Consider the following 60716-nt stretch of genomic DNA (forward strand, 5'->3'; position numbering starts at 1 on the left):
GTTTTTATAGATTTTTTCATGGGGAGTGAAATGAAGTCGAGGACGGAGACGTGTACAGGACAGGCCCTCCGTCTTGGCACCAGTGGTGAAACAAGTGGGTACGAAATCGCAAATCCTCGGGAGTCGTAGGTTTCAAATCGACGAGTAAATAGGCGTGTGGCGTTTGAGTGGCATCGTCGTACGCCTGAGTCAGCCAAGGCGTTCCTAACTGTTTGGCTAAGACTTGCACTTGCGATTTATCTCGAGGGCTTTTAAACAAGACCCCGTAATGCGCATTGAGACTGATGGTGCGATGGGCTTTACTTTGTTGAAACAAATTTTGGGTGATGTAAACGACACTGGCATTACGGTGATGCCCTTTGCGCGTGAACCACAGTTTAATTTCTTCTTCGTCTTCTCCTTACATGTCATCGAAAATGACCAAATGGGTTAGACGGGAGTCAGAGACGATGCCATCGTCTTCTTTAGGAATGCCTTCCACAAACACGATGGAATCGCCTTGACTTTCTCGCAAGAGGCTGTACGCCGATTGCCACTCTTTGTAACACCACACGATCCGCTGAGGGGGTCGATCGATCAAATGATGTTTATGTTCGATCAAACGTTTGACGAATTCGGTTTTGCCTGAACCGCTAGGTCCAGCAATGAGCATGTTAAAGGGATGGCGAAGATACAAAGCCTCCCAACTGGCACGATCTAAGTGTTCGTCGATGACTTTGACAGTAGAGGAAGAGGGAGCAGAGACAGCAGAGGTAGCCATGGTGTGAGAAATGTCACTTGTGACACGAAAAACAAACAAGACAAGAGTTTATATACTTTTTCAGAACACGTTTATTGAATGTTTTTTTTCAAACATGAATACGAAAGACAAAAATACATAAAAGCCAAAGGCTTAAGTACAAGGATAAAAGGCACATGATAACGATGAACGTGGAATAAACACAAGTGTCTGTACAACAACCATGTGTTTTGGGTAATGTTCTAACCAGTTCTATAGTAGGGGGTAAGGTCACACAAGTGTCCTCCCGAAAGGGTCTTTCAGGGATGTCCACGACAGTCCTGTCCTGGGTGACGGGTTCTTCTGGCACCGTCACTAACACGGGTTGAAAAGTAACTTTTTTCCTTGAACAACTCTCGTGCATACTGGGCCACTTCTTGGGTCCAAGCCTCAAAACCCCATTCTTTCCAGGCATGGACATCTGTCCAATGGGGATGTAAGTCACAAGCTACACACACATCGTCATACACGTCTTGGGTAGCTAAAAGTTGACGAATCTTTTTTTCCTGTTGAGGTCGAGAAGTATCCAGATGAAAACGCAAGGCTTTGAGCAAAAGGAGTTTTTCGTGACCATTTAAGGCCATGGAGGTGGTAAGTACTGATCGTAAAGAGTCCACAAAGAATCGGCTGGTAAACGAAATCCCAGAAAACAAGTCACTAAGACACACACCACTTGTCGTCCCAAATTGAATGGATAAAATTCTTGTAATAATTGATGGTAATGATCCACGGTTTGAATATGGTCATTGAGTTCCTTCCACGGAATCTGTTGGATGACATACGACATAAGTCGTGGCATAGCAGCCTGTTTTTATATTCTCTTTTTTTCGGAAGCAATACACGTACTTTCTAGCCAGTGATGTTCGTTTTCCAGTTGGGAATGTAAATCTTGCATACTGTAACCTGAACTTCAGATTTCGATTAGAAGTTTCCTCTTCCGCTAAGTAGATTCCACGTAACAAATGTTGGTAATCCTTTACCTCGTCTTCCTCAATGTGTTGCTCTAGGTGAATCTCGAAGTAACCAAAATGATCAACACGTGGATCATCGGGGGCCTGGAAGTATTGAACAAGGTCTGACCACTGAAACAATTTCTGACGAATCAGTTCTCTCATACCATTCAGGTACCAGTGCTTAAAGATCTGGTGACGTAACGGATGCAATTGTTCTTTACGTTTCACTTGTATTTTGATCAGTTCTCGGTAAATGCATTCTCTCAATTCCACAGGCAAGGCACGAATGTTCTCTAGCAAAGTATCCATGAATAGGTCATACTAAATCCTCTTTGGTCTGACACAAGAAATGTACTCTTTGCACAAACATGGTTTCACTTCAGTGTCGAATTTAAATCGTTGAGGCACTAATCTACACATTACAATTCGTTCAGAAGTTTCCTCTTTCACTAAGTTGACATTGTGTTCAAGATGTTGGTAATTCGTTAACTCTTCCTCTGGAATTCGATGCAGTACGTTTACAATGATGTAACTACAATCGTCCATACCAAACCAATCCTTTTTAAAACTAGAGGATCGTTGATCAATGTCTGTCCGATGGAACACTTTCAATTGAATCAATCCTTGTATAGCCTTCAGGTACCAGTGGTTCAAACACCGGTAACGTAACGGATGCAATTGTTCTTTACGTTTCACTTGTATTTTAACCAGTTCTCGGTAAATCCTTTCTCTCAACTCCACAGGCAAAGCACGAATGTTCTCTTGTAAAGTATTCATGAATAGGTCAGGCCGTACAATTCACAAAAGTAATCCACATAGTGAGTAATTTCTGACCACTGCCATTCAGGGTAACGTCCAAGAATGTCACTGAACTCTTTTGATGTAAACGGTCTAAAGCGATACAATAGGAGGAATGCACCCTTGACCCAAAGAAATCTAACACACTGGTTGACTTTTTTCACTTTCCTCTTATGAATTTCTCGACACAAAAGTTCTACAGTGACCCATTGAGATTTCACTCTGGCAGACCCCTGCCAAACTTCCTTGTAAATCTTCTCTTGTAGTTCTTTAGGTAATGATTCAATATCGTTTTTGAAATGAAGTTTAAATACTGGTCTCGGTGATGTCCAACATTTGACTCCTAACCAATCTGGTTTCTTCTTCGTCAACGACATGGTAAGTTACTTCAATTTCTCGGTCCCACTAAGGGTAAGTAATGACAATTCGGTGACCATCGAGCATGTTCAACGTAGGCCGAATCTTGCGGTTCCCAGTGGTGAAGTGACACACCGCAACTGAAGCACTTGACTTTATCTCCTTCGCCCAAGTAGAAAAATCCGGCTCTGGCTAATTCTTCGGGGGTCGGTCCTCCCAGATACTTTGGCCATTTTCCTTTGAACGATTGAAGACGATTTTCAAAGTCGCAGTATTCCGACAAACGCACAGGAAACGAATATTCGTCTTTCACAGGTTCGTTTCGATGAGCGTTGAGTGACATGGGTAGGAGTTTGCTCAGGGCTGGATGACATCCGTAGGGGGGTAGACGTGAAGGTGAACATTCCCCTTTAAAACGAAACCCAGTAAAATGTCCAAGAGGACGAGCAGCATCGCTTTCGCATCCCACAGGTTTGACACGCACAGCATCACTTTCTGTGATAGGGGTAGGGGCACTAAAGTTCCCATGATGCTTTACGGCATCGCTCAGGTCACAAGGTACAGCATCGTATCCATCGCAAGGCTCACAATCGCACTCGTCTGCAAACTCCGTTACGCAATTACAATGGTAACCACATGGACAATCGCAGTTTCCTTCCGGACATTTTCCGTCGCAATGTCTGGGTCTTATCCATCCAATATTAGTCACACTAGAGGAAGATACAACTTTTTTACAATCCCCAAACTGGAACGATGTCTCTTTCAAAGTATTCATCTTGTTCGCTCGGTCTTGGTAGTCACAATGAACTATCGATCTTGCCTAGGGTTCCTTTTTTATATACAGACCAATACCGACGTGACCGTACGGTAAGGTGAAATGATTGGGAAGTCGAACTCGCTTCTGGTATACAATTTGATAGACTTTTTCCAAGGGTCGACTGACGATGTGGTGAGTGGGTAAACGTACAATTTTGTTCGGTTGGTAGGTGGTCACTTTAAAGTTTCCATCCTCTCCCGATTGCAAGGCTTCTTTCAATACCCCAAAGTTGACCACTCGACTGGTACGATAATTCAGAGTCAATCCTTTCACTTTGCACGTCGTGTGCACTTCTCCTTGTTTGTCACGGTATTCGTAGCCGTAATTTTTGGGACCACCACTGACAAAACTTAGAATCTTGTCGTCGGGATGCTCGTCTGTCCAGGCTCCTAAACGGTCTCCTTCGATGTTAGGGTGATGTTGAATCGGGTGATGGATGTAAATGCAACTGTCCGTGTCAAAGTACAGGACGCGTTCTTCTAACAGTTCTAAAGCTTCGTACAATTTTAAGCGAGCATGGGCTGTCACGTAAGCCGCAATGATGACATTTCCAAAAGGGTCGTCTTGTACAAAGTCCAGATCTTCTTCGTAATTGACCAAGATTAAATTCTCTCGAACGACGTCCACGTGTTTCATGTATTTGGTTTTGTCGTGAATCATCTGGAAGTAGCGGGAAGGTTCTGTCAAATATTCCGTCTTGGGTAAACACGGTCGTTGTGCCATTTTACCCCACAAGCAATTTAACATCACTTTGGCAAACGATCTCCTGCCTTCGTTTTTCTCGATGTGGTCTAAAGTGATGCCTTCTTGTTCCCGGTATTTCTCTTTGAATTTTATTTGGTCTTCGGGAGTGTGACACCAGGAAGGATAGCCGCTGGCTTCTTGCTTCAGTTTCAAAAAGGCATCCACGTAGTCGGCGAAAATGCCTTTCTGACTGGGATCACCCTTGCGGTACTGTTGTGTCTTGGGAAAGTGGCAAATTTCGTACACTTCTAACAGTTGGTATCCCATGTCCAGAGCTTTGAACAATTCTACGCTGACCCAGGTTCCCGTCAAGGCCCGTTCTTCCTGGCTGTGCTGACAAGGTTGGTCTTGGTTGCACGTTTCGGCACAAGTACGGCACAAGGGAAACATCAGTTTGCCTTGACAATGGTGAGGTAAGACGGGATGGTATAGGTTCATGGGAGGCAAAACTTTGCACTTGATCAAGCCTTCGTATTGTCGAATGTTTTTCAGGTCGATGTGTTCCGTCAGCAATTGCGGGTGCCCTACAGGAAAGCGACAATATTTGCACACGTAGGGATACAGCGAACACACGTCCAAGTATTTGATTTCTTCTCCTTTCTCTTCGTCGGCTTGGTACAGCAAACAGGTGGCATTGGTCCTTCCTCCGTACAAACTATCCCTCGGGTTCAGCGGGTCCATGAACTGGTAACTTTCCACGAGGCGTTTAAACTCGGGATCGGTTTTCATACGGTGATCGTACTCGTGTTCCCACATTTCCACCACTTGGTATCCTTGCTGTTCTAACTTTAGGCGCCGCTGACAAGTGTCCTGGTACAAGTCTTCCACGGTTCGTTGCAAAAACTGATTTTTAGTGCCACGGTCAGGGTAACAGACGGGACATCCGTGAAATAAGCAACCGTTAAACTCGTACACGATCTTGGGGTTTTCTAAGTCCCAGCCATCGACCGAATACGTTCCGATGGTCTTTTCGCCCCCTCCGTTGCGGGCATGCTGAATCCACTTGTCTTCCTTGTCGCACAAGTAATGTAACCAACGTAGGGCTTTGACCGAGTATTGACGTTTGACAAAGTGGGTCGTTTGAGGACTGATGACAGCCACGGTGTTTTCAGGCATGAATCGTTGTCGATACACTAAGGAACACGCTTTGGCAATGGTGCAAGCTTCTTTCAAAGGATCGACCCCTCCGTGTTCCATGAACAGTTCTCGAAATTTTTGCACAGCAACGCCGTAAAATGTCCACGTCGGAACGACAATACTTTAGCATTTCTTCCTGAAAGTCGAAAGGGTCCGAGTCGTGAGCCTGGTACCAAGCGTAGAAAGCTTCTCGTTGTTCGGTACGCATGTTGTCGGGGTCGTAATAGTGAGCCTCAGGTAAATGGGGTAGAACGGCATGTTGATTGGCTTCCGTATTGAAAAAGTGTGGAAAGTACCCTTTAGCCATTTCTGTCATTCCAAACGTTTTAGGCATTCGACTCAAAGGCATGGCCAAATAGCTCATCGAATCTTTAAACTGTACTTGTCCCACTTGCATGAAAATGATTTTGGCTCCGTTCAAAGTCACTTTAGGACGCTCGGTGCCTTGTTCCGTATAGTACCTCAAAAGAAACTGTCCATCGTATCCGGAGAAATTGTGAGCCATCACCGTGGCATGACGATGACAATCTCCGTAACGTTCGATGTCCTCTTGGCTCCACGTCTTGTCGACGGGGTCTAAGACCCATTGGGCAAAATCGGCTAACGTGTTGGGTCCCCGAAAGATTTTTTCACGCCCTCCGGGAATCTTGCTGCAGTGAGGGCAATGACTGAAGATAGGTTCTTGAATGCACTTCTCGCACGCTCGATGAGCCACGCAGAAATTAGGAATGTGAATGCCAGTCTCTTGCATGCATTCGAAATCGAAAAAGATGAAATTGCCTTTCTTCTTGTGACCGTCCTCTTTCTCTGGTGGGGGTTGGTATTTTTGCACGTAACATTGGTGTTCCAAGTCCACGATGTGGTGACAAATGTGACATTTTTTCTTTCCTGAACATAAGTGTGCCTTGGTATTATTGGTACGTATGACTTGTTCACACGTAGAGCACAATCTCAGGAGTTGACAAGCGCATTTTTTCTGTGAACCTTGCGTCTTCAAATGTTGTTGGTAACAGGTAGGGCTGACAAACGTGCGCAGACAAGTTGAACAAGGCACTGGTTCTTCGCTCAGACAGGGTGAAGAGGCCAAACATCCTGAGCATTTCAATCCACAATGCTTGTGTTGCTCTCGATTGTTATAACCATGGTCACATTTCTCACAATAATAAACATATCCCAGGAATCCAGTGATACTGGTAATGGTATCGAAATGTTCATCGTGATGATAAAGGTGAATGTATTTTCCGTCCTTAAAATCTTGCCCTCGAAACAACAAAGACCCACGCATTTCTTGAGGGTGCACTTTCAAGGTGTATCGTGGAGCTAGGACATCTTGCAATTTTTGCATTTCAGGAATGCCAATGGGTGTGTCTTTGGACAGGCCAGCTTGTTGCAACAGGAGTTCTGCTTCGTTTCGTTGTTTGGCTCGGTCCGATTGTCGAATAGTTTTCCAGGCTCTTTTCCATTCTGCCGTGTCGTTCTTGTTGGCATAGGTTCGTCCCACCACGATGGCTCGGGCTAAGCACATCTGGTCTTGAGGGTTGTTAATTTGGACGAGACTCTTTTTGGTGCTGCGAAGGTCGTTCACCAATAACATCTTTTTGCGTCCGGTCCCTTGAGGAGGAGAGACGTGGGTCATGTCCAATGTGGCTTTTCCATCGGTGATGTCAAACTGGTCATTAGATTGTTGTACGTGTTGAATCTTGTCCATGACTTTGGAAGCAGTCAATTCTGCAGGGGTGCTAAACTCGATCCAAACAGGGGATTTCAAACCGTCGTGTTGTATGGAAAGTCTCAAGCGATCGTCTTCTTTGGGTTGACATTGTCGCTTGAGTGCAGTGAGCAAAGAATCCCACACCCCAGTGATGAACACTTCTGCTTTCTCTAACGGCACTTCAGCCTTGAAATCTTTAAACTTCACTGTGTATTTGTAAGCCGTAGTTCTAAATTTTCTAGAGGAGCGCTTTTCCGTCTCTCGAATGGAATAGTACTTTTCAGGGTTGACTAAGGGTGGTGAACATGGTTTAGAGGGTTCTGATTCTGGTTCACTCATGTCCTCTTCAAAATCACTGGCATGAATTTGTGCCAAGATTTCAGCCCTGGTACGAGGCGATAGATCACGTTTCTGCCTCTTACTTTCTTCTTCTTCTTTCTTCTCGAATGAATGGGATCGTTTCATCTTGAAAGCAAAAAGTCAAATGACTCAAGTTCAAACACCATGAACTACTTTATAGTCATAGCAGACCAGCGTATATAAAAGGGTGTGTGTCTTGTCCTTTCACTATTCATTTCACTCTCAAGCCGAGCACAACGATGGAAGAGACTAACCAGATGGAACGTTTCGTCAGAGCTTTGCGAGGGGTCATTAGAAAATTCTCTTCAGACCAGCCTACGGACTACTCTCCTTCCTTTAGAGATAAAAGTCAAGATACTTGCTATATCTGTCAGAAGAAAGGGCATTGGTCTTCAGAGTGTCCAGACCGTCAAAAAAGAACAAAAACAGGGACTAAAAAAGACAAAAGTCAAGATACCTGTTATTATTGTCAAGAAAAAGGACATTGGTCTCCAGATTGCCCAAAAAAGAAACAAGAGGAGTCAGAAGAAAAGAGGGATTCTTCAGAAGAAGAGAGGGATTCTTCGGAAGAAGAGAGGGATTCTTCAGAGGAAGAAGAGGAAGAAAAAAGACAATTCTATTTACAAGAGGCAAAGAAACAGGAGAAGAAGAAGAAAAGAAGAAGGGAAGAAAATGAGGAAAAGACGGTGAAGAAATTCAAAAAACAGAGAGACTAAACAAGGAGAAAAGAAGAAATCAATGAACTTTTTATTAAAGTGTTATGTTGTGAATTGTGAATTGGATTGTAAAAAATGGATAAAAGAATAAATTAATGATAAAAGGTAAGTGTCTTTGAGTTGTGATTTTAAAATAAGAACGTACACTCACGCACTCATACACAGACACGTACTATAAGGGTAAAATGGGTGGGGTTTTTTTATTGAGTTATTGGCAAATTGAAATTGCATTTCTTTTCGAGAAATGTGGGTGGCCCTGAAAAGGGCCTTTTTTCTTTATGGTGAAGGGGTGAGTTTAAGCAATCAACTTTAACTGCCTTATGCCTTTGCCACGGCCAAGGCCTACTTCTGAACTGCGTAATGTTGATGATGATTGGGTTGAAATCACTAAGGGTGGTACGGTAGGCTTAGTCACAGGGTTGACGTGTTTAGCTCGGGAAGGTCGTATTCTCTTTGGTCGTAATAAAGAAGTCTGATACATTTGTTTCAGACTTCTTAACTCCGCTAAAATGTCCAACAGTACCGTGACCGTTTGATTTTCACCCTCTTGTTTCTTTGCTGCTACTTCTTCTTGCTGTTGTTGCTGTTGTTTTTTTCTTACCTCTTCTTCTTCTTGCTGTAGGAGAAAAGCTTGTTCCGCTTCCTTTTGTCGTTGTATAAATTTCTCCAATTCTTCTTTCTGTCTCTGTCTAAAATTCTCCACTTGCGGTAATGAAGAAGGTAACGAAGGTTCCGGAACAAATTCTTGCGAGGAGAGAAAATCCACAAAATCCCAATTCACCTCTTCTGAAAGTAAGTCCGGGTTCCCTTGGGCGGTCTCCCCTGTTGGTGCACCCCACTGGATCGTTTTCTGAGTTTCCGTCATGTTGAATCACTGTCGCATAGATTGACTGCACACAAGCGCTAGCGAATCTATATAGACCAACTGACGTCACAGACTACTCTCTTCGGATTGGATGCGGGCTGACTGAATTTTGTAACGCGTGTTCGGATTGGTGAATGAACTCAATCCGTTTCAATCCTACCTCTGCCTATAAATAAGCGCAGTTCACTGCATTGATTCACCTATTCTCGGAGCCTCAACATGTGGACCGACGTTGAATCTTCAACCCTTGTGTCAACAATGATGTTCAGGACGGACATGCTCATGTATGTCCGATCCAAGTGGACCGTTGTCCACAGGACCAGCAGCAGCCTGTGGATAAGAAGAGTCTATATAGAGAGACAAGGTTGCCTCAAGAGGACTCTGATGTATGGCCCTGCTGTAAGACGAAGTTTGAGGACAAGAAGATGTCGCAAATGCCCTTTATGTTAAGGGCATATTAACATAAACCAAAGGCCCTTTTCAGGGCCCCCATATTTCTCGAAAAGAGATAGCCTTTCAATTGCCCACCCCTTTTTTTAAAAAAAAATTTAAAAAAAAAAAAATCCCATGTTCAATTCCCCTTGTACGTATATTAACCCACAATTTATTCCCATGTTAAATTTCCATTGAGGCTAATCTGACCCACGATTTTTCTCCATGTTAATTTCCCTTGAGGCTAATCTGACCCACGATTTTTCTCCATGTTAATTTCCATTGAGGCTAATCTGACCCACGATTTTTCTCCATGTTAAATTTCCATTGAGGCTAATCTGACCCAAGGGTGTTTTTAATGCTAATTCCCATTGAGGCTAAAGTGACCCCCTTCACTACTCTGGTGGCCGTTTAATCGCAACGAAACTTCTGTCACTCTTAAGGTGTCGGATATAATTTTGCTATGGGTTTGACTATTATCTCCGTGTACATTTTGATTGAAACCCTACCAACACATGTTTTTTTGTACAGTAAGGCCATGCTAGATACTTATTTGCCAAGTAAATTGTCCCACAATACGAGTTGGTGGGTGTACTCCAATCTTTATGATTATTTCATTTATTTATTTATTAATAGTTTTTATTGTTGTATCTGTTTGTGCTTGTACAGCCATAGCTGTTTGTGGTTTTGATTTATTTATGCGTGCTTTGTAATACGAACAGATCCACAAGGCTGCCAAAGTTAATTACGTGCTTTGACTCCAGTGCTACAGTTAAGGCAAGATCATGCACCTAGGCCATCACGTATCATTTGCGTGTTTGTTTTACAGTACTCATAATGACATGTTCTACCACAGTTCTTATTTTCCAAGGCAGACAGCTTTGCACTTATTGCGTCCCAGTGCAGTGGAGCTTCCTATTTATCAGTGCGAGCGTTTTTTATGATTGTCGAAAACATCGCTACAGTTCAAATGGCCCCTCGCTGCTTTATTGTTTCTTCCTCCGCATCAGGTGTTACACTGATTACACACCTTAGTCGATTTATGGCTTCAGAGTGCATGATGCGGAATTATGTTAACTAGATCTGATTTTCTCAGATAAAATAGCCTGTTATTATTGGCACCATCAAAGTGATTTTCATTTGCAAATAAAGATAAATTCTAGTGCCTTATGGATTCGAATGGCCCAACACGGCAGAGTACTGCGACAAACCGAAATGCACCACACTCTGTTTGAAATACCATAACATCAAATTTCTTAGAGCGCTCTTAAATTTTCTGAATCCTGTTTACTTTTTTGATTTGGGTAATAGCTCTGCAAATTGCAGTCTGGGCTTGCGCTGCTGTTCTCCATGTGATTATTATCTTACAAGTAATTTGCATTCCAGTCTTAAACTAATGGATGAAAAAAAAATTGTTTAATTAGCCTGCTCTGCTCTTGAACATCTTCATCAATAAACTCATCAACAAGATCACTCACTTCAGACGCAGTTGGCGATTTAGGTTTCTTTAGCGGATTTACTCTTTCATGCACGTTATCCGGCAGATACTTTTTAAGTCGTATTTGCCTCAAAATTCTGCCCACGTTTATTTCGATCTATTTCTAAGGTTATTCGTAGATTCATCAACTTATCAATGTGTTCTGAATTTGTTTCGGAGAAATTGTACAATATCATCTGCGCTTCTTTGATAAGCGTATATGAATCATTCAAACGATCTCAGTTTATCCGTCATATTTTTGATATTCCAATCATTGGCAATTTTATGCCACAGTTTGAGCTTCTATGAGTGAATGGCCTGGCTACCGCTCAACATTTGTATATAAATAATTGCTAGCATTTCTTCACAACTCGGTTATTTTTGTCAGTACAAAATCATTGCTTTGAAGAAAATCATTACAAAACTTTTTGTTCATATAGTAATGCAAGCATGTCTGCAGGCAGCATTGATCAAACGCACAGAACAGTATTCCTAACACTGAGGCTAGCAGCCTCAATATGATCAGTAAAGTGTATTCAGTTACAATCACAGGTAGAGAAAACCAAATAATCTTCACGCAGAGAACAGTTTATATATCGAAAACAAATTAGCTCACAGTGTGTGTGTGTGTGTGTGTGTGTGTGTGTGTGTGTGATCGGTACCACATGCTTGCCTGAATAAGTACACTCTGCGGGATTTCCTTTCTACAATCACAGCAGAGTAGTACGAAAAGGCTTGAGTTTTTACCTTTTTTGGAAACCCTTTGGGTCCAAGGACGAGACTATTCCCGTGACTGGCTCGATCACGTGTCGTGTATGTTTGCAACCCGCGGACAAAATTACAATTGCCAAACGTGTATCGATCGCGTGGTGGCTAACTATGTCATTGGGGAAGAGGCGAGGACGGGTATCAGTGGATCCAAGAGTAACAAAAAGGCAAAAACCAGCAGAATCATACTACTCCAGAACTGCTATTACTCTGCGGTCTTCGTACCTTAGTCGCGTGCAAGGATTTTTATATCACCTAACAAATATATTTTGGGTTTGAAATGAAATTCGCATATTCTCATTATGTTGCACGTTTATAATATTGACAAGTCAAGTATGTCAGGTATAGGGGGTTTCACGGTTAGTATCTCCCCTTGAAAACACCAGAGGGCATCTCGGTGCAACTCACTTCCGGATAGTCCAATCAATTAAGATAGCAGATGTAGATCACGAAAATGTGACAGACCGCTCACATTATGCAAGCATGATCGATATCTCACTATCTTAAAAAGAAATTATATCGATATTTGATGAATTGTTTTTACATCTTTTTTTTTTCCCACTAACTTGCGCTGTTCACAGCTTTCAAATAAATATTCTCTGCCCATTTCAGAACTTATCTTTCCATTAATACCTTATGCTCTAGTTTGTATTATTTGATTGTGTGAAAGTGCATCGTTGCGTAAAAAGTTCTTGCAATTTATCTCGCTTGAAGAATAATAAAAAAGTTTATTTTTTTACAGCTTCAATCATAGCAGTTAATGGAGGTTGAACGACAACGAGAAAAAATTATAACTTCTTAAGGTTCTTTTATGATTGATTTAGAATGTTGCTTTTCTATTAATGTTCATTATATTTTTTATGAAATAACTTGAGTTTTTTTTTTTCAAAATGCACAAATGTCAACCACGCTTGAACAGACAGGCGAACGTACGAGTTTCCTTGCTGATTATTTTAATTTTTTATGTCCTTGAACGGTTGGAAATTTTAGAGAATACAGTTTGGAGAAATATCGATGTTAGACACACTATGCATGTATAGGACATTTGTGGCTCTCACTTATATGCCTTTCTGTCTGTATGTATGTATGTCTCCTTTCATCTGGTGCATGGGTATGTATATCCTCGAATGAATGTGTCATCGCATACATATATTACATAAACATACTTCTAGTTAAACACGAGAATAAAATGATGCTAAGATAGAGTGATTAATATATAAAGACAACAAATATGAATATTTGTGAGTATCCATTTACTATTGACTTGTAGAGCATGTTCGTACAAGCAGTCTCTTTTTTAAATCACGATACTGTTTGCAATTGTGAATCCGGTCACGTTGATCAATATTGATTTAAAAGGCGAACCAAAGTAATATGACGGAATCTGTGAAATAATTGGATCTTTAAAACTTACATATTTGATGCTAGGAAAGTTAAACAGAATTAAACTAATTTTAAGAAGGCTGTTCTATATGAATTTGCTGGTGACAATCAGAGATTTTGTCTAAAGATCCCAGCAAATTTGAGTTATTACGCGTCAGCATATCAAAGAAAACTCATGCTGAAAGTTATTGCATGTACCGTCCGATACTTGATGTTTCAAAAGTTAAAAAGAAAATGTTGTTGTTGTTTTAGGGTTTAACGCCATTTTTCAGCACACGATAGGCTATACATGGCGGCCAGTATTAATGGTGGAGGAAGAACCCGGGAAAACCCCAGAAAGAACCACCGACCCACGAGAAGCTACTGGCAAGCTTTCTCACATACCCACATAGGCTGAATCCTAGACTCGAACCCACGCAGACAGAGGTGAGATGGCAGTGATCCGTAACATAGAGCGCTTTAGACAACTCGGCCACTCGGGGCCCCCCAAAAAGAAAATGAAACAAAAAAAAAAAAAAACGTCATTGGGCATGTTATTTAATCTGAGTACTGGACGATATTTATATTTACACCCAAATATGAATAAATATTTCGTCTGCATTAATTACACTCATTTATCTTTATGATAGCTAAGTAATTATTGCTTTGTTAAGTTACTCTGAATACATTAAAATGATGTGTTCCATTTTGTTAAAGAAAACTTTTCTGGTTTAAAATATTCAGCATTACAAATCAGCTGACGTATCGAATTCGTGTTATAATTTTCTTATCGAACTTGTGTTATAACTTTCTTAACTCGTGTTATAAACGAACTATTAGCCTTGCGAAAGTAACTGAGAAAGAAGGATATATCAACATATGAACAATGCAAATCGTTAAAGTTATATAGCCAAAACTATGTAATAAATGTTTAAAATCGGAGAGCAAAGTGAAATATTCCTATAAATGTATCTGAAATTATGGATGATGAATCAATATTATCAGGTATGGAAAGTGTATTTAATTAAATTATTTGATATCATTTAAGTATGGAAAGTAAATATTATTTAATTATTTGATATAATGTAAGTATGGACACTGAATCTAATTATCTGATTTAATGTATATAATTATTCTCCTAGTATGAACAAAAGATGTTAGACATATATAACTGATTCATTGGTTTAACAATAATGATCTTTAGTACAGCTAAAATTCCTTTCTTTGTTGACCTTATGTTTCGCTAACCAAGTGTAGAACGGTGAACTATCCGGAACTAAAATTTGTTGTGGGCACGCGCATTGGAGCTAAGGGAGGTAATTTTAGGCGCTACGATCAGTAACTCCGTTGCAACCGTGAAACCCCCATTGCCTAAGCCAGTGTTGTCCAACCCGCGGCCCGCGGGATGATTTTAAATGGCTTGCCAGAGCTCGAGCAACTATATAGTTGTTGCTTTTCAGTTTTCTGCTGCGGCTGTCGGCTTCAAGACAAACATATTTCAGTGGCCCATGGTGTCAAAAAGGTTGGACAGCACTGGCCTAAGCAAATAATTCCAAAAAGAAACTTGTGTCTTGAGTCAAAACTGCTATCTTCTGTTGAAACTATCATTCGAGTGACTTTGACAAATGTAATGCAACTTAAGGGATGACTGCAAAAGATGAAGGGGACGGAGTATTTTTTAGAAAGATGTTCAGCATCAAAGAAGTCAAAAATGTGAAATAAACTAAAATTAATAAAAGTTTAGAACATGGGACAATAAAATCAAGTATATACAATTAACTCAAAACCAATACGCTGGAAGTATAACAATCTCCCATTTATCACCATCATCCTTAGTGAATCGTTCCCTAATAGAATCTGATCGTTCTGGCATAAAACGATATCCGATCTATCACTCCTATCCTTAGTGAATCGTTCCCTAATAAGATGTGATCGTTCTGGCATAAAATGATATCCGATCTATCACTCCTATCCTTTGTAAATCGTTACCTAATAAGATGTGATCGTTCTGGCATAAAACGATATCCGATCTATCACTCCTATCCTTAGTGACTCGTTCCCTAATAAGATGTGATCGTTCTGGCATAAAACGATATCCAATCTATCACTTCGATCCTTAGTGAATCGTTCCCTAATAAGATGTGATCGTTATAGCATAAAACGATATCCGATCTATCACTCCTATCCTTAGTGACTCGTTCCCTAATAAGATGTGATCGTTCTGGCATAAAACGATATCCGATCTATCACTTCGATCCCTAGTGAATCGTTCCCTAATAAGATGTGATCGTTATAGCATAAAAGGATATCCGATCTATCACTTCGATCCTTAGTGAATCGTTCCCTAATAAGATGTGATCGTTATGGCATAAAACGATATCCGATCTATCACTTAGATCCTTAGTGAATCGTTCCCTAATAGAAAATGATCGTTCTGGCATACAACTATATCCGATCTATCACTGCGATCCTTAGTGAATCGTTCCTTTAAATACTACGATGGTCCTGGCGAAAGCGATGTCCGATCTATCACTTGCATCCTTAATAAATCATCCCGTGATAAAATATGATCGTCCTGTCATAAAATGATAATTTTTGGCTTGGGAAACTTCTATGCACGACTTTTGTTTTGTGATAGAATACGCTTCGTAGTAACTTATACGATATGGAATACGTTCCATGATCCAGATCCACTGAATATTATCATTGCTTTTATAAGCTCTAAATGAAAATATTTTAACAGTTGAATAGCTTCCGTTAAATAATGATGTGGAGAGGTTGTTTTTAATTCTTGCCCCTTAAGTCACTATATTCATGCATTCAGGAAACACACTGTGTTATCGTGACGTGCAGTTGGGATCAAAATATATGCGTAAAAGAAATGCTTTGAAAAAAAAGAAATGGTCCTTTTGAAATATATTTTAATTTAAAAATTGAAATAACGGTCATCGTTCCTCCTCTTTATTTATTGTCCCGGGTGACACGAGCTAACCATGACAACATGTGTAGGTGTTGTATTTTTTCTTGAGTACATACTTTGCAGTGTTGTTGTTTTTTGTTTTGCATTATGATCACTGAAAAAATGCTTGTACATAATTTTCAATCGGCATTTAATATGCATTGTCCCTACTATTTGAGTACATTCCTACTTCTTGTGGATTGTCTAGCTTTGATCTGAAACTATGTACATATTGACTCAAAGTCAAATGTTCAGTTTATGGTTAAATATTTATGGTTTATGGTTAAATATTTATGGTTAAATATAATTTCACGTATCACGCCGGGTTTTTAATGAATAATATTTATATGTCGTCAGTAACGACAATTCACATAATGTTGTTAGTCTAGTCCAATCTACCGGGCCAAACAATGCCATAATATCGGCAGTCTATCATCTAAGCGAGTTGACATTAAATTATTCATTATTAGCAAGTTATCGTGTTCTAATGACCGAAGCATCAAGTTATTTTGCATCCAGTTAAGTGTAATGTAGAGTATATGAAAAGTTGAAACACCTGGTGTTTTTATTTTGTTTTGTGTTGTCATTGTTTTGGTGCATCACAGACATAGATCGGTATACATAAAATATTACAAATAAGAATGAAACTCATTAGTGAAGCACCGTGGCATTGTAAAAGTAAAATAAAAGTGACTAGACCATTCCTATATGTTCCATCACCATGTCGTATCAGACTAAGACAACTCCAAAAAGAATTTAAAATCTTATTCACAAAACCAGTCTATTTGGAGCAGAGCTACAAACTGTCGTATGTTAAATTGTTTAGGTAAATATATGATGCATACTGTACATGGTTGTATTGGTGTCGTCGTAAAGAATATGAATTCAGACCTAATATTTTGGCCTCAAACTAGTAGCTGTTGAAACTAAAATGGAATAAATTATTTTACTACAATAAAGAGCAAGTCAGATAAATCCGGAAGTACGTCATTTAAGAATTAGAATCACACACAAACCATCCATGAATTCTTATAACAACACATCATCTTAAATCGAAGTTATGAAATTATTCCATAAAATGAATGAATTTGCAGTTTTTAAAAAACGAAAACGTTATATTCAGGTATAGTCATTTACGATAAAATACAGAAAGAAATGCTTGGAATTTTTTTTTTAAAACAAATTGTTTTTCTTCTTGAAATCATCTGTATTGCGATACGTATTTAGAGTATAGAGGCACTACCGCCAAATCAGTTATATGTTTATTGTAGTATTTTTTTCGGTTTTGCTTTTGTCTTAGTTTTACATTGGAGGGGGGGGGGGGGCTGGATAGAGTAGCAGTGTGCCGAGGCACGTAGACTAAAATGTTTTGTATAAGAACAAGCCATGGTCGCCAGTCCGGATGATCTGATGGTGGAAATCGAACCGGTTCGCTTAGGGATCAAACGTTGTAACCATTACGTCTGGTTGGCACCTCTACTACGTTGGTTGTTGTTGTTGTTGTAGGGTTTAACGCCATATTTCAGCACAAGATAGGCTATACATGGCGGCCAGTATAAAGGAAGAACCCTGGAAAACCCCGGGAAGAACCACCGATCCACGAGAAGCTACTGGCAGGCTTTCTCACGTACCAACGTTAGCCGAGGCTGAGACTCGAACTCACGCAGACAGAGGTGAGATGGCAGTGATCCGTAACGGCGAGCGCTTTAGACCACTCGGCCACTTGGGGCCCCTACTACGTTGGTGAAAATCGATTATACAGTGATCAGTATTAACGTAATGTTCTGGTTCATATAACCATGAATTCTGGTGTAGTTAGAACATGTGTAGCATAGGCAGCTGGGAATTCGACGTACGAGCCATCCCACCTCACCCCCATATACCTGACATATCCCACCTCACCCCAATTTACTTGACATATCAGACATCCCACCCGACCCCCATATACCTGAGATTTGAATTCATTGATCGTCTCTGTATCTCTGTTGGCCACTGTTAAGTCTTAGATGCCAAAGAATAAACATTATTATCATCAGCACTTTTGGATTACTTTCACCTTACACTTTAGGATTACTTTCACCTTACACTTTAGGATTACTTTCACCTTTTACTTTTGGTTTACTATCACCTTACACTGTTGGATTACTTTCACCATACACTTTTGGTTTACTTTCACCTTACACGTTTGGTTAAATACACCTTACACTGTTGGATTACTTTCACCTTACACTTTTGGTTTACTTTCACCTTTCACTTTTGGTTTACTATCACCTTATACTGTTGGATTACTTTCACCATACACATTTTGTTTACTTTCAACTTACACTTTTGGATTACTTTCACCATACACTGTTGGATTACTTTCACCGTACACTGTTGGTTTACTATCACCATACACTGTTGGTTTACTTTCACCTTACACTTTTAGATTACTTTCACCTTACACTTTTAGATTACTTTCACCTTACACTTTGAAATTTTAGCTACTTTACGTACCTGACAAATCCTAGTCTACTGGAATTCTCAGGATGCAAAATATGTAATCTTTTCTTGCTTATTAGTTTGGTAGGTTTTTGTTGTACAAAACTATGTGAAACAAAGCATAATAATAAATACTGTACCAAAAATATTTACATCTGACATCATGTTGTTATTCGTTCGAGGTGAAAAGTTATAGAGGATATCGCTTTGTTGAGTAAATATAATGAAATATTTCACTAGTGAAGAGGAAACATTGTATTGTCACCAGTCGAAGGTTTCCTTATATCTACTAAAAAGATTTTCGTAACATTTAAGTATTTTTCAAGGCTAATACCTTCGATTTGCACGGATTTTTATTTTCCATTTTGTGTTAGTACGATTAACGGCTGCATTGCAACATCGATACAGTGTTTTTTTAAAAATTAGGACTGCGACCATCAACAAACTGTACACACACACACACACACACACACACACACACACACACACATATATATATATATATATATATATATATATATATATATATATATATATATATATATATATATGGCCCCTGTGGCGATAAAAGGTGCAACACCTGTCAACATATGAAATAGACCAGGACATTTTCTAACACAGTGACTACAGGAAAACTGAACATAGAATGTCCAAACAAAACATGCAAAACAGAGAATGTAATTTATCTCATCACATGTAAGATCTGTAGCCTTCAGTATGTCAGAGAAACTGAAAAGCTACACAAAAGGATCAACCTTCATTGATTTGATTGGATGACAAAGAAGCTGTACAAAAGCCCAGTCGCAGAAAACGTCTCCCATGGCCACACTTTCAGTGATATAACACTTATTACAGTTGCTTACAACTCCAACTGGAGTTCCGAAACCAGGAAAGGAAAGGAATCTTACAGGATACGCCGCCTTAGAACATTGAAAAAACGGAGGGATAAACCAAGAACATTAGAAAAAGACAACCATGCACAAATAAAATTTTCGTTTTGCAGCCGACACATTTTCTTTTAAATATTTCTCTAAATTTGCTTATTAGTCACCCATAGCATATATACTATAACAATGAAATATCCGGGATATAATTTGCGATTACACAAATTTATATAAAAATGTAGCTGTCATGGCTCATCGATTTCTATGACAATATAAAATAATTTCCAACATCCACAACAAGCTGAAATAAACTAGTTGAAACAATAAATTTGAAGGTTTCGTTCCTGTAGAAATAGTCATGTAAAGTTTTGCAAACACAACAGTTTTTCTGGGGTTTTATTTTGGTTGTCTCGTCTATGTTTCGTATTTGCCTTTGAAAAAGACTCATTAAGAGTCGACAGCTATTAGGATAGCTAGTATTTCGCTGTTCCTTGTCAGTTTATTGCATACATATACTTTTTTACATTTTTTTCTTTGTAGTACAGCAGCATAACAGAACGGTCCAGCAGACTTTATTGCAGGGGACTCAAACATGCGGCCCGCCAAGCCGTATCATGTTGCCCGCCAAATGATTGGCGTCGAAAGGTGTCATGAGAGATAACAAAGGTGGTGCGGCTATTTGGCCATCAAAACTGCCCACATGCGATCCTCAGTGTGGTTTGAATATTAGACCCCTGCTTTATAGCGTTCCATCATTAAACCACGGGTTTTAATGATTATGAGTTTGCTTGTAAGGATTGTAGCTGCTATTTTGTTTAGTTTTGTATTCAGACATGAAGTTTGGTTTTTAACAGGCTTGTAGTTTATTCATGTAATGTATGCCATTATAATTTGTTATCTGTACGAGAGAAAGAGGGGGTTGTTATACCTCTGAAGTAATAGGTTGTTATAACACTGAACGTATAGGCTGTTATACCATTGAAGATGTACACTGTTATAACACTGAAGATATAGGCTTTGGAAGGCAATATTGTGTGCTATATAATCTCAGTTATAATTCCATTGTTTCAAATGGTCTTGATATTTTTCGGAATAAAAAAGGTTAGGAATACTTTGTAGAAAGCAGTTTATTTCAGGAGATGCGGACACAAGATATAGGGATTCACTACACAAGACAGAAAAGATTTTTAAAAAAACCAAATTGATTACAAAGATCACGACAGAAATAAGTTAGTAAATTATATTGCCAGGGATAGAGTATATTTCAACACTAAAAAATAATTATTTATCCTGGGCATTAATACAGTCATATAGAAAAGAATGACCTTTGACATGCATATTGAAAAAAATCACAGACGACTATAGAAATTCATAATTGAGTCATGGTCTTCAAACTAATGTTAAATTGACACGTGATTCACACACACACACACACACACATCATGTCCTTTTCGTTTGGTTGAAAACTGATTTATGTTAATCTAAACGTGCAATGTTGCAAGAAAAATATGAAAGTGGATCCGTTTCAATGTGAACTGTATATATTCTTGCAGCGGGTGTTTAGTAATGGAATGCGATGAACTCGGTTCTTTTTTTATATAAAAAAAGTAAATTAGAGTTTGTCGAAAAAAACAATGGAAATTTTTAAAGACAACGAGTTCGATTGCGAAAGCAACAGACTATTTTTAGATCTGAGTACAGCGCTTTGCCTTTGAGGTTGAACAATAAAGCCAATACAGCGGTTCTACGAAGTCGATCTTTTGCCAAGACACACGTCAACAAGCTTAATTGATTTCAAACCCATGTATTTGTTAAACAACTAAGGCTTGTCATATTGATTGAGACAACATTACCCATTTATGTTGGATCAATAAACCTGACCCATCCGTACACCTAAACCACGACTGGGTACTTCTAATGATGAATTATATATGATGCAATTGAGTATATTTGTCTCGAGGACATGGTTTGCATTGCAAATTCCAGAAGACAATATTGTTCAATATTCGTTAATCTCGTAATTGTGAAGATCATAACTTTCTTTTTATCCGAATACCAATTTCTTTTGCTGATGGGGCCCTGGATGGCCGACTGGTCTAAGGCGCTCGCCTTCACAGAATACTCACGTCACACCTTGTCGGCTCAATGTGAGAAATTTGCCCGAAAGTTTACGGATGGTCTGTGTTTTCCCCCCGATTCTTCCTCAATCATATATATTCGCTGCCATGTGCAACATATCCAGTGCTGAAAATATCGTAATGCCCACAAACGCAAGCCAATATTTTGCTTAATAAATTGCTTTGTTCTTTCAATTGATTTTATCAGATATTTTGATATAAGATGTGACAGTGCTGGCGATGTGCATCTTTCATACTGCCGTTACGTTGTGCGTCATTATTCATTTTTGCTGCAGGAAATTGTATCTTAGGGAAAGGCTTTCCATAGTACTGCTCTTCCAAACCGTGTACCAACGAAGCAAGTCTGCTTGGTTTTAAACGCGCTTGCAACTGGGCTCATATTAGACGATAATTCGGCATTCATTGTTCAGTTCCATCACTAACATTGCTTTGAGAGTGTAATATTGAAGATGGTGGACGCCAGGGGAGACCGTCTACCTCTGGGCAGACATATCTGGTTGTAGCTGAAATCTTTATGTAATATTAGAAGAATCAGCTATATAAAAAATTGAAAACAAGAACATAATGGAATAATATATACGTTCAGAAATGCGAAAACGTGGTACAAAAGGCCGTTGTCAATTGCTAGTGTAAAAATTTATCTATAGTCGCATTTTAGCTAGAAATAAATTGTTAAGTACCAAGCTCAACAAAGTCCGTGCCTGTACACAAATTTACATTTCTGAGACTCTGCTAAAAAGTTAGACATTTGTTAGCTAAGGCCTAAGCACTGATCAATTAGACAACATAATTTTGTACTGGTTGATTTGCATATTCTTGGGCCCTGTTGTGGAATCTACGGTACTGAAACATGTACAATGATTTGAGCGTGTTGCTTTAATGAATTAGATATTTATTCTGTCCAAATATATTGTCACTTAAAAGAAATTAATGGTCCACACTTTGTGGGTCGTAATAAGAACATAAGGAAGCATGGTGCATGTGTATGTGTCTACATACCTACCTACCTACCTGCATGCATACATACATACATCCATCCATCCATCCATCCATACATCCATCCATCCATACATACATACATACAAACATACATACACACATACATGCTTCGGACATGAAAAGTGGTTTTTATTAGCCCTCAAAGGTGATTTGTTTTCAGCCTTTAATTTATATAGGATGGATGTATTTTCGTGTTTAGGACCGAACTCTTCAAGAAATCTAGGTTTAAGTAGCAAGTCAACATGTTTGAAATCTTAATTCGTAATATTTTAACTCGTCTATCAAAGCATTGTCATGGAGGTGACAAAGCGGAATTTTTGTAAATATTTTCAAAATCTAGAACACAGCCCATCATATTGCTGAACATCAGATTTCATCACGTTCTTCATTATTAAAACTGCCAAGTTTTACACATGCAAACATTTTTACTCACACAAGTATTCTTACACATATAAACATTATTACACGTACAAACATTCTTACATATATAAACGTTATTACACGTAATAATATTATCACACATGCAAACATTATTACAAGTGCAAACATTTTTACATATACAAACGTTATTACACGTTCGAATATTATCACACATACAAACATTACTACATATAAAACATTATTACACGTATACAATTTCTTACGCATACAAATGTTATTACACATACGATCATTCTTACACATACAAACATTATTGAACATAACAAAGTTATTACACCTACAAACCTTTTTACATATACGAACATTCTTACACACACAAACGTTGTTACACTTGCAAACAATATGACACATACAAACATTATTACACCTACACACATTACATATACAAACGTTATTACACGTACAAACTTTCTTACACATACGAACATTCTTGCACATGCGAACGTTATTACACTTACGAACATTTTTACACATACGAACATTATTATACGTACAAACATTATTACGCATACAAATATTATTAGAATACACATATTATTATACATATAAATGAAACGGAATTAAGTCGCTAATGCTACTTTACTTATCACTGAGACACTAAATTACTGATATATGTTATCTTGTAAAACACTCCTTAAACGTTTCTTGTAATAAATGATCATGATACATTACAGGAAACAAAAACTATTTTGGACACAGTAAAATGGCACATCAAAAATACTTAAAATGTATTTAAGAGATTTATCAAAATATGAAACAGCTGTGGAAAAAGACACGAATTCGGAACAACATTAAATATAAGAGCATGAAATTAGTTCGTAAGTTTCAAACAAAATAACAATATTCATCTTTTTTGTCTTTTTCGTGCGATAAACATGTCCGAGCAAATTAGTGCAGGTAAACTTCGAACTTACATAAATTGCTTTTTAATAAGCTTTAAAACAACTTTCCTAGAACTGAGTTATAACTGAGATATTTCACAGAACAGTTCTTATAGGGACTTGGTGTATTATCTGTTATACTTTTGCAGTAAGTACACGCCGAGAAAAACACAATACGTGTGTATGTGGCGTCTTATCGATAATATGGAGAAGAATCTTGATGACAGAATATATTCTTCTAAAAACAAATTTCATCCTGTGAATTATCTCAACTTTCACGTGTACAAAATAAGAAGATCTTACATTTAAAAAACATAAATAAATCATTTAAATAGCCTGAAAGGAATCTAGTTCAAAACTGAAACACTGACAATAAAAATTACATTGTAAATTGGAAATGATATTAATACGTTTGATGCAAACTTCAGGTAGAGAGTGTTACCAAATAATATTAATACCTTTGATGCAAAACTGCAGGTAGACAGTGTTACCAAATAATATTAATACCTGTGATGCAAACTGCAGGTAGACAGTGTTACTAAATAATATTACTACCTGTGATGTAAACTGCAGGTAGACAGTAACCAAATAATATTAAATACATGTGATGTAAACTGCAGGTAGACAGTTACCAAATAATATTAATACATGTGATGCAAACTGCAGGTAGACAGTGTTACCAAATAATATTAATACATGTGATGCAAACTGCAGTAGACAGTGTTACCAATTAAAATTAATACCTGTGATATAAACTGCAGGTAGACAGTGCTACCAAGTAATAATGATGATAATAATAATAATACCAGTGATGTCAACTTCAGGTAGACAGTGCTAACTAATAATATTAATACCTGTGATGCAAACTGCAGGTAGATATTGTTATATTGCCCACATTTCCTACAAAGAAAGGTCATATTTGTTTTTCTGCACGTTCGTTGTATTTGTCTTGTATTTTGTTTTCATGAAGGTTTTTTCTTTATTCATGAAGAATACACCAAACAAGTAGAATATCACCCCAATGGACAATGGTATTCCTAGGGCTTTAAAAATAAACTCATTATATATATATATATATATATATATATATATATATATATATATATATATATATATATATATATATATATGCGTCAGATATATACATACAAATAAAGTATTGTGTTGTATCCCCAAAACTATGGTAAAATAATACATAAAGAACAATATAACCTACATAAAGTTTGTGACAAGTCTCTCTTAAGCGACATGAAGATAAATCTAAAACATACAAACTTAGTGCGTGAAAATTCTCTCTTAAGCGACATGACGGTAAATCAACAACATTCAAACTTAGCTCATGACAGTTCTCTCTTTAGACATGTTTTAGATAATAAACTTGTCACAACTATGGCTACTTTAAAAAAAAAACAAGTCAATAGTGAATACAAAAAAGAACAGAAGGACTAAATTTGTGCAAGACTTCATCGTGTAAAAGTACAAACAGTACATCTTGTACTTAATCAAAATACACAACGAACATCTGCTAATTAAAAACAATAAACACCAACCACTGCAAAGTCCAAATAAATAACCTATATATTTTTAAATAGACAAATTAGATAGACGTTATATGTACACTTGACGCAACATATGATGAGTATTGTCTACAAATGGTGATAACTAGTATGGACGGAATTGATGATAGATAATATATACCTAAATAAAGATAACAAAATTAATATAACATTTCTTGCTACGCATTATTACTTTATAAAATATATACTTGCTCAGAAAAATAATTTGAAATGTTACTTTTATAGAGTGTATCGACGATGTTTTTACACTTCATTTATTTTAAGTGACAAAGCAATATTTATAAAATTAACAGTACCCCTAGAAATTTCCAAACTTTTACGGAAAAAATACAACTTTGATAAGGATTTAACCTTAATTTAATTATCATTTAATTTTCATTTTAATTCTCATTTAATTCTCTTTAATCCTCACTAAATTCTCATTTTAATGGACCTGTGTTTAACGGAGATTTGAAAGCAAACAGCTGTTTGAATGTCTTGAAGAAGTTCCCTTTTAAGTACATTATCACAAGAGTTATTCTATTTGGAAAACGTCTGAATCAAAACAGGGTCGTTAACTTACAACTACATTTTACTCATAAATATGTATTCCCTTTGTCTGTCTTACATGTATAATAATTATTAGTACATTGACATTGAGATGTGATAAGAATACATTCAATTCGAATTCTCAAACAGTATGATATAAAGACGTATGAAATATTAGAACAATTTAAGAAACAAATGACAAACAGGCTCAAAAACTGCGTTCAAATCTGAAGAATGTATAATCAACCCAAAACGGTTATAAATTAATCAAGAAATTTATTACATTATAGCTGTGTTTCAGACATATAAACAATCACAGATTCAATACGCCAATAATATAACTTCAGTTTTGATCCGTCGAGTCAACTGAAATAGACCCTTAGATTTGAATCCCAGCATATGATTGTTTTTAGTCATCGTCGCATGGCAAACTGTTGCAAAATCAGCTATGACGGATTTTTCTTCTCAATATATTAAAACAATTCTTCTCGTTACGTAGTAATTAAAACAGTCCTGCTCGTTACGTCATAATTGAACCAATCCCGATCGTTACGTCATAACTGAAACAATCCTGCTTGTTACTTCATAATTAAAACAATCCTGCTCGTTACGTTATAATTGAAACACTCCTGCTCGTTACATCATAATTGAAACAATCCTGCTCGTTAGTCATAATTGAAACAATCCTGCTGATTATGTCATAATTGGGACTACACATTATCTAGCAATCAGTTTTTATGCCATAAAGGAGACCTGTGAATCCTGCTGCAGTATTATAGGTTCAAAGAGTAGCCGTTTTAAAAAAAGATTTTAAGTCTAAAGTCGCTATAAAAGTGTGTTTGCCACTCTAATTTAAAACAGAAAATGCTTGAAGATACGTATGAAGAAGAATATGCACAGAAGTAGTTAACCGTTTGAAACTATCAAAGAAATAATTTATTTTATAATGAGGCATACAAAGCCAACACGTCAAATGTCAATCAGTGTTTTACAAATACATGATCACATAAAAACCACCCAACTATTTTCAAGAACAAAACGATTGAAAGAAAAAATATACAATAATGGTCAGATGTCTGCAAACCAATGCAAATTCAATAGACATAGCACGAATCATGACTACAATAAATGTATGGACAAATAATTTTTTATCAAGCATAAGTAAAATCAAAAACATTTATTAATAAATTAAGAAGAAAAGAAACCAAACACATAGTTCTTAAAATAATCCGCATGTTGTACAAGATTGTTTTAATTGGACCCAGCATTTTACGCAGTTACGTTATAGAAATATTTGCCCAGTATAAAACATGTCGATATCCGAATACAGTCTATCATCAATACTCGCATTAAGGTCATTGTATTGTGACTTAAGAATTGAATAGTTAATTGAATCGATGCTGAATACTTTTAACTTCGCTTCTTGATCACACCAGTCTTTGGTAAGAAATGCTACTTGAGATGCGTCTACCTTAAGACAAAGGTACTACATATCACTAGTCTAACACAGGACAATGTCATTTTTCTGGAAAACAACTACTTGTAGCGAATTTTCCCAGTCTATCATAATTGTTTTGCCTTGCCATTAGAAATAAAGTTTTTGGTTCGTATTCTTGTCAACTTTTTTAATCTATCATAATTTTGTTGGCATTGCCATTAGAAATACCGTTTTGGTTCTTGTCCACTTTTTCCAGATGTTTGTCGATCCTGTCCACATCATTGTCTTTGTTCTTGTTCTTGTCCTTGCCTTCGTCCTTGCTGAATGTAGTGTCATCAGTGATTCCTGTTGCATCCCAGACTTTGACGGATCCGTCATAAGAGCCGGTGAAAAGCTTGCCGTCAACAACCTGGTAAGAGAAATGTCAGTGGTAGTTTAAATATTTTCACACTTTTTGATTTCTCCTTGTATTAAAAAAGAAAATGAAAGTACACAATGGCTATCTATATTCAACTTCTTCTGACTGTAAATGTTTGTCATGAAGAACTAGATGAAAAACTTACTTCCACTGAGTTTTACATTCTTACTATAGCTCACTTTAAAGATTAGAAATTTAATTAAATTACACTTTAATTTTATTAAAGTAACCTCAGATTTAATTACATAACACAAACATATAATTATATGTTCTCTAATTAATATTCTTGTGAAAGTTTAACTTAAAACCGATTTTACATACTGTGCTTTAATAATAGTTAAAGCAATCAAAGTTACCTCTAATTAACTAAATACCTGTAAAATCCCTTTTCCTACTAAATGATGAAATTATCAAGCTGTCAAAACATGGTATGGTAATATTATTATTAATCAGCCATTCCTGATATTATTAGCAGCAACTTATGGAAAAGACAATATTAAATTTATATATTTAGATCATTACGAATGTGTATATTTGTTGAACAATATGGCATACATCATTTCATACATGACATAAAAATAATTCTGTTCTTCTTTTCATTGTTTGCATGAAATAATCTTTAGATCCAACGTCAAAAATAAAATAAAAGCACGGAGTAGAGCGAGAGGCACAAATAAGACTAGGAAAGAAACGGGTCCGGTATTGAGAGAAAGACACAAAAATACCCAAAGAAAACAAACCTTGAATGCGTCAAAATAAAACTACACACATACACACATCTAATGACTGGGAGAAAATTTGAATAATACATATAACTAAATTGATATGATGAGGGTGAAATTTGAATGACATGTGCAAATAAAACGATATGATCGGGAGGAAGTTTGAATTACATATACAAATAAATCGATATGATCGGAAGAGGACGTTTGAGTGATATATGCAAATAAATCGATACGATCGGGAGGAAGTTTGAATGATCTATACAAATTAATGCTAACGGTGGAGGAAATTTGAATGATATAATCTAGAACAATCTCGAAATTGACAGCAATGATCTAGTCTATAGGGAATAAAATAGATACTTGGGGTTGATATTTTGATTCAATGTGTTAAAAAGGTGGCCACACTGTAAGACGGATAAACTGCAGAAAAAAAGAATTATATTTCTTTTCAATATGAAAACTGTATATTTTAATTTTAAAAACTTTCCGCGATTTCTTTTTTACATATACAATTTTGGGGGAGTAGACATTGTTGAATTTAAGCATGGAAAATCATTTAAAACCCTAATGAAGAGCAAAAACTATTTGACAAAGTGTAAATATCTCAGACGACAACTACACTCTATACATGTAATGATGTCACAGTTAATTCATACCCCAGGTATTTTCTTTACCTGCAACGATGGCACAGTTAATTGATACCCCAGGTATATTCTTTACTAGCAATGATGTCACAGTTAATTCATACCCCAGATAAACTCATTACCTGCAATAATGTCACAGTTAATTAATGCCCAAGGTATATTTTTTACCTGCAATCATGTCACAGAAAATTCATACATGTATACTCTTAACCTGTAATGATGTACAATTAATTCATACCCCAGGTAAACTTTTACCTGCAATGATGTCACAGTTAATTAATGCCCAAGGTATATTTTTACCTGCAATCATGTCACAGTTAATTCATACCACATGTATACTTTTAACCTGCAATGATGTACCATTAATTCATACCCCAGGTAAACTTTTACCTGCAATGATGTCACAGTTAATTCGTGCCCCTGGTATACTCTTTTCAAGCTTGCCGAATTGGCATCGTAGCACCGACACGTGGCATCACCCGACCCAGTGTACACTTCAGCAAAAAAGAGGTAAAATGGGAGGTAAATCTACATGGCTACAACTACAAAATTACTACATAAATTATACACTAATAGCATATAACAAACATCATAACTGCTAGAACAAAATCATGCTTGAATACTATGAAAGCAAATTTGAAATGGCGAGGAAAAGGTTCATGTGTGAAAAGAAACCAAGCTTCATATCAATGGATGATTGTCTAAACAACAGGGTTAGTATAACAAAGAAAACACACATAAGGTTAGACCTGAAAACGCATTATTTATCTTAACTTTTGGAAGAATAAAAAGGATGAAATGAAACCCTTTCACGTGATAGAATGGCTCAAAGGTTACTAACAGTACTGTGAATGTTTACTGTCAGACCCCAATTAAATATTAAGACCAATAATAACGCTGTAGTGTCACTTAAATGCATATTTGATAAGTCATGGTTTGGTAAAATCCACTGATGTCGATCAAGAACATGTGCTGATAGCTTATTGATCATCGGGGAAAAGGAATGTGAAGGTTATGCCATGCACAATGTACAATACTCAAGTAAAATAAATCTAAAAGACATGTCATACCCAGTTTGTAGTGATCTAGTAAAATTAAAGTAAAAGGCATACCATGCCCAGTTTGCAGTGATCTAGTAAAATTAAAGTAAAAGGCATACCATGCCCAGTTTGCAATGCTCAAGTAAAATTAATGTAAAAGTCACGTCATGTCAATTTGCAATGCTCAAGTAAAATGAATGTAAAAGGCATACCATGCCCAGTTTGCAATGCTCTAGTAAAAAGAATGTAAAAGGCATGACATGCCCAGTTTGCAATGCTCTAGTAAAAAGAATGTAAAAGGCATGACATGCCCAGTTTTCATTACTCAAGTAAAATTAATGTAAAAGTCACGTCATGTCAATTTGCAATGCTCAAGTAAAAAGAATGTAAAAGGCATACCATGCCCAGTTTGCAATGCTCTAGTAAAAAGAATGTAAAAGGCATGACATGCCCAGTTTTCATTACTCAAGTAAAATTAATGTAAAAGTCACGTCATGTCAATTTGCAATGCTCAAGTAAAAAGAATGTAAAAGGCATACCATGCCCAGCTTGCAATGCTCTAGTAAAAAAGAATGTAAACGGCATGACATGCCCAGTTTGCATTACTCGAGTAAAATCAATGTAAAAGTCACGCCATGTCAATTTGCAATGCTCAAGTAAAAAGAATGTAAAAGGCATACCATGCCCAGTTTGCAATGCTCTAGTAAAAAGAATGTAAACGGCATGACATGCCCAGTTTGCATTACTCAAGTAAAATTAATGTAAAAGTCACGCCATGTCAATTTGCAATGCTCAAGTAAAAAGAATGTAAAAGGCATACCATGCCCAGTTTGCAATGCTCTAGTAAAAAGAATGTAAAACGCATGACATGCCCAGTTTTCATTACTCGAGTAAAATCAATGCAAAAGTCACGCCATGTCAATTTGCAATGCTCAAGTAAAAAGAATGTAAAAGGCATACCATGCCCAGTTTGCAATGCTCTGGGAAAAAAGAATGTAAAACGCATGCCATGCCCAGTTTGCAATGCTCTAGTAAAATTAATGTAAAAGTCACGCCATGTCAATTTGCAATGCTCAAGTAAAAAGAATGCAAAAGGCATGCCATACCCAGTTTGCAATGCTCAAGTCACAAATTAAACGTATACTTATTGGAGAAATCTTGTTTAACTAATATGTGAGGAAAATGTGCGGCCTTTATTTTATTTCACACAGTCTTTCCCGCATTTATACCTGTATCTTAAAGATAAGTCATGTGATTTCAACAAGTGAGCTATTCACGCGCAAACAATATAAAGCCTTCATTTCGTATCGCCAGTGGTGTCAGACACTGATAGCCCATTCTTGGTATAATATCACGTGGATCCGTGGTTCGTACCGGGGTTCTTCCTCCGCCAGTTAATCAGGCCTATCGTTTCATCGTAAGAGAATCAGAAAACAGAATGTATGTAAACACTTAACTATGTATAGAATGGCTGATTTCTCCTATACAACCGATGATTGATGCACGAAAATATCACGCATAGCTTATAAATGACACTAGAACATGATCTAGTAAAAAGTGATTGCTACAATCACCACTGTCGCAATACTACGCTGTCGTGGGCTATATTCACAATTTCAGTTTGGCACAGTCTGTCTGCATACCAGCCCAACGATGTGGCCACATATTGGACTGGATAATACATTGATCTGACGATGATAATTTGAGATCCGCTACTGTCTTCAATGAACCGGCATCAGACCACGCGCGCAACGTATGCCACCTGAACCTGTCTGTCACTGATCCACCCCCTGTTAACATTCCTAACAGAACTGAACTAATCAACGACATTAGTTCATGCATGGCAAGTGTCCAGAATCCTGCTGCTGAATAATTCCACATTTGTCAGCGTTCAGTACTTAATAAACATGCCCCTACAACCTCGAGGCAAGTCTTCTGACATACATCATGCATCGTGACTCGTCCTCATTTTATAGATATGATACAGAATTTCAACAACTTACATTCATTACATTTAGGCCAATATCTACAAATCTTCTATGAGTAGTGTAAAGAGGTTTGTCCCCAATTGCAAATGAACTTGATGCGATTATATACATCACACGAGTGTCTAGATATGGACGTCATAAAGACTTCTCTTTCTACAGGTGTTTGTCTATTACTGTTTAAACATGCTATTGTAAGGTTCTCCCTGAAATACGTACAGCTCTTCTCGCAGAGTCTAAGACGTGCCATTTATATCTTCCTATCTAATCGGTTAGTTTCCCTAAATTTTAAAGCGAATGTTAACTGTACGCAACCGTGTTCTTATTGTCCTTTTCTCATATTCGAACACTTTGCTAAAAAAACTTCCAAAGACTAACGTACTTAACTAGATGTACAAGCTCGCGATACAGCGGAAATTATGTCAATAGTCTACATATTGATACCAAGCAGCATTCGCGTAGATGATATACGTAGAATTCGTGCAAATGATTTACGTAGAATTCGTGCAAAAGGATTTACGTGGAATTCGTGTAAATGATTTACGTAGAAATCATGCAAATGATTTACGTAGAAATCGTGCAAATGATTTACGTACAATTCGTGCAAATGATTTACGTAGAAATCGTGCAAATAATTTACGTTGAAATCGTGCAAATGATTTACGTGGAATTCGTGCAAATGATTTACGTAGATTTCGTGCAAATATGTTTGTGCCCCCAAATACCAGCTTGTTGCTTTCACTTTTAGTATCTTTGATTATTAAATACGCAAGTCAAATTATGAAGTTTTTGGTCTGCAGTTCACTCATTGGAATTGAAAAAAGTACGAGATGGTCCAAATATTTGACTACAAAATAAAGCAAGTTCAAAACCTAATCTTAGAAAGAGTAGGATGTACATGCTAATTGTAAAGGGTAGGGATCTACATACTAATGTCATACACACACTCAAAGAAACATGGGTTAACAACTAAACTAAAAACCAAAACATGTACAGCGTTTCCTTTGAGACCACTAATGATTAAATTTATTGTATAGAGTTTCCTTGGAGATTATTGATAATTTACTTTATTTGAATCGGATGTTTCTTTTTAAGCTTTCAGATGGCATCTTTTTGCTAGAAAAATATTGTGCCGGGTCATTGCAGCTGATATCTACAAGTGAATGCATATCTCGTCATTCCTCTGTTTTGCGTTTTGGGTTACATCGCCATCGATGCTTTCCGATTTTGTGAAATGATACAAAATATTTTAACATGTAAGTAAAGGAGGTAGAGTTGGTGATGAAATCCGTAAAACTTCTCTCCTACCCCTTTTTCAAATGGGTATTTATGTTTCTCGTTCAAAATATGTGTAATGGTAAGCGAAAGTGATTGATCGCAAAGGACTAATTGCAAAGGTGCAGTTGCATTACACCCTGCATTTACGGAACCATAAGAAGGAAACGCTGTTTGAAAGTTCAAATAAACTTTCCTATCCGCATGTTGAAGAAGCTTTCAGAAGGGTTCACTAGTTGAAAAATAAAAAAAAAAATTCATTTCAATGACCTGCAACGCATTGATTGCTCCCTCATGACCTTTGAACTCTCGTTTAAGGGAGCCTGATTTAGCAGCATAGCACAGTGCCCCAGAATCACCACTTCCGGAAAAGACTGAAAACATGCAGTATGTTAAATGTGCAAAGTAACATATATGTAAATGAGCCATTCGATATATAAATGTCAGGATCTATTTTCTTTTTAAAATAGTTTAATCACCTATAAATAACGACAAACCTCTCGCTGTGGTAAAACAATACTTTGTTTTTGTTCTCAATTTCTTCTGATTCGCTCTTGAATATTTCAATTGATTACATGCATTACATAGATACAACAATGTTAAAATGATGTCATGATGGCAATGGAACTTACCAAAGATGACTTTATGTTTCTGAATAGTGTACTATTGTTATATTTCTGAATAGTGTACTACTCTTTGTTGCCGAATAGTGTATTGTTGTGTGTTGCTGAATAGTTTACTATTCGTGTTGTTGAATAGTGTATTATCGTATGTTGCTGAATTTGTGTACTACTAGACTCTAATACGTATTTTATGTTTAAGAACGTTTATCACATGAGAACAACTTTGAACCAGGAACTGTGATTGCCAATAATAGACAATCTTTGTGCTCAACCAGCCAGTATAAGTTTGTTTTATGCCCCACAAGCCAATACAAATTTGTCTTATGCCCCACAAGCCAATAATAATGTGTCTTGTGCCCCACAAGCCAATAAAACATGTATCTTATGCTCCACCAGCCAATATAAATTTGATTTATGCTCCACCAGCCAAAAGAATTTGTCTTACGCTCCACAAGTCAATATAAATGTGTCTTATGCTCCACAAGCCAATAGAAATGCGTATTATGCTCCACAAGTCAATATAAATGTGTCTTATGCTCCACAAGCCAATAGAAATGCGTATTATGCTCCACCAGCCAATAGAATGTGTCTTATGCTCCACCAGCCAATAGAAATGCGTATTATGCTCCACAAGTCAATATAAATGTGTCTTATGCTCCACCAGCCAATAGAATTTGTCTTATGCTCCACCAGACAATAGAAAATTTGTTTTCTGTAAGATATTCTATAAATTGACATACATATTATTTTGAACATAGCTGAATGACAACACAAAAAAAACTCTTTTTTTGTTGGTAAAATGGCAAAAACAATACTTGGAAATATTAAAAACGGTAAATAAATGAAATGCAAAATTATGCTTAGAATTTTCTTCAAAGAAGATCGCTGACTTTTACTTTTGCTTTTGAGGGGTGTCATACAGTTTGCTTATCAAGTAATCCATAAAATACGCATACAGTTAATAAACTCAATGAATTAATAAACTCAATGCGTTGGAATTTACCCAATGGGAAGCCAACTTTCCATTACTTTATTTATTTGATGGTAGCTAAACTTTACGTCACCCTCCAAGAAACACTCGAGATTCTGTCACATCAATCTCTAAATTTGTGATCCTTTGTATTTATTCAATTATACAATTATTATTTATTATTCTTATTATTATCAGTAGTAGTAGTATTAGTATTGTTGTTGTTACTGCTGCTGCTGTTGTTAATATTATTATTGTTGTTGTTGTCGTTGTTGTTAATTTTGAACCAACTACGGATAACATATTATTGCTCGTACTAAAATTGATTGAATTTTATACAGGTAATTTTCATGTGAGGTTCGTCATGTTTCAATGGTTCTGCTATCGATTGTATCTGAGAAATAACGACCATGTTCCATTCACTGTTGTAATCTGGCTCTTACTCGTCTTTTAAGCGCACAACGGTTCGATAGTTTATGTTCCAGTAACGTTATGCTGGCCAGATGCGTGATCAATATTTAAACAAAAATTATGTACACCGGCTTGATGTTGATTCTACAGAATGTGTGACAGTCTTTAATACATGACGTCAATCAGTCGTGTCCTGTGCAGTGAATGATTGGCAAGGAACATTTCAACCGAGTTAGTGTGGGACCACACGAATCAATGTACGATTACATTGCCAACATAGCAACAAACAGTCCCAAAATGGAAACTATAACTAGCTCTACATATTGAATGTCAATTACTGCTTCTTAAGAAGTCTCATCTAAATTGCTATAATTAATCCTGGTTTAGTAACACCGTCGTGATGCATAGTGTAGTCTGGTAGCATGGTATAATCTAGTGTCATTTAGCCATTGCATTTTTACATCTTCATTGAATGAGTATTTCGTCCGAAAATAAATATTCCTGCAGTGAGGGATAAATTAAGTATTACTCCAATGATGGACTTAAGATTTTCCTGTTCCTGGGCAGTTGGTAGAGTCCCTCACCGTCCATACTAAAGTCCTCAACCCATTAGTCTTTACAGACATTGAAGCCTTTGATTAATGCGGGAAAATAACTAGAGCCTTTTTATTCTTTTTGCAGAATATAAAACATTTTTAACAAAGTTAGACTTTCATACATTAAAATCTGCCATCCCAAGAATTTGCCGTCCTAAGCAGCTGCCTTGTCTGCCTCAATGATGCACGGCTAGAAAGACTCACAGTTGGAAGTATGCGCGGTTGAAATTCCTTATACAAGATTTTATATCGTGTCTATCACCAGTGTGACGCTTTTCATTATAGTACAGCTATCCGTGACTTATAATGAAACCAGTCTCTAATTGCTAATAGTACAGCTATCCATGACTTTTAATGAACCAGTCTATAATTTATTAATGTAAAGATATTCATCGTTTGTATTTAAACCAGTTCTAGTTGCTTATGGTACAGATATCCTTGTTTTTGTTTTTTAAACCAGACTATAATTCTTACGAAAGTTTTCAGCATATCGTTTAATCGTATCTTTAAATGAAACCTTTATGACGAAAATTCTTATTTTGCTCTGTTTTCAGGATCCGCTAGGAAAATATTGATTCTTCCAGGTAATGCAGCTTGTACAATGTATCAAAAGATTTACAAAAACATCCTCCATGCAAACATTTCTTCCTAAAAGTTTATCCAAAAGCTCAAAGTTATAAAGGAAGGGTGTTTAATCATGTCAGACCAGAGCGTTCGCCTCGCTTCAGTGATATTTTCTTCTAGAGTTAGAGCCATTATTCTTATTTTCCAATTTATTTTATGGGCGATATTTTCAATTATAATTTTTTTGTTAAAACAACTTAAGACATTAGAGTGATGTTAGATGCGCAATCTACTATACTGTCCTAGAACACCCACCCCAGCCCCCACCCCGATATATTGGTTCTTTTTAGCTACCTGTACATACTTAAGTAGAAACTAGTAAATCGCCTATTTATGTCAAGTGTGTGTGTATTAACACAATGCTGGTGAGCAAACATTGTTTCTGGGAGGACAAAGAACGGAGCATTTTGATGGTCGAAGAAAAGCGATGTACGTTTACATATCTGACATTGAATTCAATCTATCAATTGAAACTGTAAACGGCCTTAAATTCTAATATTAACAATAAGGAATGTTTACCGTCAAAGAAAAATATCATTGAAGTTCTTTAAAATATCTGCATTTTATATTGTTGACATTAAAATATCTACATTTTACATTTTTAACATTAAAATATCTACATTTTGTATCAATGACATTTCAGATATTTCTGTAAATATCAAAATGACATGACTGCCAAAACTCTCTATGGAAATATAAACCTTATATGGTATGAGAGAAGCTCGCTTTGTATTGCGTTCTAGGTTTGTATTGGCCATAATCTCTTTGGTGTCGACAGTGATGCTTTCATACCAGCTGTGAAAGAGCGTTCAAAATTCAGTCTTGTGAGATCATTGAAGATCGGTTAACATCTCCTTGCTATTTTAACAATTTTCTCATAACACCCGCTATGCCCATATTACACAAGATGGAGCCGGCACAACCTCTCGGCATAAATGTATACTTATTGTTTTAAAGATTACATTTCCTCCAGAACAGCAATAAATATTTGGTCAATGGTATTCTGTTAATGTATATTGCATAATGTACCAAGATATACAGGAATATGTATATTAGAGCAAATTATGAAGACATAGAATTATATGTGAATTAGATGAATATATAAAAACATACTAGTGCATATATATTAAAGGAATGTAGAAAAGGCATACAAATGTATGCATTTTAGAGTAATATACAAAAATATATTAGTACATGTATATTAAAGTAAGGTGCAAAATATAAAAGTACATGTATATTAATGTACAAAGACATAAAATCTATGTGCACATTAATGTACAGAGACATACTAGTACATGTATATTAACGTACAAAGACATACAAGTAAATGTACATTGATGTACAAAGACACAGTAGTACATGTATATTAGAGTAATGAACTAAGACACACTAGTACGTGTAGATTAATGTAAAAAGACATACTAGTACATGTAGATTAATGTACAAAGACATACTAGTACATGTAGATTAATGTACAAAGACATACTAGTACATGTAGATTAATGTACAAAGACATACTAGTACATGTAGATTAATGTACAAAGACATACAAGTACATGTAGATTAATGTACAAAGACATACTAGTACATGTAGATTAATGGACAGACATACAAGTACATGCATATTAATGAACAGACATACAAGTACATGTATACTAATGTGCGAATACATACAAATACAATTATACTAATGTACAAAGACATACTAGTACATGTATATTAATGAACAGACATACAAGTACATGTATAATGTTCGAAGACATACAAATACATTTATATTAACGTACACAGACAGATTAGCACATGCAAATTAATGTACAGACATACAAGTACATGTATATTCATTTGCAAAGACATACAAATACATGTATATTAGTGTACAAAGACATGCTAGTATATGTTTTTAATGTACAGACATACAAGCACATGCATATTAATTTGCAAAGACATACAAATACATGTATATTAATGTACAATGACACACTAGTTCATGTATATTAATGTGCAAAGACATACTTGTACATGTATATTATTGTACAAAGATATATTAGTACAAGTAGATTAATGTACAAAGACATACTAGTCCATGTAGATTAATGTACAAAGACATACTAGTACATGTAGATTAATGTACAAAGACATACTAGTCCATGTAGCTACGAAAGTTCACCAAGGGCAAAGAAAATAAACTTGATGTAACTGGCATAATTCTATGTTACTTCATTTTTCGCTAATTGAAATGATGATGGAAAGAACATTTTCTACACTTTTCTGGAACGCATATGATGGTAGTTATGATAAAATATATTGTACTTACTTTGACAATTATTTGTTTAAATTAACATCAATCATAAATTTCCATTTTAAGATAAAAGAATAAAGTTTAGTATATATTCGCCATTGCAATGTTTCTTTTTGGGAAAAATATGTTATGCAATGTTGGCATCCTAAAGTTACTTTCGCTGTCTGGAACATAAGTGTTTCAGTGTTGGCATGCCAAAATTACTTTCGCTTTTGGGAATATATGTTATGCAATATTGGCCCTAGAAAAAGAAGTTTTTTTTAATTATGAGTCATGATTGTTGATATTAATTAAATTCAAGCGTGAAACTTAACACAGTGTTAAGAGGTGTATTTTGTTTAAAGAATTAAAACCTACCTAACCCGTCTTTGACCTTAATCACGCTGATGGTGTGTTTATGACCCTTGTAAATCCGGGTACAATCTCCAAACTCCGTCACCCAGGCTCGCCCTGTGTGATCTGAACTTCCGGAATACAGAATCTTATTCACCACCTGAAATAATAATAATAATAATAATAAAAGGCCCATGAGATACATGAACTTATCAAGACCCTTGAGATAAAATTGACTCAAAGAAAGTAATCATACCCATTTTAATATGTCTTACATAAAAGTAATGGTCACATGTAGGCCATATGTAATATGTATTCCATATATGTAAGGGTCACAAAGAAACGTCTCAACAGAATGTGCCTAAAGTAACATACTTTATCATATACTCGCTGATTCATCATGTCGGCTTCCTTTTGTTAAAAAATGGATAACTCGCAGCTTCATCCTCTAGGCTTCCTTTTGTTTTAGGAAAGGGATTATCGCTTTTGTTTCAACCATTTTCAAGAAAATTGAAACATTTCTATGGTTACCACTCTAAGATGATAACGAGATAGCAATTTGTACAAATGCTTTTTGGGATTAGTTCTGTGAAACATTTATTCATCTGATGAGATGCCTCAGTTAAAGACGACTGGTCAATTTTTTTAACCTGAAAACAGAAGAATTGTTTTCAAATCCTCTGTAGCAAGTATATTGTTATAGTGTGCTGATGACAGTGATGATAGTGATGATGATTATTATCATCCGTTGTTAAGTGACACAATTAAGCCTGGAATTTCAAAATTGCACTTTTATGTTTTTGTCCTCGATTTTAGCTTTACATATTAATGCAATCAATTTGTGTAGATTCTCAACCATCTTAAAAGACATTATGATTATGAACTTTCACAGACAGTTTCAACTTCCACAGGCAGCTTCATGTAATTCGATGTCAAGATTAAATTACACAGAAATGATTGCATTTTTTATAAAGTAGTTACCTTCCATTTTCCAAATCGGTAAAGATCCTATCCAGCACACTCTCACCCCGTATTTAAACGACCACAATGGCCTCTCAGCCCCGTATTTAAACGACCAAAATGGCCTCTCAGCCCCGTATTTAGAGCACCACAAATGACCCTTCAATCCGTCTTTTTAGGGCCCAAGTAGCGTTTCAACCCCAATGACCTCTCACCCCGTATTCAACGTAACCCCATGGCCTCTCAACCCCGAACTTAAAGTACCCCAATGACATCACAACCCAAATTTAAAGTACCCCAATGGCCTCATAACCCAAATTTAAAGTACACCAATTAATCCTTTGTAGCTTCTTCCTCGTGTTTGTTTGGTGCTGTATTGGATACTGATCCCTGTCTTGGATACTGATCCCTATATTATCACTGACTTTACAGTTTTCTCTAGGAATTCGGATAAAAGAAGTCTACATTTCGAGTTTCAACGGATTTGCAGACCGGTTATTTCCTTGCTGGGTTGTGTTTATTTATATATTCGCTTCATGTGGTATGGTCTGCGTTTCTTGTTTTTTGGAAACACCAGTGATATCTCATCATACCATGTTTATGCCAGCGAGGTATCTATACTCGGCCTTGAAGTTGCTAACATACTTTAGATCTGATTCGGAAGAAAAAAAATGATGAAGCATGGTGTAAATTTGAGCAATCATATATTTCAGTGTTCAGCTTCATAGCAATTATTACACCTTCTAGTTCAAAATAAAGACTTTTTTTGTTGCGTTGTTTCCATATTAAACGGGGAATATATGTAACAACAATGCAGATTGTACGTACTGAAACATAGTGGGGTACCAGTACTAAACAAAGCGCATAATGAGACCGATCGGATCTCATACAAGACACTATATAACCATTACAAATGCCGCCAACGTGAAAATGTCGGCATCGTATACAATGTATGTAACTACAATAACTAGGTAGGCTATGGTTCGTATCACGTGACTAGCATACTGGAATTCAATTAGGGTTTTACATTTTGATCCATCATCTGGTCAAGGCCGTCTATACAACATTTATTGCGACCATGATTATAATCACAGTGAAGTTCTTATCATAGGTATGCATCATGATTACCACGTAATTTACAATGGCGTTACTTGATATGCATCATGATTACCACGTAATTTACAATGGAGTTACTTGATATGCATCATGATTACCACGTAATTTACAATGGCGTTACTTGGTATGCATCATGATTACCACGTAATTTACAATGGAGTTACTTGATATGCATCATGATTACCACGTAATTTACAATGGAGTTACTTGATATGCATCATGATTAACATTTAATTTCCAATGGAGTTACTTGATATGCATCCTGATTACCATGTAATTTACAATGGCGTTACTTGATACACGTCATGATTAACATGTAATTTACAATGGAGTTACTTGATAGGCATCATGATTACCACGTAATTTACAATGGAGTTACTTGATAGGCATCATGATTACCACGTAATTTACAATGGAGTTACTTGATATGCATCATGATTAACATTTATTTTCCAATGGAGTTACTTGATATGCATCCTGATTACCATGTAATTTACAATGGCGTTACTTGATACACGTCATGATTAACATGTAATTTACAATGGAGTTACTTGATATGCATCATGATTAACATGTAATTTACAACGCAGTTACTTGATACGCATCATGATTACCATGTAATTTTCAACGGAGTTACTTGATACGCATCATGATTACCATGTAATTTTCAACGGAGTTACTTGATACGCATCATGATTACCATGTAATTTTCAACGGAGTTACTTGATAGGCATCATGATTATCATGTAATTTACAATGGAGTTACTTGATAGGCATCATGATTAATTTGTAATTTACAATGGCGTTACTTGGTATGCATCATCATTAACATGTACTTTACAATGGAGTTACTTGATATGCATCATGATTACCAAGTAATTTACAATGGCGTTACTTGATATGCATCATGATTACGATGTAATTTACAACGGCGTTACTTGATAGGCATCATGATTAACATGTAATTTACAATGGCGTTACTTGATATGCATCATGATTACCATGTAATTTACAATGGCGTTACTTGATAGGCATCATGATTAACATGTAATTTACAATGGCGTTACTTGATACGCATCATGTAATTTACAATGGATTTGCTCGAGTATTGCATATACCTTTGTTGTAGATATTCACTCCATACTACAATATTAGTTTTGTCAAAATCAGTAGACCTGAATAAAGCCCAGTTAAATCAAAAACATATTTAACATATCAAATGGAAATATATCAAACTCGAAACCACGATAATACCAGAAATGAATGTAATATAATCACTAACATGTGTGAACATGCTTGGGTTTTGCGGAATTCTCTTGGTATGAAAGTGATATGAAATGTACGAGTTCTAGCTAACGTAATGTGCTCTGTAATAGTTATTTTGGTTTTACTTTAACACCACGGTTTAGCTGTAATAATTATTTCGGTTCTACTTTAACATCACAGTTTATCTGCTCCATTTCTTGTATGCCCTTTGCTCGCTTTACAATGCTATCCCATATTCCGTTTAATTGATAAAGCTGTCCCATATCATATTCCGTTTAATTGACAACGCTGTCCCATTGTATATTTAATTGACAGCGCTATCCAATATTCCATTTAAATGACAACGCTGGCGCTGGCCAAATTTCCATTTAATTGAAAAAGCTGTCCCATATTCCGTTTAACAGACAACGCTGTCACAGAATCCATTTAATTGACAACAATGTATAATATTCCATTTAATTGACAATACTAGCTAACATCCCATTTAATTGACAACGCTAGCCGAAATTCCATTTAATTGACAGCACTAGCCAAATTCCATTTAACTGACAACACTAGGCAAAATTCCATTTAACTGATAACACTAGCCGAAATTACATTTAATTGACAACACTAGCCGAAATTCCATTTAATTGACAACACTAGCCGAAATTCCATTTAATTGACAACACTAGCCGAAATTCCATTTAATTGACAATATATTAAACCATAATATCAAGAAATGCAGAATTCTCAAAGTACTGAACTAAATAAGTAACATATTATTATAAACAATCTATTGAAAAAATTACAATGAAACACAAATATATAAAACATATAAATATTTCATTTTCCTAACAGAAATGTATGTTGCTATGTGTATTGTTTCACACACCTTAATATTTCTTTCTACCGCTTCTTTCTAGTTGTTTTTTTTTATGGCTTTGTTATTGTTCTAAACGATTCTTCAGTCTTTTCAACAATATTTGGATGCATGATTTGCAATTGTCTTGGTGGTATAGTTTAATTAAGTTGTTTACTTACCTCTAATTCATCCTCAAAATTCTCTACGTCATAGAGTTAACTATATCTGACCTAAATTATAAGTCATAAATAATTTTTGCTAAAGTTACAGCATAGTCCTTGAAGTAACCCTGTCTTTATCTCTAAATTACCTTCAAGAATTTAACCGCTATTCTACCCATCGGATTTGTTCATCAGTTGCCAACTTAAAGTTTATTTACCAGCATGTTTTGATCCATAGCATAGACTCTAAGACTTAATGTCCATGTCTAAACCATTTTCGTGTTTACCTTTATTATCTATATATTTATGATTTGTTTTAGCGTACCTAGGTAGGGGCCACGAGTGGCCGAGTGGTCTAAAGCGCTCACCGTTCCGGATCACTGCCATCTCACCTCTGTCTGCGTGGGTTCGAGTCCAAGGCTCGGTTAGCGTGGGTACGTGGGAAAGCCTGCCAGTAGCTTCTCGTGAGTCGGTGGTTCTTCCCTGGGTTTTACAGGGTTCTTCCTCCACCAGTTATACTGGCCGCCATGTATAGACCATCTTGTGCTGAAAAATGGCGTTAAACCCCACAACAACAACAACAAGCATACCTAGGTAGTATCCCACGATTTCCACCCTGTGTTCCACGCTCAATCATAGGAAAAATGACACGGGCTGATACGAATTATAATTCCACTTTGTAATCCACGCTCAATCATAGGAAACATTACGCGGGCTGCTACGAATTATAATTCCACACTGTAAACACTCTCAACCATAGGAAAAATGACACGGGCTGCTACGAATTATAATTCCACCTTGTAATCCACGCTCAATCATAGGAAACATTACGCGGGCTGCTACGAATTATAATTCCACACTGTAAACACTCTCAATCATAGGAAAAATGACACGGGCTGCTACGAATTATAATTCCACCTTGTAATCCACGCTCAATCATTGAAAAATGACACGGGCTGCTACGAATTATAATTCCACCTTGTAATCCACGCTCAATCATAGGAACAAAGACATGGGTTGCGAAGAATGCTAATTCAACTTCCCATTAGATTGAAACCAGAATCATTGTAAGAGTGTAAATGATTCAGTGTGTATTGTATCATTCAGTCATTTCTTAAAACATCAAGTACATCACAAAACAGTAACATATCCTTTTCAATGTAAAAGTCGTGAAGATCGCCGAGTGTTTAGTTTAAATCTTCCATGATAGCCTGTTCATAATTGTCTTTAGCCACGTTTGATTTGTTAAGCAACGAGCAGAAGGTATCTTTTGGCGAAATATTTGTTTCAATAAATATTTATTAATTTTGCATACATTCACATGGATATATGGCTTTTAAAATCGTTTCATCATTACGTGAACTTTAATTCAGTCAGTCACTTATCTTGCTAATTGATTCTATGATTGTCCCACAAACTGGACACTGTAAAGAGTGACTGTAAACAAACCTGTTTGATTCCTTCTGTTTTTATCTACCTTATATAAAAGAATTGATGAAAGAAAATATACAAATCTTTTTTGTTCTTTGTGGTCAGTAATTCCCGACCATAATCTTGCATTAATTATTTATTGAGAAGATATGATTGTCAAAACGAGGCAATTCATTAATAACAAGATATGCAATATCAAGTATTAAAACAGTTTCTAAACAAAATAATTTGCTAACAAAGTCACAAAAACCATCATGTCAGGCTAAGGTTGCATTTAATGAAGTAACTGTCCATTAGGCCAAGGTTCTGTTTAAATTGTGCATTTTTTGTACTGATTTATTATGCAGGAACCAACATAGTGCCTGATGAATCGCGTATGATTCTAGCTGGTAACGTGACCAGGTACAAGATCGATCATGCATTGTGTAATGTATCATTTATATATGATATCTGAGCCATATTGTTGTTAGCGTCTGCGGATATTGCGAACTATAATACATTGTAGTATTATAATTACGAAGGTCAGGGTAATGGACTTTAGCGATCTCATCTTATATGGATTTCAATTAAAACGCCTCAAAAATATTAAACATCCCACCCCCACCCCCTCCAAAAAAATTCAATTCGATAGGGGAGTATTGCTGCTTTAGCTTAAAACTATTGCAAATCTTTAACCTGAAGCATCAAATAACGCAACCCTTTCCTTATAAGTTTAAATTTCATTTCAGGGACATTGTGAAACTGGGTTATTCGTGCCTAAGAATCTTCACGGAGGAAACTGCGTGTACGTGTGCCTGATTGAGAAACTTCACAGTGGAAACTGGGTGTATTTACTGCCTGACTGAGAAACTTCACAGTGGAAACTGGGTGTATTTACTGCCTGATTGAGAAACTTCACAGTGGAAACTGGGTGTATTTACTGCCTGATTGAGAAACTTCACAGTGGAAGCTGGGTGTATTTACTGCCTGATTGAGAAACTTCACAGTGGAAGCTGGGTGTATTTACTGCCTGAATGAGACTCTTCCATATCAGAAGAACGTATCCTTCATAAAACAACACATTTACAAGTGAAAGCGAACTTAAAATGTACGACTAAGCATTAAATTATATATATATATATATATATATATATATATATATATATATATATATATATATATATATATATATATATATATATATCTTCCTCCAAATTTCCATTCTGTTCCAATTCCATAGCAACCATACAAGTATATTCTAACCATCAATTCTTCTCTGCTTTAAGCACAGTTTTATATAATAACATATATCCATTAATATTTTAGCAATACAGTCCTATATTAGACTAGACGTAAACAACATAAACATATGTATTCTTTAGCTGGTAATAAGAATGGCAATACATATACTTATATTTTTGTATCTTAAATTTCATCAAAATGTTCTTTCTAAGTCAGTTCTGCAAATCCAAATGACATGACCCATGTGATGGAAAATCTGATACACACCGAAATTGTACTGTAATTTTGACTACATTTCCAACTGAAATCACTTTCTCATTACTGCACTGAACTGACCAATAAATCCAGTCCATTTTAAGCAGAAGAGCAGAATTGAGTTAGATCAACAGAAAAGTAAAATCCAACCACTCCAGACCGACTGGAGAAGATTTTTTCTAAAGTGCATTCATTCAAAAATGACTCTATATTTCAATTTTAAGTAGAACAAAACAATATTTTTTTAACTAATGTCAAGCGCGCGACGAAGTTCATAGGTCGCTGGGCTGTGCAACGTTCGCATAAATATTGTTTCTATGTATTGATGTATCTACGATGGTGTATTTATATTGAAATACAACATAAATTAAATTACTTTGTTTCTTACAGTGTATTTCTTTATTATTAAGGCTTATATAGGAAAACGAAATGAGTAATAACAAAAAGGTTACTGCATTTGTATGGATAATATGAACTCGTTTCTGAACTAATACTGCGCTCCCAAGGTCGTGCAGCATTACTCCAAATAAAAACTCGTTCGTATTTTTCCATACGAATGCAGTAACCTATAAACATATGCATTCATATTTTTGTGGCACAGTTCTGTATTGGACCAGATTTACATTCATAATTTAGTAGTACAGTATTAAATTGGACTAGATATCTATTCATATTTACTGGTACAGTTATATATTAAACAAGATTTACATTCATATTTTAGTAGTACAGTATTACATTGGACCTCTATTTGTATTCATATTTTAGTAGTGCAGTATTATATTGAACTAAATATGTATTCATATTTTAGTAGTACAGTATTAGATTGGACTAGATTTGTATTCATATTTTAGTAGTACAGTATTATACTGAACTAAATATGTATTCATATTTTAAAAGTACAGTGTTAAATTGGAAAAGATTTGTATTCATATTTTAGTAGTACAGTATTACATTGGACTAGATTTGTATTCATATTTTAGTAGTACAGCATTATATTGAACTAAATATGTATTCATATTTTAGTAGTACAGTATTAGATTGGGCTCGATTTTTATTCATATTTATTAGTACAGTATTAGATTGGACTAGATTTGTATTCATATTTTAGTAGTACAGTATTATACTGAACTAAATATGTATTCATATTTTAGAAGTACAGTATTAAATTGGAAAAGATTTGTATTCATATTTTAATAGTACAGTGTTATACTGAACTAAATATGTATTCATATTTTAGAAGTACAATATTAAATTGGAAAGATTTGTATTCATATTTTAGTAGTACAGTACTACATCGGACTAGATTTGTATTCATTTTTTAGTAGTACAGTATTGCATTGGACTAGATTTTGTATTCATATTTTAGTAGTACAGTATTATATTGAATTATGTCTTCATAATTACTCGTACATTTATTTTTTCGACTAGATTTGCATTTATATTTTAGTAGTACAGTATTACATAGGACTATTATTCATATTTTAGTAGCACAGTTCTGTATTCGACTTTTTGTTCTTTATGCAACCTCTAAATAGATTTTCACAAATTACAATTCTAGATTACGGACTCTGATTTTGGTGTCCTCAAAGATAAATAATAACTGAAAACAAAGTCTGAAATACACGTGTCTGCTAAAGAATGAGAAGTATTTAACTTTTGTAAAGGAACGTAATCGCATCAGAAATCTAAAAACATGCACCAATTGGTTGATACTTCTTGTAAACAGTTTCCTTCAAAACAATTAAAGAAACAAGTCTACCTTATGACAGAATTAGAAACACGTAAAGAAGAGTTTCCTTAATTACAACGAAAATTCAAACACGTAAAGAAAAGTCTCCTACATGTTAGAGAATTACATATACTTAACGATTGTTAACCTTAATAATAAAGAATTAAAAATATGCAAAGGGGAACTTAATGAAACATAATGAAAAATACGTCGAGAACAGTCTCCTTCATAGTAAAGAATAACAAAGGATATTGTAAATCTGTTTTTTGCTGAAGATGTATTTAAACAATTTTGGGAGTCTCAGGAGTCAAAAATGAACAAAACCACACACACACACACACGTGCATCTTTAAACATCATTTACATTAATACGTCTGTTGAAGCGACATCTACTGACCATTCACCATACTACGCGAGTTGATTTTAAATAATAAATAGCCATGTCACATGTCTCTAGCTTCTTGAATTTAAGATATTTATAATAATATTAGAACTCTCTAGAAATCCAGAACAAAAGCAAACATTAACATAACTTTCAACATGTATTCTAAAAAATAATTAACACAAAATATGCATCCATATTTTAACAAAACATTATATCTGCGCGAAATAATATCTGGCTGGTACGGATAACGGACATCAGATATAAGTGAATCAATCTACAGCGTGCCCACTTGCATATCTCGGGTCACACACAATCCTAAAATCATCTCGCACTCCTATGCAATTCGACACGTAATGGAGCTCGGTTAATTTCACTTAATCGAAGTGTTAAGAAAAACACGATTATCTCTCACTAATCCATTTTCAGGTAGAATGGTTAATGCGACACGTAACTTCAACGGTATGACAAAAGTATCAATAATGTAATAGTGTATTTAATTACATCTTTTGTTGTTTGTTTTTTTAGACGTACCGTTGATCTTGAATTTCTGACAATGAGTAATGCTTGAAATGTTCATATTATGTTTTCTCAAAATAAGCAGATATCTGTAATGAACAGAACAATAATGTACAGCAACATATTCCAATATAAACGCATGTAACAAATCTAGTACATAGTATTGATTTGTTCGTGACCAGGACACGTTGCATTTTATGAAGAAAGCAGTCATCATATAAAAACCTTATGGAAAGAGTTTCTGGTCATGAATGAATGTATTTCACCTAAATATTGTTTAACCCTAACATTTAACACACAATCACACACACACACACACACACACACACACACACACACACACACACACAAAATTTACTGCGTTTTGGTCATAAATGGAGAAAAAAAAGACCTATCAGCTATTAACAACTTTTCGACAGTTGAAAACGTGGTGTATGTGTTCAGAATATCTTAGAAGATCGATATCAGTATTATAAGATTTTAATCATTTCGAAGCTCAACACCCCACTCCCAACAACAACAAAAACAAACAGAAGCTGTTAGAAATTACATAACGTTGTATCCGTTTAGGAAATGATAACGTGCCAATGAGTCGAAGAAAGCAATTGAATCTGGTCAAAAATTTCGTACCAACAGGAAATATGCGCCTAAGCAAGGCAAACACGAGAAAGTTGATTGACGATAAGGAAGAACATATGCTTGCTTCCTCAGTTAAACTTCGTATCTTTGCTTATAAAACCATGATATGAAAAGATAGCATATTCACTTACAACTGCTCTCAAAACCAAGACATTATACCTGTATACCAATACATGTATTATTTTTCAAAAGCTCGAACATGCACTGGAAAGACGTTCGTCAAGAATTATGATTTGCCACAGGAACGATGTATTTTGCATATGCGCATATTTTGCTCAATCAATTCAGCCAATAAATATCATGGACAATTTTCACGGAAGCGGGTTTTATTTTCTTCCATTTCGTATATACGGGTGACTCGCATCATCTTCATAAACTGACCTCTAAATTAGAGCTCTCCGAGTGTATATGGATGTCTGTCATTTGTGCAGATTCTAAACTTTATATGGCAATTTCGGACGGTGTCAATTTATGACATTATTCGGTTCAGAAAAGATTCGGTACCGCTTCCACTACTAAACTTTGCCTTCTCTCTCGCAGTGTTTTCTTGTATATGACCTGGTTCTGGAACGGCGCAATATCGTTTACCTGTTTTTAAAATGTCACATTTTTTTTTGTTACCAATACTGAACTATTCATTTTGTCCGGAGTGCTTTCACAAAAAATGCACCAAAGTATTATAAATATCGCGTTAAAAAATATATACAGAAAACTTAGGTTTCGTGTAAAGCTCATTTGAATAACTAATGATTTCTTTTTTAAAAAATTAAAGGACATTGCAAGACAATTTTTGGAGTAACAATTAAGCAGTCCCTTGTTCTGTAGGGTAAATATTGCTTTCATGTAGGGAGATCCTCTTATAAATTTCAAAATTGTACGAACTCTCCTTTAGAATTAGTTATGTAAGTTCAAATTATATATAAATAACATGACTTGTTTTGGATATTCAATAAATTCCAAGATGATGTGCGGAACTTATTTTAAAATATGTCGTCTCCCTGAAATTTAAATCTGTGATATTAAAACGTGTCTCTTCAGGTATAAAAGTACATAATCCTTCTCTTTACAGTAATAAAATGATTTCTGTCGGTTTATATATATATATATATATATATATATATATATATATATATATATATATATATATATATATATATATATATATATATATATATATATAAAATCGGCTTTCTTATTTATGTCTCGTGTAATGTAAAGTTGCAAAACATTCGATATATATTTCTTTCTCCAAATTATCGTGCATTTTACACAGATGCTAACAGCTACTTTAAAAATAATAGGTGATCAGAATTTGAAGTGACGCATAATAATAAGCTCGCGGATTAAAAGGGTCATACTATGTGAATTATATAGTACTCCGCTTTACAAATGTGTCCATCCCAGTTAATTCTGCTAATTTTATTACTGAGATAATGTAAACATTTTTATTTATTCCTACATATCATGTTATGAACATAATTGACCTGAATCCATTTTAATATCAATTACTGTAATAATGATCATATATACTGATCAATAAATAGAACGATCAAAGCATGGTTTCTGAATGGTAATATATAATTTTTGGATCAGATAAATTCATACATTAGCGCTGCACCATTCTGACACAAGGAAAGGTTCAAAACCGCGCACGCTATTTGCACCAAAATACTCAAGAAAACAAATATACATACCACCATGCAAATAACGCTTCCTTGATGGCCTGAAAATAGTTTCAACTGCTCCCCGTTCACTATATTCCAGCTGCGTATTGTCTGGTCCGTGCTTCCGGTGAACAATGTCCTTCCGATAGAGTCAGTGGACATGCACGTTATTGCACCCGTGTGTCCCTTAAACACTTTAATGCACTGGCCTGTCTCAAAATTCCATGTGCGGGCCGTGAAATCTGCAGACCCCGTAATAAGCATATCTTTTGAACCGTCCACTGTGTCTAAATTTCCTTCATGCACATCATCATCGTCACCAGGGATAAAGATCAAAGGATAAACCCCTCGCTTATGACCCCGAAAAACTCGAATACATTCCCCAGTGTCGAAGTCCCAACATCTGGCCGTACGATCGTATGAACTCGTAAAAACAAAGTCCCCTGTACTGATCATCCTGTAAATAACGGAAGTGTGTCCCCGCATGATGACCAAGCACTCGCATGTGGCGACGTCCCACTTACGGACCGTCTTATCGGCACTGCCAGTCAGTACGAAGCAGTCCTCAATCAGGATACAGTTTAGGTACTCCTCGTGCCCCCTCAAGATCCCGATACACTCACAGCTGGCGGTTTTCGTGCTCCACAACCGCGCCGTTTTGTCCTCACTCCCCGTAGCCAGTACTGAACCATCCTCGCTAAGTGCCATACAATTTATCCCACTATCGTGCCCCGTTAGGGTCTCCAAAAGATAGCTTTTCTTCTTCCCCGTACCTTCCTTAGACGCTCCGCAACCCATAGTTAACTTAAAAATCGAGAGCTAAAACTGAAAGCTAAGTTCAGAGTTGAAAGCAGATCACACGGTTTATTGTTTCAAAAAACAACTGCTTGTTCAGAAATGTCTGTCAAACTGGACCAAAGCTGGATCATGCCAATTCATCAAGCGACATGAAGAGAGAAGCATGACCATGCTATATATGTGTGTTTACTGCTAAGTCTTGAGAGATATGGCGATACAGACGTATCTAATGGATTCACATCAATATGATACTCTGTATCTACACGGACTCTAGTAACTTCAGTAGGATACACTCTATCGACACGACGCCCAGTTGTATTAGAGAACTACTAGAAAAATGTATCCACACGATATCCAGTTACTTTAGTAAAGTAACAGAAGTACTGTACCCACACGATATCCAGTTACATTAGTAAACTACTAGAAGACATGTATCCACACGATATCCAGTTACTTTAGTAAACTACGAGAGGTAATGTATCCGCACGATATCCAGTTACTTTAGTAAACTACTAGAAGACATGTATCCACACGATATCCAGTTACTTTAGTAAACTACGAGAGGTAATGTATCCGCACGATATCCAGTTACTTTAGTAAACTACTAGAAGACATGTATCCACACGATATCCAGTTACTTTAGTAAACTACGAGAGGTAATGTATCCGCACGATATCCAGTTACTTTAGTGAACTATTAGAAGTACTGTATCCACACGATATCCAGTTACTTTAGTGAACTATTAGAAGTACTGTATCCACGCGATATTCAGTTACTTACACGAGATCAAGTTACATTAGTAGCAAGTCCAAAATAATGTATCCACACGGTATCCAGTCACTTAAGTATGATACACAAAATAATGTATCCACACGGTATCCAGCCACAAAAATCTTAAACTATAATAACTGTACCAATATTATAGCTTTTCAACTTAGGCTTTGGTGTTGGTGACCTGTCACCAATCATACAAAGGTAAATCACATATAACTGAAAATGTTCAAATATTACATATATCTACCTTTGGTTTATAACATTCTAATATTACAAAAATCAAGTTAACATGTGGATATTCATTTGCTCTACTACCTGCACAATGTGTTCACTCGGGCAACATGCCAGGTAAGTTTGTCGGGTTCTAGAATCCTATGAATAATTAAAATGTTTCTGTAGCACAACCGCTACTCAATCAATATGAATACGCAAAATGTAGCGACTGTACCCTTATCCTTTCTCTCTGACAGTTTAATATGTTTCAGGTCTAAAGTCTCAGTATAAGCACAATGGATGGCCACTTGTGTGTAGGTGCTCTGAAACGCACGTCAATGATTCTTTATTCTGAACAAAATATTTATTCGCGTATTAGAGAAAGAACCAGTTGGTAAACCAGTCTATTGATTCGTAACGCGTCTCGCAGCAGCAGCCAGGGGGTGTTGCCAAGGCAACGTGACAACAACAATGGGATTTGTATGGGACAGTTGTTATTGTGACAGACTTTACAGCTCATCTTCGTCGCGGGTATAGTTTTTCCAGTAATCCGGCCAGATATTATGTTTGCTCAATGAGCGAGGTAATTTTGATAGTCGATGAAATTGGTATTTAATTGGGAACTCAGTGGACGATCGAACCAAGTTTGAATTGATATATTTATAGAACATTCTAGAATTTCATCCCAGGTAATCGCTACTGATATTATTTGACGGATTGAAAAATAGAATAAGAGTTCATCATACCACACATCACCAAACACATTGTACCAAAATTGTCTCACGTGTTTCATAGAAACATTTTTCATTAAGATCCCCCTTCCCCATGTAAATGGTGAGGCCCATAAGTTACCTCATCTGAAGCATATCGATTCTTTGCCGTTGACCTTGATCATACTTTTCTGTTGATAAGCGCATGGCCATGAGGGCGAGGGCATTGGTGGATGAGAACTAGATACCTTTACTCCTCACACGTGTTAGGGACAGGGCTATGGCATTGGTGGATGAGACCTAGGTGCATTTGCTCCCCATACGGATTCGAATCCTGCTTGCAAACAGTACATTATAATCCGCCTGATTGTATCGGACTGATTGATAGATAAATTTGATTGATGTAATCATGCATCCAGTAATATAATGTAGAATTTATTAGTAAGAACATTTCTCTCTGCTTAGCATATAGGCGGCGTCAGTTTATAATTATAAGTTCATGTATCAAATATAGACCTTGTAGTTGTAAACACAAAATCCAATAGGCACATAAAGGAGTGTTCACTTCCACTTGCCAAGTGAGTGAATTTCGATTCATCAGTACAGATACCTCTTGCTTGTAACAATGCCTTGCGTTATTATCTTCGACCGTTTCCAGACTTTTTGGGGAATAAGCTCATGTCCATGTTGGTTACGGTACTGATACATGAGAGATGACAGGGGCCGATACTCACATGATGGGTTCGATCCCTACTTGTAAAAAATTATAGTGTTTCTGTCCGGTTTCATTGTATATGCATACGAAGCGTTACGACTTTATGATCTTAAACTAAGTAAGAGAAGAAGAAAAAAAAAGAAAAGAAAAACCAACAAGTTGTGTACAAGTTAACAAATAATTTAAATTCTTTTATGAAATGAGAATTAAAGAGAAACTTACAGTATTACGAATTAAATGTTTTTAAAAAAAATCATTTTCAAAAAGTTATATCACAAGTCCAAGAGTCGAGTGTTCAATTGAATTATATATCATCAAATGTGCTGATGTCAGCATATTCCCGAATGTGCCAATAGTCTTGTCTTTTTTAAATCTATATTTTGTTTGTAACTCCTGGTACATGATTTTATTTAAATTTTGTATTTTTTATATCAATTGTACAGATTATCTTTAGTTCAATTTTACCTTCGTGACTAATGTCTGTACTAGTTATATTAAGAGCGTAAAATTGCATAGGATTTATAAATAAATGTTTACGTAAGTATTACGTATTGACAATTACTAGTAATATTCTTAATAATAAGACTTAGTGAGGCCTCTGGGTTAATTTCTTATTGGATGACGTGGTTTATACGGTTCTAGAAAAATTCAGAAGCTTCCATTTGATTGCATATGTCAGATGAATAGGCAATTTCCTAATAAACTGAGTAGTAAGATTTGTCACGTCGGGTATGTTGTGAAACATAGTCGTAATAGACGGTATATATAAGGTGAGAACTGAGCAATCAGATTCACCCCTATTTTGGAGTCATTTTTAGTTCTTGTGTTACTGTTGCAAGTCTGCAGACGTTTTTTTTAATGTTGTACTTAGATATTATCCTAGAGGGAACAAAGCATTTGTTTTAACTATTCAGTGGCAATAGAAAGTATTCACTAATTGGACTATACTATTATTATGAAACTATTGTGAAATATTTTAATGAGTTCTGGACAATGCCATTTTGACAATGTCACAATTATTGGCAAACCAGTACAATTCCGATTTTTAAATGTATGCAGAATTGTCTTTCTATTGGACTGTCAAAGGAATTTATCAGGATTATTTTGTGTTCACTTCATAATCCTGTAAGTTTTCACATTCTCATTTATAACTTTGCTACTTAAATTATTTAAGTTTTACAAAACGTGATAGTTTTGCTTCTTTCTGTTACTTAGTTTATGACCATAGAATCGTAACACTTGATATAAACTTGATATAATCTCAGAATAATATTTTAAACCAAAGTTAATGAGCGCTTTATAATTCCAATTATTAAACGAAACATTTCCTCTCACAACACAACATTAACACACCTGCAAACTGATATTAAAACAAGAACATTCGAAATAAAAATTAACTAATTGATCAACCCTCGGTCTTTTATACACCCGTACGGCTCTTCATCGCAATATTTTCCTACTCGATCCATGTCTCAACATTTCCCACGAGAGAGAGAGAGAGAGAGAGAGAGAGTTACATTATGCCCTCGACATATATTAGAGCTGGGTACGAGGAAATTGTTTACCGCGGTATTGAACATGCGCTATATATACCATGGTATACCACAATTTTATTAGGGACCAGCAATTTTATGTTCCGTCACTAGCTGGAAAAAAACATGCTCTGTTTTATTGCAAAATAACACCATATTATATCAATTAAATTCTTTTAAAACGATTAACTATCTTGAGACAAAAGAAGATAACATATTTCAGCTCATATGAAAACAGCCTTTGCCCCAAACCCTACCCCGGAAATTATACGTGTCAGTACTTTATAGTTATCAATTATCTTCGCTTATGTTAATTGTTGTGTAAGAGAACAATGACTCGCGTAAGTTGATTCAGTTTTCATTATAGATGACATCCATTGAAAAACGTTGCTTTGACATTATAGACGACACCTTGTGGAAAACGTTGCTCTGACATTATAGATGACACCTTGTGGAAAACGTCGCTCTGACATTATAGACGACACCTTGTGGAAAACGTTGCTCTGACATTATAGATGACATTTACTGATAAACGTTGTTCTTACGTTATAGATGTCATCCATTGAAAAACGATGTTCTGACATTATAGACGACACCTTGTGGAAAACGTTGCTCTGACATTATAGATGACATCCACTGAAAAACGTTGTTCTTACATTATAGATGACATCCATTGAAAAAACGTTGTTCTGACATTATAGACGACACCTTGTGGAAAACGTTGCTCTGACATTCTAGATGATATCCACTGAAAAAAAGTTGTTCTGCATTCTGACGCTAGAGCTTGTTGATAAGAAACGGAAGTGTTGTCAACGAAGCCAATAACTTCCTAGCTACACTACTGACATACTACTTTAGGAAACTTTGAGCGGGACGCCAGCATCCGGGCAAGATAATACAGGTAAACATCAGACACATGATCAACAAACGAGAAAAGATTTAATGGACTATACAAATCACGTGAAATTCAAACAGAAAACAAATGCTCTGCTGAAAATCCCAGGGTGATTCGAAGTCCAATAAAGGAATACGTGCACTTAACACATTAGCATACGCCAGTAAGTAACTATAATACGACACTTAATATATTAGCATACGCCAGCAAATAACTAAAATACAGCACTTTTTCGGCCCTTATTTTTTCCAAAAGTTCACTTTAGCTGGATTCATAATTATTCTGTGACAAGTGCAAGTTTAAAGATAATAATAAGAAGAATAAATAGTGATGATAATTTCCTGACTTATTTTCTTATGATAAATGAAAACATGCTATTAACATCATTGAAATCTTAAGAAGATTACTCGGGAATTTCCGTACATTTCATTTTGACGGAAACTACCGAAGAACTGGCAAAATGAAGAAACAAATCCTGTAGTAAGTACCACCGGAAAAATGTAACGCGGTAAACCGGTATTATACCTGTAAAAACGTGCATCTCTCTCTCTCTCTCTCTCTCTCTCTCTATATATATATATATATATATATATATATATATATATATATATATATATATATATATATATATATATATATATATATATATATATATATATATATATGAGTGTGGATTAAACCGTAAGATATTGGTAAATATGTTTAGTTCGGTCTGAGTTCAGGATATTTGTTTTCAGCTTGGAAATTCGATGGTCTACCTGATTTCTGACAGATTGGCTGTTAAAAGTTAAATAAACAGACTTGAAGTTTTTACGAATTCGATGGAAATTTCCAATAAGATGGCAGATTATTTTCAAAAGTGGTTAAGTGAGGATCAATATCAGGTTGTTTACATCAGAATGAATAATTCCTATTTTAACATCTGTCAAATTGAATCAGTCTTTTAGCTGTGTTCAGTTATAATCTTAGAGGATTTAAGTTCTTAAAATTTTAATTGGAAATGCAAAGTGCTCATTGACTTTAGAACTAAATCAATAGTTTGGAATTATTGTGATTTAATTCAAGGATATTATGGACTACACCATTGAGATGTATCATGACTTTTATTATAATAGAACATTCAAGGCTATTGCCACATCAGCACATTCAGAATTTGAATTCATTCGGAATACAACTGAAATTCATTTGGAATACTTTATACTTTTATACTTTTAGACATGTGATTTCTTTTTTTTTCATTTGGTATTTATTGATAATAATTCATTAAAAGATAACAATAAATTCATTTTAAATTTTCACTTTGTATTCTAAGGAAATAAAATATTTGTTGAAATTTTTAAACGTGTTACTTTGATTTTTTAAAAATAATTAGTTTAAGACCAGAGAATCGTAAAAATATTTATTCAAATCGATTCCTAAATCGTTCCTAATAATTGCTATTATACTCGCCTTCTTAAGTTGTGTCGAAAGATTGGACATTCGGTCTCCATGGCTGGGATAGTGGCCCTCACAGTTTAAACCTTATTTCATCTTATTCAGCGTAACATTTTTTTTATATATACAAAAGCATGCAAATTCTTGCTTATAGAAGAATTTGCAAGTTTGTTTTTTTATCAAAACTAAACTGATAGAAAATTTAAAAAATTGCTTTTCATCATCCTAATGTAACAGGTTCAGGTGCTCTCAATGTGCAAATATTAGAGAAAGCAACTATTTTAGTAGCTCCAATACAGAATAATTATCAACCAATCCTGGCTAGCCAAACCCATATATACTCTATTTTATCTTCTCCCATTTCCAGACTAGCTCCCTTTATCTTGTATTAGTCATAAACACGAGTCTATACATACACGTAATCTTGTATGAGTCATGAACACGAGCCTGTACATGCACGTAATCTTGTATGAGTCATGAACACGAGTCTGTACATGCACGTAATCTTGTATGAGTCATGAACATGAGTCTGTACATGCACGTAATCTTGTATGAGTCATGAACACGAGTCTGTATATGCACGTAATCTTGTATGAGTCATTTACATGAGTCTGTACATGCACGTAATCTTGCATGAGTCATGAACACGAGTCTCAACATGCACGTAATCGTGCATGAATCATGAACACAAGTCCGTCCATGTGCATAATCTTGTATGAGTCACGTACACGAGTCTGTACATGCATGTAATCTTGTATGAGTCATGTACACGAGTCTGTACATGCACATCACTTGTATGAGCCATATACACAAATCTGTACATGCACATTATCTTGTATGAGCCATGTAAACGAGTCTGTACATGCATATCATCTTGAGTAAATAGCTACATAACCTGTCTCCCATGTAGAACTATACCAATACTTTGAGTAAATAGCTACATAACCTGTCTCCCATGTAGAACTATATCAATACTTTGAGTAAATAGCTACATAACCTGTCTCCCATGTAGAACTATATCAACAACTTTCAGTTAATAGCTGCATATCCTGTTTCCCATGTAGAAATATAACAAAGACACCAATGGGATGGCTAACTATCCTGTTTCTGATGTAAAACTATATTAACATTATTGAGGTAACATCCAAATAACAAGTCTTCCATGTAGAACTATATCAACAACATCGTAAGAATAGTTAAATATCCCGTCTCCCATGTAGAAATCTATCAACAATATTGTAAGAGTAGTTAAATATCCTGTCTCCCATGTATAAATATATAAATAACATTGTAAGAATAGTTAAATGTCCTGTCTTCCATGTAGAACTATATCAATAACGTTGGAAGAATAGTTAAATATCCTGTCTCCCATGTAGAAATATGTCAACAACATTGTAAGAATAGTTAAATATCCCGTCTCCCATATAGAAATATATAAACAACATTGTAAGAATTGTTAGATATCCTGTCTCCCATGTAGAAATATATCAATAACTTTGTTAGAATAGTTAAATATCCTGTCTCCCATGTAGAAATATATAAACAACACTGTAAGAATAGTTAGATATCCTGTCTCCCATGTAGAAATATATCAACAACATTTTAAGAATAGTTAAACATCCTGTCTCCCATGTAGAAATATATAAACAACATTGTAAGAATAGTTAGATATCCTGTCTCCCATGTAGAAATATATCAACAACATTGTAAGAATAGTTATATAACCTGTCTCCTATGTATAAATATATCAACAACTTTGTTAGAATATAGTTAAATATCATGTCTCTCGTGTATAAATATATAAACAACATTGTAAGAATACTTAAATATCCTGTCTCCCATGTAGAAATATATAAACAACATTGTAAGAATACTTAAATACCCTGTCTCCCATGTAGAAATATATAAACA

General features: G+C 35.6%; 1 protein-coding gene across 1 annotated transcript; it reads right to left on the minus strand.

Annotated features, from left to right (window-relative positions):
* Positions 1-20711: 20711 nt before the first annotated feature.
* On the minus strand, positions 20712-52964 carry LOC149790220 (uncharacterized). Its single transcript, XM_089972240.1, has 4 exons — positions 51765-52964; positions 39572-39707; positions 29779-29882; positions 20712-28010 (listed from the first exon to the last, which is right to left on the minus strand). The coding sequence occupies exons 1-4, from the start codon at positions 52530-52532 to the stop codon at positions 27789-27791; spliced, it is 1230 nt and encodes a 409-aa protein (XP_089828366.1). The 5' UTR covers positions 52533-52964; the 3' UTR covers positions 20712-27788.
* Between the last annotated feature and the right edge of the window lie 7752 nt (positions 52965-60716).

The sequence above is a fragment of the Sinohyriopsis cumingii genome, chromosome 10, assembly GCF_028554795.1.
Source record: "Sinohyriopsis cumingii isolate HCF-2022 chromosome 10, ASM2855479v2, whole genome shotgun sequence".
Classification (NCBI taxonomy): Eukaryota; Metazoa; Mollusca; class Bivalvia; order Unionida; family Unionidae; genus Sinohyriopsis; species Sinohyriopsis cumingii.

What these genes read in the sequence shown, in the direction of transcription:
- LOC149790220 (XM_089972240.1), bottom strand. Translation starts at nt 52,532, where the DNA reads ATGGGTTGCGGAGCGTCTAAGGAAGGTACGGGGAAGAAGAAAAGCTAT. An exon ending in GAAGCGTTATTTGCATGGTG is followed by an intron (nt 39,708 to 51,764) that starts GTATGTATATTT and finishes TTATTATTTCAG; the next exon opens with GTGGTGAATAAGATTCTGTA. An exon ending in TAACTGTGACATCATTGCAG is followed by an intron (nt 28,011 to 29,778) that starts GTAAAAGTTTAC and finishes TTCTCTTACCAG; the next exon opens with GTTGTTGACGGCAAGCTTTT.